Source organism: Coffea arabica, chromosome 8c, assembly GCF_036785885.1.
Source record: "Coffea arabica cultivar ET-39 chromosome 8c, Coffea Arabica ET-39 HiFi, whole genome shotgun sequence".
NCBI classification, from domain to species: domain Eukaryota; kingdom Viridiplantae; phylum Streptophyta; class Magnoliopsida; order Gentianales; family Rubiaceae; genus Coffea; species Coffea arabica.
In genome coordinates this window covers 32,655,750-32,727,838 of record NC_092325.1, presented here as the reverse complement: position 1 = coordinate 32,727,838, position 72,089 = coordinate 32,655,750, and the positions used below count along the sequence as shown (strand labels likewise).

Here is a 72,089-nt window from a genome sequence, read left to right as displayed (position 1 = left end):
TTCAAATTCAAAGTTCAAAAGTAAGAATGGAACCATGAGAAATCAAGTTCTAGGTCAAGAATTAAGCATAATAAAGAACATTAAGGTTTCTCATTTAAATCCAAGGAAATATTAAGTACAAGGGAAACTTGTATTCTCCATGAAATCGAGTTTAAAATGAACCATCAATCTCAAAAGAAAATTGAATGTTGTGACGCCCCCACTTCTCCCTAAGGCGAATCGAAGGGTATCCGCGGGACGCCTGCCCAGCTCTCGCCAACACTCAAACAATTCTATTCAAATTTATTACCAGTCTACACAACACAAGTAAATAACTTAAATATAGTAAATGCGGAAGCGTTCAAATTTAACAATAGTCATCCATTATCCGACCCGCATGTTGGGTGTTCAAAATACATCATAAATCCCAAATATACATCATGCCCCAAATGTCACATTTCAATTCCAAAAGTACAACCCAAAACCAAGGCATAGCCAAAGTATAATAGAAATCCTAAATAAAAGTACATCAGGAGGGTTTCTCAATACATTTCCGAGTTCAATCCTGTTAAGGAAAACAAATCTACAGGGTGAGCAAAACGCTCGTGAGGCCAAGAACACACATGCAAGCACGTAGTCCAGATAACAGTCCCAAATAACAGTTTAAGAGATAATTACAGTATTTAATAATACCAGTGAAATTAAACAAAAATAATTCAAGGATATAGTAGCTCTCAGGAGCTAAGTCCCACTTGCTATGTCGATGACATTCGTATACCTCCCCGCGATGACACTCCGTCAATCGGGTTGGTATTTCCAATCCGTAGAACTCCACTAACTTCCCATCCGTCCACCGTACACCGCTCCCAACCCGCACGACATTTATAAGGCGATACTCCATGAGTATGCCAAGCAAGATCTCTCAATAGATCAAGCTTATCACGTGAATCTCATGGCTCACCGAGATTTCCGACCAAGCCCATGCTGGCTTGAGTTCCAAGGCCGGCCTATGAGTTTGGGCGTCCCCCATGTACATGTAAATGTCGAGGAGATTCACTCCAACGACGTATGCACTCATAGCATACCAAGTCATGTAAACAAGTATTTGACAGGTCCAAGCATGTAATTCAAGATGTGTAAGTCTAGCAAGCCAGGCCAAGCATGAATCAATTATTTCAAATGAGTATGAGTGCGATAAAGTACACACTCGACTCCATTTTATCAAAACCAGGTAGATTAAGCAAGACAAGCATGTATCAAGTTCACAGGAGTTCAAGTAAACATGCACTTGACACTCACCAAGTAGTAAGTAGTCTCAATCGAAATTTAAGCGTTCACCGTGGGATCCTCTTGAGGGTCCTTGTGTGCGCTTGAGTAAATAATAGTGAAGTATCACTCATATATCCCAATTATCAAGGAAGATTGTACACTAGTACAATCTAAGAAAATTTCATGAAAACGAACCTCAATTACTCGTAAATCGGGGTTTAAATGGAGTTTCTTAAAGTACACGGGTAATCGAGTTTTCATTTTGGGAAATTAAGTATAAAACGTTCAAGAAATATTGAAGGAATAAGGAGTACTTGAAAACTCCCTTCCCTTGGAATTTGGAAAAACTTTAGGTTTGATACGATACTTTGAAAAATCGTATCTCACATTCTACATATCAAAAATTGGAAAACTTAGTGTCGTTGGAAACCTCTTTGAAAGTACTAAAAGTTCTTAGAAGGCACTTTTCCATGATTCAAAATGGAAGATACTCAAAAATGAGCTCAAAGTTACTGTTTCCGGGCATTCAAGGTTGTATCGGGGTTGGTTTTTCGCTAACTTTGAAAATCCGGCAAAATTCACACGTTCCGAACCAGCCTCTGAAATTTGTAACTCAATTAAAGTTGAAGTAAGGTTTATAACTGAACAAGCAGATCAAGAATTGGAGTTTCGAGCACCGAGATACGGCAGCTCAAAGTTTGGGAAAATTCGAAACTGTTGAACAAATTTCCAGATTTGAGTTTCCGACTTTGAGACTTTAGTTAGGTATCGAAATGGACTTGGATTGGTACAAAATTTGGTAGTATAATACTCCTATATAAAAGGTATCCCTCTATCAAATTTTATGAAAAAATACCTTCGGGAAGGTAGTCAACCAAACAACCAAAGTTTCAAAAATCCCAAGGCAGAACTGCCTTGAGCTTTTTGTTTTCCATTCCAAACATTTGGTCAAGGAAAAATTCCTCAAACATGGCTCATTTGTGTAGGAAAAACCTGAGAAACATTCATGATACATTTGGTAAGTGTTTTAACTCCAAGAAATTCAATTGGCAAGTCCACACCAAGTCTAACATCTACTTTGCCCAAAATTTAGGGTTTTCAAGAACAGGGCAGGTTTCATATTTTGATCACAAATCACTCAATTCAACTTGGAATTAAGCATGGTCAGTGGATTTGGAAAACACATTCATAAAACTATAATTTCACAGAAGAAATCTTTGTGAAATTCAGCACCCAACTAGCTCAAATTCGAGCCTCAAGTTGCAGCCTCTGTACTTCATTCTAGGAAAACAGAGAAACAGGACAGTCATCTTAAAATGGTTGGTACGGGCTACTTGGGTGGAACTAGGGGTTTCATTTTATACCGTTCGAAAGCTGAGAATATCTAGTTTCAAATGCCACTGACGGCACTTGATTTTGACGTCAGAGCACAGAGTTATGGATGAAACAAGTAGACTGTCTGAGCATTACGGGAGCAGTTTTCCAGATTTACTAGCTTCACGAAATTAATCCATTTGACCAACCAAACCTCAATATTTTTCAATGAAATTTTATACACCATCTATACAACATATATACATCATATACCAGCCATTAAATCCCTGAAATTCTGCAGAAATAGGTACGTTCAAAGTAGGGGCAGAATCGAAACTTTTTACCCTATGCACTCCTTGAAGTTTATACTACTAATACACCATTAATCTACCATTTTGAGCACTAAACCAACATTAAATCCATCAGCCATCAACCCAAGAGTGGGAATTCATAGAGCCCACCTTCACAATTTTTCCAACAATAATAAGCCACCCACATGAATAACTAAACTCATAAGTGTAAATCAACTTCCATAAACCAAGTTTCTAGGTTTAGATCATCACTTACTCTAATTGATGTCCAAGGCAGTGATTTTCAGTCCTTTTTGCTCCAGCAAAACCGTGAATGTTAGCTCCTTTTTGCAGCTTAATAAGGTCTCCAAGTGTAGAGCTAAGTATGGTTAAATTTTGGTGGCTTTTGGTGGTGTTTTTGTTGAAGAAATGAGGATGAAAAATGAAAAACTTGGGTGTTGTTTTTGCAGCTGATGGTTCGGCCAAAGTGAGAGGGAAAAAGAGTGTTTGCTAATGATAAGGCTTCCGTGAGAAGCTTAGCAAATTTTGGTTTCAAGTGTACATAAGTCAACTCTCCAATAGTGCGCGTACGCGCGAGTTTTGTGCTCGATTCCTTTTGCATTTGTTTCACTAGTGCACTAAACCTCTAATGCACTTATATTCATATGAATATTATTCACTCTTAATTGTTCCAAAATAATGGTCTAAAGTCTCTCAATTAATCATATGAATATTATTCACTCTTAATTGTTCCAAAATAATGGTCTAAAGTCCCTCAATTAATCGCACGCATGAAAACGCGCATTTCCAATTTAGACGCGATAAAGTGAAACCTTCAAGAAATTCTTATAACGATCGTACCACTAACTATCACTTGAGTACTTAAATCTAAAATTACCTATTTTAGGACCATTGTACACGTCTCCAATTTTCTAAGTTTATTGTACTCTCAATTAACTAAAATTTCCAAACACGTTTTCACTATTTTCATTAATCGATCTTCCAAAAATTAATTTTTGAAACAAGTCACTTTAAAAATATAAGTAAGTCATAGATCAATGTAACTAGGTCTCAAGAGGTTATAAAATAATATTCGGAGTAAACAGGCAATTAAATATTTGAATAAGCTCGGAATAGTAATTTAAAATAATAAATTTTTGCGAGTCCTCACAAGAGCCTAGTATTAATTCCTTAATTAATCTTTTTTAATCTACTATTGATCATTCTTAATTCTCCAATATTGATACACTCTCGATTCAAGTATAGCCTCGAAAGGCGTGCACTCGTTATTCTGAACTAAACAAATTTTCGACAAGTGAATTTTCCAACAAAACGCTTTAAAATATAAAAGAGGCATTGTTCCATATAAATGGATTTTTAAATGGTCGAAATAAATAATTCGGAGAAAATGAGTAATTAAATATTTAAGTAAACTTGTAATATTCGATAAATAAGAAAATTTTTGGGTCCTCACAAATGTTCTTAAAAGTTCGTTTCTTAAGAAATCAGAAAGTTTTAGCTTTACGCAACAAAACTTGGAAAATCAAATATTGGGTTTGGTAAGTCCAAAAATTGGAAACTTTACACCGTTGGAAACTATATTCATAGTATTAAAACTTTCTAGAGACACTTTTCCCAGATTCTAACTAGAAACCATTCAAATCTCAGCTCAAAGTTGTTGTTTCATGAAGACAGGGCAGAACCAGTCTTGGGTTTTCAGCAATGTTTGGAAATTCGGCAAAATTCACAGAATGTGAATCAGCCTCTGAAATTTACAACATAGTAAGAGTTTCAAGTACACAAGAAGCAGAGCTAAATTCAGAGTTTTGAACAACAAGATATAACAGTTTGAAGTTGACTGATTTTGGGCAACCTATTCATAAGATTTCCAGTCACCAAGCCTCAACACAGTTTTGAAATCAGACATATCTAACTCTACACAAGCCCAAATTAAGAATTGTTTTTGGTGTTAGAAATTAGGTTCAAAATACTACTCCCTCCGTCCCAAAATTTGGGACGTTTTTTGGGAGTAACACTTTTTATGCACAGTAAAATGGTGGACTGCACTTTTCATATTCTTCCAGTTTTACCCCTTGTCTGACACACGAAAATAGCCAGCTAAAAGCGAAAGGTCACAGGAATGGTGAAAGTGTGCATGTGTTGTGGTGGGTCATATGTAATTGTTTATTATTAATTGATGGAATCTTGTCATTATTACTAAGGGTATAAAAGGAAAGTAGTAGTGAAAGTTGTTTGACTTTTGCCATGAGACTCTTATTTTCGGACAACAAAAAAGTGAAAACATGACATTAACAATGGGACGGAGGGAGTACATTTCATCAGAAGACATCATTTTCAAAATCTTTTCACAAGTGGAGAAAATCGACCCACAAGATGCAGCTTCCCAGTTTTTCTCGAACAGACCGGCAAAGCAGAACAGTCCACTTTGCCGATTCGCTACAGTTTACTCAAAACAAATTTGTAGGGAATTCTTATGCCGTTTGAAAACTCTAAATGTCTAGTTTTGAATGCCACAAACAGGACTCAATTTTGACTTTTTTACAAAGAGTTATGTTCAGACAAAGAACCACTGTTCGCTTCCCTAGTAACCAGTTTCCAGATTTCGAACTTTCTCCAAAACTCAAGTTTTGTGCAACCATTTGAGATGATTTTCGAAAGACACTTTCTACGCACATAATACAACATATATCAATCAATTTAGCAGTCAAATAAGCAACAAAAATTTCGAATTTAAAGCAGGACAATAAGAGCAGAATTTCGGCCAGCTCTCCTCTCATGATTTTCCAACTTTCTTTCACCTTCTCAAGCCAAAATCATATCACTCACCACATAAACAATAAGAATCAAGCAATAAGACCTCAAGTCAGTTACCTAAAGGCCTCCTCAAGACCGCTAACCTAGGATTTAAAGCAAGATAAAAGTTTCCTCAAGTCTGCTAGCCTATAAACTTGATTATGGTTTCAAACCCATGAAATCCAAACTCTAATCTTAGCAAAATTTGAAAGGTTCAAGGAGATGAAATGGTTACCCTCTTTAAGCTTTAAACCCTAGTAGTAAGTAAGGGTTTTCTCCAATTTTTCACCAAGCAACTCCACAAGATGGCACCTTTCTTCAAGCTAGAGTGAAACTCCAAGTGTTGTGTGATTTGGTTGAGGATTTGCAAGCAACATGGAAGTTAGAAGATGAAGTTTTCTCTTCCCCTTGTTCCTCCTTGGGTTCGGCCAAAATGAGGGAGAGAGAGAGGGTTTCTTGGTTTTGAATTTTTGTGAAAGAAATGTGTTAAGGAAGTTAACTAAAAGTTGTACCAAAAGTCAACTCTTAATAGTGGCCAAATAGTGTTGTGCACTACCACTTTTTCTCTTGTTTGCTACACTTATACACTAATCCTCCAAGGTACTCCCTCTAATAATACAATTACTCATACTTACTAGTCTAGTATTAAATTGTCAAATCTCCAAACACTTAGACACTAATCCTCCAAGGTACTCCCTCTAATACTACAATTACTCATACTTACTAGTCTAGTATTAAATTGTCAAATCTCCAATTAGTCGTGCTGGAGCGACTTTTGAGAACCTTTCGACGTGCTCGCGATAAAAGCTTAATTTAAGAATTCATGCAAAAATAGTAAAATTAAATAACACTAGGGCAAAATAATTATAAAATAAACTAAATTAAGAATAAAAACATGAGTTCTCACAACAATAATGACAGCGAGACACCAGAGCCGGCCCTTTTGCTGTAACATGCAATCAATTGGAACCCACCTTCGCAACAACCTCCAGGTGAAGAACAAGACTTCCAAAGGAATACTGGGATCTCGGATGAACCTGTCAATGAGCAACCTATTCTTTTTTCTTTGAATAGCCTCCCAAGCTGAGGAAGCTGAGAATTTGCCCGAAGAGCTCGGCAACCATTCCATTCGATCCTTTTGAAATGGATCAAATGGAATTTTCAGAATTTTCGTAACCACCAACTCTGGAACCCACTGTCGTAACTGTCAACATTCCAACCATCCCGAGAATAGAACTCTCCCACCAGAAGAATGAAGGGATCCTTTATACTTAGCCGAGAAGCTAATGACTGATCACCACACCAAATATCAAACCAAAGTCGACCAAGCCTTCCCCCAAGCATGAACGAATTTTGTTTTCCACAAAATGTTGGGCCCTTTCAAACCATCTCCAAGAAAATAGTGGCCGGTCCACTATCACCAACAAAGGGTGAATCCCTTTGATATATTTCTAATGCATAAATTCCATCCAACAAGAATCTGTGACAGCCCCACCTTCCCCTAGGGCAAACCCAAGGGTTTGGTGGACCACCTGCCCAACTCTCGCCAGGACTCATGCACTCATTTGAACCAAATTACGATTTTCAAGCTAAACAATTTTTTAAAACCAAGAAAGTACTTGAATAACAATAGTCACAATCCTTAGGCAATAGCGTTAACTATTACAACCATAATATTTCAAATATAAATGAAATCTACACTTCCAAATGTCCAAAAGTCGCTCAGGGAATCACACTAACTCTAGACAAAAGTTGGCTAGTCTAACGCCTCCAATTCTTTATTTCAAATTCCTGTTAAAGAATAACAACTTAAAGGGATGAACGGACGCTTAGTGAGGCCAAGATATCAAGCAAGCAAGTAGAATAAGTACCATAATTCAATTCAAGTAGCACATATACAGAATAGCAACAATGGTTTCACGTAAAGTTACAAAAGGACTAAAACACATTATCAATAGGATATAGGACCTCTCAAGAGCTAATCCACAAGCTTGCCATTTCATGATCTTGGATGTCATTTCTTTTGTTGACACTCCATCAACGCACAAATAACAAGTCCGTGGAATTCACTTGACACGAATCCCGATCCACCATTTCACCCCCAATCGAGTCTGAATGCCAAATAGAAATAGTGGTGGTAATACTCGAGTATACCCAAACAAGAACAAGTATGGTCGATAAGATAACACTCCAATCGACTTAATCAAGATAGAGGTACTGAGATGGGATGAGAGGTACCTCCCACTCGGATTGAGTATGGTACATGCTGCCGCTCAACACTAGGGTCGACGAGATAACTCTCTAATCGATTTAATCAGGATAAAAGTATTGAGACGGGATGAGAGGCACCTCCCACTCGGACTGAGTGTGGTACATGCTGCCGTTTAACACTTACAAGTCGAACACAAGTACAATCACAAGTCCAGATCAATCAAGTTCAAGCAAGTACAAGATCATTTAAGAAAGGGAGGATGAGTGCGATAAAGTACACCATTGTTTCATCAAGTTCAGAATTCAACACATAACACGCGGTATCATTCAAATCAAGATATCAAGAAACATGCACTTGACACTCACCAGTTAAGCAAAATAATGGCAAAAGTTCATCCCTCGAGTTATGCCCTTGATCACTAACAAACCTTAAGAACAACCAAGATAAAGTATTATAGTTCAACCATTCAAAACTTAGGTGAACCAAAGAAAATCCAAATAACTACTAGTGCAACGATGCAAATATGGTTTTGGAGTGAAAAGAGAACATTTAGACTCAAGAGACATGAATAACCAAGAATTTCCTTATTCCAATCATAAAATCAAGCTCAAAATACTTTAACAACTCCAACTTAAAGTTGGAAATGAAAGTAAGGACAGTTTTAGGAAAACAGAATTTTTCCAGTTTTGCGCGACGCTATTTGAAAAATCATATCTCAAGTTTCTTAAGTCCAAAATTTATAAACTTTTTACCATTAGAAAATAGACTCAAAGGGTTACAATTTCCCAGAGGAAACATTTGTAAGATTCAATCACAAGTCAGTCAAATTCCAACCTCAAATTGCTACTTCATCCAGTAGAAAAATAGAGCAGGTGTAAAAATTCAGTTAACTTTAGAAAATCACAGATATTCATAGGAATTGGGAAAAATTTTTCAAATGCAACAAGAAGAATTCAATTTGGATTTTTTTACACCAAGATATGACAAATTTCTCAAAACTGCTTAAAGTCTCGTGCGGGAAAAATTTCAGCCATGGGTTTTGGTCAAAATGTGAGGTTTAAGCCACTTAAAATGCATGATTTTGATCAAATTTCAGCACACACTTGTAGGCTAAAGTAGTATAACATATTTTGAGCAAAATCAAGCCTAAATCATCAATAAAATTTTGAAACAAAGGCTGCAATTGCAGCCCTTCCATTCAGCCAATAACCAGAAATTTTCCTCCCAATTTTTCCAACTTTCCTGCAACTTATTGTCCCAAATTTAGCCCAAAACATTTAGTAATTCCATAGGGTTTCATCACCAACATAACCATAGATACATAAGTACCCATAATCACAACACAATAGCCATCATAATCACACCACAATCATATGCACAATCAAATCCTATAATTCAAATATAAGGCATAATAATCATCAACTCATAATTTTTCAAAATTCACCATAAAAGCTTACCTTGAATCCAAAAATCCAACTTGTTTCCAACATAAGGTAAAGAAAGAAGAACAACCTAGCACTTTACCTCTTTGGCCTTCCAATCAAGATGAAACTTAATCCACTCACCAAATCTTCTCTCTTTTCCAAGCTCAAGTAAAGGTTGGTGGAAACCCCAAGCTATCTTCTTCCTTTCCCCTCAAAGTCCAAGCAAACTTGAAGTTAGTTGGAATTGATCTTTTTCTTCCCTTTTTCTCCTCAAGCTCACTGCCCTCACTCATTTTTTTTCTCTTGGTTTTTATTTTGTTTGGTCTTAAGTCAAGAAAGGAAAGAAAAATGGTAAGACAAGATTGGTCAAAGGTGTCTTATAACAAAAATTTGGTCCCTACTTCGCCAAGTGTCACTTGTGATTTCTAGCTTCCAATTTCTCTAATCTCTTTCTCTTGTGTTGGTTTATTAGGTTTAAAACAAGTAATGAAAGGATAATTTGTAAGAAAGCTTGGTCAAAGCAGTATTAATGCTTGGTCAAAGCAGTATTAATGCTTAGTCAAAGAAGTTAACACTTGATGGCTATGGTGACATGTTTCTAGCTCCAAGTATCCTACCTCTTTCTTATTGCACTAAACCCTCTCTTTTTTTCCAAAAGTTCCTTTCACACCCCACAAAAAGAAAATCGCATTTTCCCCCACTAAATTCCCACATGTACAATTTAATAAAAGCAGTAAGACAAAATCATTATCAAATCGATAAATAAACAAATAAATAACTAAATGAATAAAATTGCAAGATAAGTCTATCTTTACTTGTCAAACATATGTGAGTTGTCAAAAGTTATTCTAACAATTACTCCTCATTTATGTATTCTCATGTAATGTTCCTACTAATTTATTATTCTAGTGTTAATTTCTATAAAGGTTGATCCAACACTAATATAGGGTACATCCAAGTTATTTAATCACAAGAAACAAGTAACAAATAACAAGTAAACACAACAACTTCAATTCTAAAACAAAAGCATGAAATACACAATAAATTTCAGACTCTCACAGAATCACTCCCCTGCAACCTCCACCACGGCTTGCAAGAGAAAGGGCAACACACTTCCTCAAATTACCAAAATCCCAAATTCCCTTCTTGTACAAGGAAGCACAACTTCTCCCATCCACTCCAACGAAACCTTCTAGCATTAACATTCTGGTCCCAAAGAAATGAATCACTGATTCTACCTAACGCAACCAAGACCCCCTTTGGTGGAGACAGGACTCAGGACTTGTAGGAGATATATTGGTATGGAGCTCAGGACATGACGTATCAACATCATCTTTCCTCCTATACTAAGCAACTTGGAGCTCCAATGAAATAATCGTTGTCTCAACTTTGCTAGAAGACCGTCAAAAACAACACTTCCCAACCTGCCCCGAACCAACAAGGCTCCTAGATATATTAATGGCAGCTACCACTCCCTGAATCCAAGAACCAAAGACACCAAGAATATTTGTTCAGGCATTGCCCTAGATGAACAAATGAAGGAGTTTTTATTCGGATTGATCTTTCCCCAAACATCTCTTGGTACAGAGCTAAAAAATCATGAACAGAGGTCATAGCTTCCTCTGAGCATTTGATGAAGACAATCACATCATCAGCAAAATCCAGATAAGAAATCCTGGATTCGCGGATACATAGAAATGACTCACCCTTCCCAAAAAGAGGTGATGAAAACCTCTTCCTAAGAATTTAGCAACAAATAAGAAAAGTGCCCGGGAAAGTAAGTCCCCTTGTCACACTCCCCTTGAGAACCATGAGTTAGAGAAGGTACGAAACAAGATATCCACCACCCCTTCCTTAAATCCAAAGTTTCGTAGCATAAAGAGCAAGAAAGGCCATTCCACCCGACCATAAGCTTTTTCCATATCCTTCTCAAATTGGACCAAGCGAGTCATCAATCCAAGTCAAAAACTAATTCTTGTGCAAGAAGAATATTATCTATAATTCCCCTTCCTGGAACGAAACCAGTTTTCCAAGGTGAGATCAACGTAGGCAATAATTTGTTTAGCCTTCTTGACACAATTCTGGATATGATTTTAGAGGAAACATTATAAAGACTAATAGGATGAAAATCTCTCCATTGAGAGGCGCCAGCTGCCTTCAGCAACAAGACAAGGAGGGCGCTAGACCAGCTTCTAGGCTACTATATGCCCTTGAAGAAGTCATGAATTGCGCTCAATAGGTCATCCTTAATGACCTCCCAACAGAACCGGTAGAAGCTCACTTCAAAGCCATCTGGTCTTGGAGCACTATCAATATTCATTATGAAAAGACAATAGCGTACATTCTCCATATTAGGCAACTGCTGCAATGTATTATTGTCAGATTTTTTCACTTTTGAAAACTCAAAAAACATGCTAAGAGGCCCCCTATGGCCATTTGAAGAGAATAACTTAGAATAAAAATCAATTATTGAGGTCTTAATCTCCTCTGCAGACTGCCACGCGTCCGACTCCTCCTTAATTCGTGTAATAAAGTTCTTACTCTTTTTTGTTTAACTACAGCATGAAAGAATGCCGTGGTGGCATCCCCCTCCTTCAACCATTTCATACCTGCTTTTTGTTTCCAAAGGCCATAGTTAACAGTTAGCTCTCGCATATATTTGGCCCACGCTTCCTGCATTTGAACTTTAGACAGCTCGTCATGGCACAAATCAAAGTCTGATTGCCTTTGATGATACACCTCCTCCACAGATTTGATGCTAGAAAAAATATTCCCAAACAGCTCCCTACTCCAAGACTTCAAACGTTTCCTAACCCGCATGAATTTCTGACAAAAACCCGCCATGCCCACCTCAAAAATCGAATGTCGCCACTCCTTTTTGACGATCTCCAAAAAGAGAGGATGAGTTCACCAAAGATTTAAAAACTAGAAACCCCCTACCCTTGAAATTTCATAGCTGCATTTAATTAACAACGAGGCGTGGTCTGAGCGACCTCTTGCCAAATGAGATACCCGAATGATAGGGTAAGCATCCATCCAATGGGAGTTAGTCAGTGCCCTATATAACCTCTGCCAAACGTAACCATTAGTCCAGGTGAACGGTTGACCATCAAAATCCATCGTAGACAACCCACAATTAAACATGGAAGAATTAAATTCTTCCACATTAGTAACATTTGCCGAGGAACCGCCCACCTACTTATCAGCCGAAGAGATGACGTTAAAATTCCCTGCCACCAACCACGGAATATCCAACCCTCACAACAGTCCCCAAATTTTGCCAAAGAGAATGCCTCCCTACCCTAGCACATTTAGCATAGATCCCCGTAAAAATAAACGAGACACTAGAACGAAAAATTACTAATATGTGAACCATCTGCTCAGCAGCTTCAGTGAAACTCAAACGTATTTCATCAAACCATAGCAACCATATTTTGCCATCCAAAAAAGAAGCCGAGCTATCAAAAGAAAGCTAACAGCAAACAACATTTAGATGTGCAATATCAGACATTGGTTCAATTAGAACAAGCAAACAAACTAAATAATCTCGACATAACTTATTCAAATATCATAAAGAATCCTTTTGGGAAGTACCTCATATATTCCACACCAATAAATTAATTGGATTTAACATAGGAACGCAATGAATAGTTAACTTGAGAAAAGGACACCTGCTGCCGTGCTAATGTTTTCAGAAGACGACTAGGTTTGCGTTTTGCTCGAATTTCCCTATCCAGCTTGTTGAGAAGAGCAAAGTCCTTGTCATCTAGCACCGCTGATCTCAGGCACTCCTTTGGCAAGAAATCTGAATTAGCCAACTTCATGTCCAGGGCCATTTGGAAGTCTTTGAGCTACTAGAAAGACCCTTCTGCTACCATCAAATTGTCTGCAGATTTTGCTTCAAAGGGTGCTGTCGCTTGCTATTGCAAGGAGAGGGCATTGGGGATAAAAATCTCCTAGAATTATCAACAACCTCTAGAAGGCTGTCACTTGAGTTGGCTAGACTACTTATAGGATCAAACTTATTGGAGACTTTGAGCACTTCCTCACCCTCCGAATCCGAGCCAAGCAACGAATCACCAACTTGGTGTTGCTGCAAAACCTCTACCAAAGCTTTAGGAATCTAGTTCACCTATTGTAAATTATCTGGAGGAGTATCCATGGCCCTCTTGGACTGCAATTCGCCACCATTCCAAGCATGTGCTCCATCAACCAAAGCGTAAGTGCTGCTTCCAACGTTCTCAACTGCTGAAGAACTTACGTCAACAAGATTTTCACCAATACCAGTCGGAGCCACCTCCTTGAACTGTATCCACCCCATATCAAATTACATAACAAGTCTAGCCGTCACATTGTTAAGCAACCCATCGCCAGAATCATGAAGGACCAGCAAACTCGACATGTTGTATGTCGAATCATTAACCTTTTCTTTATCCTTGTCTGATTAAATTTTTGGAACATAGGCTGACTGAGCCTTATTCATCTGTATTGTGCGATCAGATTTAATAGGCTTCAGAGCTGGATTCTTCCTAAAACATTGTGCGTCATCATGGCCAACCTTTGAACAGAATGGGCAAAACAATGGCCAGTTTTCAAATTCCACTCTTTGCCAAAAACCAAACTCCTCATCTCCAATCCATATCCTTTTAGTTGGTGGCAAAGAGACATCGATCTCCACCAAAACCCTAGCAACCAAAGGCCGACGCAAATCCCCAATCGATGCATCAATCTTAAGTAGGAAGCCCAATGTAGCAGCCAACTTCAAGAATTGCTGCTTGCGAAAGAAAGGAAGAGGGAGCTCCGGAAATGTTGCCCAAAAAGGAGCTATGGAAACTTCTTGTTTGGTCTTAAAGTCCAATGTTCACTAAGAAACAGCCATAGGAGAGCCCTAGATAAACCATGTTCTACGAATAAACAGCCTCGTATAATCATCTTCAAGGACCGGCCACAACGAAACATGGCTAGAGTCTAGTAATCCCTCCGGGCAATCACCTTTTAGCCCTAATGAGATGATGAATTTCGAATAGTTTTCATAGATGGTCTGTTGTAGACAAATCTGCCAACTAAAGCACTTCAAAGAGGCTCAACTAGTCAAAGCATCTCTTGCCACAACATCCTAGAGCTGGTTCTCCGCAAAAAATGGAGACAATTCCAGGGTTAAGGTTATCCTCTGTCGCTGATACCCTAGCTGCCACCACCGCTGCAAAACTCTTTGATGGAGGAAGAGCGCCGTCCTGCCTAGGCAAGTTCATGAGAACCACGGAAGCCCGATTTGGCAGCAACGAAGAACGAGAACCACCGTCCTTGAGTTTTGATATCTATCTAATAGATTTTTAGTGTCCCAATTTCTTTTGAATATTCAAGTTGTGAACTTTCGTCACATGTACTAAAACTGTCAAATAATTATGGATTTTATGTTTTATATGGTGATAAATTATTTTGACAATTAAATAGTGGCCAATTATCTAATCATGTAAAATAATCATGTCGACTAGAGAATATATATAAATACTTATAAATAAATGAACAGTAAAATCAAATTAGATCTCACATTATTGAATAAACCAAAATCTTAACTATCCTCTGAGTAGAGTAGGAATTTAGTCACTTTCAATGATAGAATCGTAGCCAACAAAAAATTAGGGTTTATTGTTAAAGACAAAAAGATAAAATTAAAAGAAAGAAAATCCAAAGGGAAATAACAAGCTGTCCCTTTTTTGTTCATGCATGACTCGTCCTATAAAGGAGCCACAACTCTTTTTGTTTCATAGCTTTCCTAGTTCTAAAAGTAGTAAATTTTCTTTTCTATTTCTTATTCTACTTAAGATAATAAATTAGAAAAAATTAATAAACTAATCAATTTCTAAATTTGATAGATCATTGCCCAAATCAATCAGCACCTCGAGTTGAAAACTAATATAATGACTCGAGAAACGGTTGATGCAACTCGTGTCTCTTGAATTTCAGCATCCGCTTGATCCTGTAAGACATAGTCGCGCTTTGCAAAATAAAGTCCTTTAAAAAGTACACTTTAAACTCTTTTTTACTTTTAAAAGTCCTACAAGTTATAGCAAATGTCAAATATGAGTAGAATCGAGCACTTAACATAATATTTGGTCACAATCAAAGGGAAATATTCACAAATAAATCACATAATTAGCTCTCTAATAATATGGAATTGTTTATTGTTAATTGATGAAATCTTATCATTATTACTGAATGGCATAAAAGAAGAGTAATGTTGAAAGTTATTTGACTTTTGTAATGAGACTCTTATTTTGGGACAATAAAAATGGAAACATGACATTAGTAATAGGATGGATGAAGTATTTGAATATAATTATGATATAAATATTTACCATTTTAAAAATAATCTCTAAAAAGATCATCACCTGAATTCATATTGATTGACTGCTACTTGGATTCTTGAAGTTTGGAGATGACATTCTAGATCAACATGTATTCACTTATCCTTTGAGAAAAGTCTTCAGTTTCTATTTAGTATCTTTTTTGACGATAAGATATTAAGAAAGAACTATTTTACGATATCTAAATATACAATAAAAGAAATACATGTGACTCGAGGTCCATAACCCTACTTATAGATAACTTTTCTATTATCTTTTGATATTTCTATTTCACCCTAACATAAAATAGAAACTATCCTTAACTCTCTATACATTAAAGGCCCATATCCTATTAAATATATTACAACCCAAACTACAATAGATCATTATAATTGGATTTAATCTTATTTGATAGTCTGCAACACACAGGGTTTGTTTGGATTGACTTGATTCCAGATAAAATAATTTACTTCACAAATTTCAACCACCTTTTATCTTTCCAAACACAGTTTTATCTCACATACATCAAATCACAAAAAGTACTACAGTAATTATTTTAAATAAATCATCCAAATAAACTCCTATCTAAACAAACTCACAACTATTCATATATAAGTCTAACATTGAATTGAGGATCCAATAATTTTTCACTTGAACTATACATGTAATTTTATAATTATATTTTGCAAAATAATCGTATAAACTCAACTTTTCTATCATTACTAAAATGTATCTACAACCAATTTGATCAATCAATTACACTAACATAGGATCAAATAGTATTTATTATAGTTTCGCAAGCCATCAATAGTTGTGTATGCTGATACAATGGAATAACATAAATCATATAGCATGAAAATTTCATATAATGTGATCTTAACATACATATTTTTAACTAGTCAACATTAAATTTTTGTGAGATCAAATCATACCAAAATCAAAGCGCGAATAAATCAAAACTTTATTTATACAGGAAATATCCTTAAAATATAAATAACTAAAAAAAATATCAAAGTCATCAGAACATTTAGAATAATGAACTTTCACTAAAATTGAATATCATTTAGTAACATGACACCCATATGAACAGTGTGCTCATGAAATACTTTGGATTGCAATCTCTTAAGAAGTGGATCTACAATCATGAATTTTGTTTCGATATACTTTATAGCTAATTGTCAATATTGAACTTTTTTCTTCAAAAGCAAGGAATTTGATGTCTATATGTTTCAATTTTGCTGAGTTCCTATTATTATTAGAATATTTAACTGCTGACTTATTGTCACAAAATAATTTGAATGACCTTTAAATGCCTTCCATTACACGTAATCCTGGGTCAAAATTTCATAGTCAAATTCTATTATTGGACTTCTTATAATAAGTTATGAGCTCTAAAGAAGTTACAAGAGACTGTTTAACACTCTTCTAGGATATGACATCCTTAGCCAACAATAGGTACAACCTGATATTGATTTCATACTATCTTGACATCCAGTATAACTAAAATCAGTATATCTAATAATTTGAACTTATTTGACCTCCGATACATGAGTATGTAGTCCCTTATTCTCTATAAATACAACAAAAATTGTTTAGTTGCTTTCCAATGGTTTAATTTTATATTGTTTAAATATCTATCCAATATTTTAATAATGTACACAATATCCAAACCCATATAAACCTGAACATACATTAGACTCTCTCCTACTGACGCACAAGAAATCTTCTGCATTTTTTTTTCTCAAAAACACTCTTAAAGACACAAATCGAGACTAAATTTGTCTCTCTTAGCCACATGGATATCATTTGATTTGCAATTTTACATGCCATACTTTTTAAAAATATTTTCGATATAACTTTTTTGTAATAGTCCAAGAATACTCTAAAAGCGATCTCTGTGTATCTGTATGCCTATCAAAAAAAGGCATTACCAAGATTTTTCATCTTAAAATTTTTAACTAGAAATCTCTTGCTTTCATGCAATGAGTCTAAATCTTTGCTGGCAAGCAAAATGTCATCAATACATAATTCCAAAAAATTATACATACTCCCATAGAACTTATGGTATATGCAATTATCGATCAAATTCATCTCAACATTGAATAAGATGATTACTTGATGAAACTTGAAATACTATTGTCAAGATGTTTACTTGAACCCATAGATAAATTTCTTAAGTTTGTAAGCTATAATTTTTTATCTTCCGATACAAATTTTTCTAGCAGCTACCATTGAGAAATGCCGTATTTACGTACATTTAGTATAACTCAAAATTGAAATGCACCATTAATGTTGTTATAGCTGTAAAAGATTCGTTTGAAAAAATAGGAGAAAAATTTTCTTTATAGTCACCTTCTTTCTATCTAAAATCTTTTGAGACAAGATGAGATTTATACCTCTCTACATTGCCTTTTGAATCTCTCTTAATCTTAAATATTCATTTACAATCAATGGATTTCACTCCTTCTAGCTATGAGATAACAGTCCATACGTCATTATCTTTCATGGACATAATATCTTCATTCATGGTATCAATCTACTCTTGAGAGTTAGAACTCTCCATAGTTTGACGAAAGTTAATTGGATCATCTTTCATCAGAGAAAAACATTATAATCATGTGGCATTGCACTTCTCTTTTTTCTGGTGGATCTTTTTAATGGCATTGGTTCTTGAGGTGGTAAAGTGTATTCTTCTAGAACAATTTCTTGAATGAGAGATTCTCTAACATTGTCTTGATCTGTTATGTCATGAACAAGGTCAAGAACAGGATTTCAAATAAGTACAAACAAGATCAATAACACGTGGAAATATTAACATATTTCTCTTTAAAGATAAGGTTTCTGTGACGCCCCCACTTCTCCCTAAGGCGAACCAAAGGGTATCCGCGGGACGCCTGCCTAGCTCTCGCCAGGACTCAAGCAATTCCATTTAAACTTATTGCCGGACCACACCAAATGAGTCAATAACTTAGATACAATAAATGCGGAAGCGTTCAAATTTAATAAAAGTCATCCGATATCCAACCCGCACATCGGGTGTTCAACAACCATCATATATCCCAACTATACATCATGCTCCAAAAGTTACATTCGGATTCCAAAATACAACCCAAAAGCCAAGACAAAGTCAAAAGTAATAGAAACCCTAAACAAAAGCGTAGCAGGAAGGTTTCTTCGATACATCGCCAAGTTCAATCCTGTTAAGGAAAACAAATCTACAGGGTGAGCAAAACGCTCGTGAGGCCAAGAACACACATGCAGGCACATAGCTCAGGTAACAAGCCAAGTAACAATTCAAGTAATAAATTGCAAGTAATTAATAATGCCAACAAAATGTAACCAAAACAATTCAAGGATATGGTAGCTCTCAGGAGCTAAGTTCCACATTTTGCCGATGTCATTCGTATATCTCCCTGCGTTGAATCTCCGTCAACCGGGTTGATATTTCATATCCGTAGTTCACCACTTACTTCTCATCCGTCCACCATACACCGCTTCGGGCTCGCACGATATTTAGAAGGCTATACTCCACGAGTATGCCAAGCAAGATCTCTCAAATAGATCAAGCTTATCATGTAATTCTCATGGCTCACCAAGGTTCCCGACCAAGCCCATGCCGGCTCGAGTTCCAAGGTCGGCCTATGAGTTTGGGCGTCCCCCATGTATCATGTAAGTGTCGAGGAGATTCACTCCAACGACGTATGCAATCATAGCATACCATGTCATGTATTCAAGCATTTGACAGGTTTAAGCAGGCATTTCAAGTCATGTAACCAGGCAAATCATGTTAAGCATGAGTCATTCGTTTCAAATGAGAACGAGTGCAATCAAGTACACACTCGACTCCATTTTTGTCAAAATCGAATAGGCTACGCATGTAATCAGGTAAGTCAAGCATGAATCAAGTCCTTAGAGTTCAAGTAATCATACACTTGACACTCACCAAGTTCTGCAAGCAAGTAGGTTGGATTGAGAGTTCAAACTTCCACGGTAGGGTCCTCTTGGAGATCATCGTGCGCGCCTGAACATCGAATAGTAGATAATTACTATAGGTCCCTAGGTGGTGAGAAAGTTTGAACACGAGTAAGGTTCGGAAATATTTTGAAAACTTCGTTTGGCTTGTCTTTAAAGTTGGATTTCCAAAAGGGTGCAGGACTCAAGTAAAATCGGATTATTATCCTTAAAATCATTGGTTGGAAACGAGTACGAGCGAAACAATTGCTAAACGAACGATCGAAATCGGAAGTGGGCTGGCCACGTCACAATCTGGCCGGAACCTGGTCGGATATCTGGCCGGATTCTTGGCCGGATTGGAGGCAGTAGCCATCCTCATTTTTTTTTCAAATTCCAACTACAATCCAGCCGCCTATCCAGCCAGAAACTGGCCAGATTCAAGGCCGGATTCTAGAAAAATGCTTCCCGCGCGGATTTCTTTTGAAATTCCAGAATTTTCAATTTTTGGAAAAATCTTTGAAAAATCATAACTTCCTTTCTACTAGTCAAAAATTGATAAACTTGGTACCGTTGGAATCGTTTTTGAAAGTAATAAAAGTTCCTAGAAGACACTATTCCATGAATCTAAATGGAAGGTATTCAAAAAAAGAGTTTAAAGTTGCTGTCCCAGATCACCCAGGATTGAGCCGGGGTTGGTTTTTCGCTAACTTTGGAAATTCGGCAGAATTCACTCATTGCAAACCAATCCTTGAAATTTATAGCTCAATTAGAGGTGCAAGTAAGGTTTAGGGTAGAACAAACAGATCGAGAATTGGAGTTTCGAGCACCAGGATATGGTAGCTCAAAGTTGGGAAAAATTCAAGACTGTTACAAAATTTCCAGATTTGGTTCCGACTTTGGACCTTTTGTTAAGTGTCGAAACGGACTTGAATTGATACCAAATTTTGTAGTATAAAACTTCTATATGAAGGGTATCTCTCTATCAAATTTCATGGAAAAATACCTTCGGAAAGGTGGTTAACCCAATCAACCAAAATTTGGAAAAATTCTCAAGGTAATCTGTCCTTAATCCTTTTCTTCCCAAATCCAAACGTTTGGCTAAGAAAATCCTCCAATCATGGTTCATATGTGAAAAGAAAGTTTAAGAAACATTCATGGTACATTTGGTGGATGTTTAGCATCAAGAAATTCATTTAGTAAGACCACCACAAATGTCACGTGAAATCTGTCCAAATCCAAGGCTTTCAAGAACAAAACAGTCACCGTATTTTGATCATAACTCACTCAATTTAACTCGGATTTGAGCATGGTTGATAGTGTTAGAAAATAAATTCATAGGTCTATAATTTCACAGAAGAAATCGTTTTAAGTTTCAGCATGCAACTAGCTCGAAATTAAGCCCAAAGTTGCAGCATCATCAAATCATTTTGGCAGAACGGCGAAACAGGGCAGCTGAATTCAGATGAGTGGTGCGGTTCACACACATGGAACCAGAACATGCATTATATACCATTGGAAAGATAAGAATGTCTAGTTTCAAATGCCGCTAACAGCACTTGATTTCGACGTCAGAGTACGGAGTTATGGACGAAATACGAACACTGATCTGGATTACGACGAAACCGTTTTCCAGATTACTAGCTTTGGAAATAAATTCGTTTGACCAACCAAAACTCAGTATTTTTCAATGAAAATTTTTACACAACTACTAAAACATATAAACAACACAATCAAGCCATTAAATCTTCAAATTTCTGCATTAAAGTGATCGAACAGAGCAGGGGTAAAATGGGAACTTTTTGCTTCAAGAGCTCAATACAGTTTCTGGCGATAATGCACTTCTAAGCTACTTCTTTAAGCACTAATTTAACAATAAAACCATCTTCAAACATCATCACAGCCATCAACTCAAAGTGGGAGTTCATAGAGCCCACATTTAACAATTTCCAACAATAATAAGCTACCCATAAGCATAATCAAGCTCTTAAGTGTAAGTTAGCCTTCATTGAACTAGATTTGAAGAGTGGATCATGGTTACCTTACTTGTGTGCTAAAAGGTCAGATTCTGGTGTTCAAAAGTCCCAAGAAAAACCGTGAGTGTGCAGCTCCTTCTTTGTCCAAGTGATGAGCTAAACGTATGTGAAGTTTTGGTTGAATCTATGGAGGTTTGGTAGTGATTTTTGTGAGCTTTGCAGAAGGAATGGTGAAGAGCTGCGGCTGCAAGCTATCCGTCCATTGCAGCTAGAAGAATGAAATGTGGTTCTGATTCCTTTGCGTACAAAAGACGCTTGACGTCTACTATTTTAAGTACGTAAAATTTAATTGCAACTAGTGCCCTACTCGCGCGTTTTGTGTTCAATTTCCCTTAAGTTTGTTGCACTAGTGCACTAAACCTCTAGGGCACTTACATTCATATGAATATTATTCATTCTTAATTGTCCCAAAATAATGGTCCAAAGTCCCTCAATTAAGCGCGCACGTGAAAACACGTATTTCCAATTTAGGCGCAATAAAAATTGAAACCTTTGAGAAATTCTTATAACGATCGTACCACTAACTATCACTTCAGTATTTAAACCTAAATTTACCTATTTTAGGACCATTGTATGTGTCTTAAATTTTTGAGCTTATTGTACTCCCAATTGGCTAAAGTGTTTAGACACGTTTTCACTTTTTCACTAAACAAGCTTCTAAGAAAATAATTTTTTCAAACGAGATACTTTAAAAATATAACGAAGCTATAAAACCATGTACTTAGGTCTAATAAGGATAGAAAATAATATTCGGGGCAAAAATCCAAATAGATAATTAATTGAGCCAAAATTAGGGGTTTTAAAAATAATAATTTTACGAGTTCTCACGTGAATTGAGTATTAATTCCGCCATTAACCTTTCTTAATCTATTATTGATCGTTCTTAATTCTTCAATATTAATACACTCCCGATTCAAGTATAGCCTTGAAAAACGTGCACCCGTCGTTCCGGACTAAACAAATTTTCGAAAAGCGAATTTTTCAACAAAACGCTTTAAAAATATAAAGAGGCGTCATTCCATATAAATGGATTTAAAATTGTCGAAATAAATAATTCGAAGAAAATGAGTGAATAATCATTTAAATATTCCAGTAATATTCTATAAAAATAAGAAAATTTTCGGGTCCTCACATCCTCCCCTTCTTGAAAGGAATTTCGTCCTCGAAATTCATACTTAGAACAATATCATTCCCTTCATGGTTAAGCCTATCAGATCAATCATTGACTTACATTTTCCAACTCACTCCAAATCATGAGTTGATTACTTTCTTCCGAGAAATTTTAACTCTCAGAAAGGTATATACAATCACCTCATCATATATTATTAATATACATTCTAAACCATCCTTTGAACCATCTGTATAAATCACAAAATCACCTCATCCGCTCGGTAAAGCCAACACAAGTGCACTGGTTAAACGATTTTCACCTTCAAATTCTTCCTCACATTTAGAATCTCAAATAACTTGTCAAGTCTCGTATCCTTAGAAGTCCCTGATCAAACCAAGATAATATTCGACTACCTCTAAAAATTCCAAATTTCGGTAGGATTTTCTAGTCATTTCCTCTTAAACAGCTTCCACTTAAGCTGAGTTAACAACAATTTCTTCCTTAGATATTATATAACTTAGAAAGACTATTTCTTCCCATCGAATTCACATTTATTGGACTTAACAAAAGTTAGCATTCTCTCGGGGTTTGTAAAACTACCATCAAGTATTTTTTCATGATCTTCTCAAACTTTAGGGTATATTAATACATCATCAATAAATGCCATCACAGATTAATCCTATTACGATTTAAAACCTTGATGCATTAATGTAATAATTGCTGCTAATACATTAGTCAACCCAATTGGCATAACTGAAAATTCAAGCATCCCCATCTTGAATTGGAAGTGGTTAAGCACATTAGTTTCTAGGATTCCCGGTTAGTAGTAACTCTATTTTAAATCCCTTATTCGCTGCTCTTGACCCTTGATTATAATTCTCGTTTATGTGAGGCTATGGAGTATTTGTTCTTAATAGTCTCATTGTTCAAATCTCAATAATCTATGTATATATAGCCTCAAGCGTCCATTCCAAATATAACATCCGGTCCTTAATCGTTAGGCTCATTCAAGCCATCAAATATTTCCTTTCACTCATCCAAATCTCACAACTTTTAATATCTCAAGTTGGCGATCAAACATTGGATCCCATCTTCAACCCTAAGTTCTCGACCTCCCTTTTTTTTTTTTCCAGAATTCAGCCAATTTAGTTTGAAATTCCAACTCCTTGTGAAGAACTTCTATTTCTATACGCATCTCTTCCAAAATTTTCATTCATCCATTTTCTTAATCCTGACTGTTAGCCTATCAACTGCTCAAGCATCTAAATAAGTAGCAAATCAGAATTTGAAATTCAACTATCCACAACCTGTAAAATCTCACGCATCTAAGTCATCCAGATATATTTACTCTTCTCTCTCCTCGAATGATACTTAAGAAAATCCACACACATGACTAAAGTAATACCTCTTGATATAATGATATGTGCTTCCCTTCTAAGGTCTTACTCCCGTGTGTAGTGAAACCATAAATTACATGCCATATGAAACTAGGACTGTCAATGGGGCTGGGCCAGCCCGAGCTCGGCTCGTTCGGCCCGACAGAAAGCCCGATGAGCCCGATCATTTAGTGAGCCGGTCTGAGATTGAGCCTAAAAATTAGGCCCGAATTAAATGTGAGCTGAGCTTGGGACTTATTAGGCTCAAACCCGATATAGGCCCGGCCCTTTAATTACCTATATATATAATATTTATATTTTGATATTATGTATATTTATATATCCAAATATATTTTTACTAAATACTAAATATATATATAAATTACAAAACACAAAAATACATCTAAAGATTCTTTCATGAGATTTCTTGAGAGCCAATATTAGTAATGCATAACTAAATCTCTAATTTTTCTTATTGGTTGAGTAAATTTTTGTATTGGCATATTATTGGTTGATTTTTTTTTGGTCTACAAACACAAAAATCATCAAGCATATTTGGATTTAAATCACAAGATTATAAAAAAAGTTTCAACTTTTAAAGATGTATTGGCTTATGATCGCATGTTTTATTACTATTTTTCATGCATTTTAAATGGATTAAATATAAATATTGTTGAAAAAATTTTTGGTTTATATACTTTTTAAGAACTATTGTTTGTTCATGTTTAGTTTTAATATTATAGTCTTGTAAATGTTAACTTAGTTTTACAACTTAATAGTTATAGTAATTATATTAAGAAAATTAAGGAGTAATAAGTGAGCTTGGGCTAAGCCCGATTAAGGCTCACAACCCGAATATTATGTGAGCTGAATATGAGTTTCACATTTACGAATCCGAAACTCATAGCCCGAAGCCCGAAAATGTTTCAAATTAAATGAGCTGAACTTGAACTCATCAAAGCCCGGCTCATTAGGCCCGATTGACAGGCCTATATGAAACAAGTTCCAAATCCTAACAAAAAAACTGTTACGCACTAGCAGGACCAAAATCCCTTTCCTCAAAATTTTGTCTAAATCAAACCAATCATGACTTACAAGATAAGGTCAAGACTTTTGATGTATTTTGAATGTATCTGTGGCAAAATGCGATTCAAAATTTTCAAAATTAGAGTTAAAGATACAAATTTTTCTTCACGACCCAAAACTAAATTTTCTTAGTAAGAGATTTCAAATAATGTTTAACCACAATCGTCAATACATATTCAAACTCTCTCAAATAGATTTAAGAATATTAATCATGCAACTTAATGCATGATTTTTAAAACATATACATAATAATCATAACACATACATGGAGGGTGTTCCAACACTTTTCCTCAAAATTTCGAGTTAAATCTATGTTCGAGTAAGACGTATATTTTAGAAATTACCTTTAAGAAAGATAGGTAAACATGTAGGTTCATATTCGCATAACCTGTGATCCAATACCTTTACCACCCTTTTATCCAACCAAGAGTTAACTCTACTGGTACATAAAACCCGATCATTTCTAATATCTGATTCATAACAAATAAGCATTCATGTTCCTAAGAAAGATTCGAACTTGAACTCTATCTGATTTCGAGTCTCAAACGAGTTCAAAATGTGTATACATATATATATATATAAATTTTGTGAAAAGTAAAACAAGTAAATCTGGGTATAGTATTAGTCAAGTAAAATTGAAAGCGCTTTTGTTCAAGTAGAACAAATTGGTAATGAGTTCTGTGACGCCCCCACTTCTCCCAAGGGCGAACCCAAGGGTATCCGCGGGACGCCTGCCCAGCTCTCGCCAGGATTCAAGACAAATCAAATCGAACTTAACAATACATACCAAATACTACGAGTCAAAATAAAGAAAAGTCGCTTCCTTAACTAAATATTTAAATCTTACATCATGTTCACAAAAGATACATCAAGTTCCAAAATGCAACCATTAAAAGTCGACTACACATTTACAGTCCCGATTCCAATCAAAAGTATAATCTAGTCGGCTTTACCAAAATCTTCCAATCCAACCTGTTAAGGAAAACAAACTAATAGGATGAGCCAATACTCAGTGAGGCCAAGAAAACACACATGCAAACACATAATCCAAGTAGCGACAACAATTACATTGTAGGTAAGGCTATCAAATTCGAATAATTCACATTTCGAATAGGAAAAATAAACAGAAACAATTCAAGGATACTGTAGCTCCCAGGAGCTAAATTCCACGTAGTCGAGTCGAAGTCTTGATCACATCTCACGTTGACACTCCGTCAACCACATAAGTATCAAATCCGTAGATACACCACTTTCCTTCGAATCCCGTCACCGTTACACCCCCTTACCGGGTCCGCTCATCAAAGTTTTTGATAATACTCGAGTATATCATGGCAATACTGCACGAGTAATGCCGAGCAAGATCTCTCCAATAGATCATGCTCTACGAATATCTCATGGTTTGCTAAGCTTATCGACCAAGCCCATGCTGGCTCGATTAGCAAAGTTAGCCAACGAGTTTTGGGCGTCCCCCGAATATGAATACGAATACGAATATAAGTCGATGAGCAACGCTCAAATCGACGATTCCAAATAGGAATCACAAATACGGATCACATATACGAATCACATGTATAAATCACATCCATATTACCATGTATAAGTTGGATACGAATTCACATAGCAAAATTCGAATATAATTTCATTTGAAAGAGAACGAGTGCGATAAAGTACACCCTCGTCTCAAAATTTCAAATTTACATAACGGATAAGAAACAGATAACCACTTAACAACAAGTTCATGCACTTGACACTCACAGTGATTCAAGTAGCGAGTTCAAATGATGGTTTAGGCGTCTCCCGTGAGATCCTCTGGAAGGTCCTCTTGAGCGCCTGAGCATTTAATAGTGAATTATCATTCACACATCCCAATTATCAAGGAAGATTGTGCACTAGTACAATCTGGGGAAATTTCATGAAAATGAACCTCAATTACTAGTAAATCGAGATTAAAGTGGAGTTTCTTAATGTACAAGAGCAATCGAGTTTTGTTATCTTGGAAATCAAGCATAAACGTTCAAATATTATCAAAGGAATAAGGAATACTTGAAAAACTCCATTTCCTTGAAATTCAGAAAATTTCAGTTTTGATACGATATTTTGAAAAAATCGTATCTCAGATTTCACATATCGAAAATTGGAAAAATTGGTACCGTTGGAAACCTCTTCCAAAGTACTAAAAGTTCTTAGAAGACACTTTTCCATGAATCTAAGTGGAAGGTATTCAAAAATGAGTTTAAAGTTGCTGTTCCAAATCACCCAGGATTGAGCCGGGGTTGGTTTTTCGCTAACTTTGAAAATTCAGGAGAATTCACTCGTTGCAAACCAGCCCTTGAAATTTGTAGCTCAATTAGAGGTGCAAGTAAGGTTTAGGGCAGAATAAGCGGATCGAGAATCGGAGTTTCGACCACCAAGATATGGTAGCTGAAAGTTGGGTAAATTTCAAGACTGTTAACAAATTTCCAGATTTGTTTCCGACTTTGGACCTTTAGTTAAGTGTCGAAACGGACTTGGATTGATACCAAATTTTGCAATATAATACCAAAATATGAAGGGTATCTCTCTATCAAATTTAGTAAAAAAATACCTTCGGAAAGGTGGTTAATCAATCAACCAAAGTTTGGAAAAATCCTTAAGGCAATCTGTCCAAATCTAATGTTTCAAAAACGAGGCAGTCGCCGTATTTTGATCATAACTCCCTCAATTTAACTCGGAATTGGGAATGGTTGATAGTGTTAGAAAATACATTTACAGGGCTAAAATTTCACAGAAGAAATCGTTGCAAGTTTCAGCATCCAACTGGTTCGAAATTAAGCCTAAAGTTGCAGCATCATCAAATCATTTCGGCAGAACGGAGAAACAGGACAGCCGACTTCAGATGAATGGTGTGGCTCACACACATGAAACCAGAATGTACACTATACACCGTTTGAAACATGGGAACGTCTATTTTCAAATGCCACTAACGGAACTTGATTTCGACGTCGGAGTACGGAGTTATGGACGAAACACGAACACTGGTCTGGTTACGACGGCAACCGTTTTCCCAGATTACTAGCTTTGGAAATAAATTCGTTTGACCCACCAAAGCTCAGTATTTTTCAACGAAAATTTGTACACAACTACTACAACATGTAAACAACATAATCAGGCCATTAAATCCTCAGTTTCTGCATTAAAATGACCGAACAGAGCAGGGGTAAAATGGGAACTTTTTGTTTCAAGAGTTCAATAACGTTTATGGTAACAAAGCACCTTTAATCTACTTCCTTAAGCTCTAATTCAGCAACAAAACAATCATCAAACATCATCACAGCCATCAACCCAAAGTGGGAGTTCATAGAGCCCACGTTTAACAATTTTCCCAACAATACAAGCTACTAAAGTGACGATTCTAGCTCAAATGCATAAATCAAACTCCAAAAGACAAGTTTAAGGTGATGGATTACTACCTACTTTGATGGCTGGTTAGGACAGAAGTTTCGGCCCCTTTGAAGCTTGAAGAACCGTGAAAGCTCCTCCCTTTTCCAGCTAAATGTGTTGTCCAAGACTTAGGCTAAGTGGTGCTAAATTTTTAGAAGATTCGGTGGTGATTTGCATGAGTTTTGGAAGAAGAAATGTTGAAGGTTTCGGTTGTCCCTTTTGCTGCTGCTATCCGGCCATGAAACTTTGCAGAACTGAAATGAGATTGCTGGTTCCTTTGCGTACATAAGACGCTTGATGTCTAATATATTAAATACGTCAAATCAATTACAACTAGTGCCCTACGCACGCGTTTTGTGTTCGATTTCTCTTACGTTTGTTGCACTAGTGTACTAAACCTCTAGGGCACTTACATTCATATAAATATTATTCATTCTTAATTATCCCAAAATAATGGTCCAAAGTCCCTCAATTAAGCGCGCACGTGAAAACACGTATTTCTAATTTAGGCGCAATAAAATTGAAACCTTTGAGAAATTCTTATAACGATCGTACCACTAACTATCACTTCAATATTTAAACCTAAAATTGCCTATTTTAGAACCATTGTATATGTCTTAAATTTTTGAGCTTATTGTACTCCTAATTGGCTAAAGTTTTCAGACACGTTTTCACTTTTTCACTAAACAAGTTTCTAAGAAAATAATTTTTTGAAACGAGACACTTTAAAAATATAACAAAACTATAAAACCATATATTTAGGTCTAATAAGGATAGAAAATAATATTCGGGCAAAAATTCAAATAGATAATTAATTGAGCCAAAATTAGGGGTTTAAAAATAATAATTTTACGAGTCCTCACGTGAATTGAGTATTAATTCCTCAATTATCCTTTCTTAATCTATTATTGATCGTTCTTAATTCTCCAATATTAATACACTCTCGATTCAAATATAGTCTCGAAAAACGTGCACTCGTTGTTCCGAACTAAACGAGTTTTCGAAGAGTGAATTTTTCCAACAAAACGCTTTTTAAAAATATAAAAGAGGCGTCGTTCCATATAAATGGATTTTAAATGATCGAAATAAATAATTTGGAGAAAAATGAGTAAATAAATATTTAAACAAACTACTAATATTCGATAAAATAAAATAAAAAATTTCGGGTCCTCACATCCTCCCCTCTTTAAAAGAATTTCGTGCTCGAAATTCACACTTTGGATAATAGTCATACCCCTTAAGAGTCATGCCTTTCAAATTAATCACTAACTTACACCCTCCGATCCATATATCACAATTTCTATTTACCCAATTAGTAGTCAAACTTTGATTCTATCTTATGAATCTAGGGTTTTGCAAAAAGTGTGTACGGTACTAGGTCACTGAGAACCTTAGATAGACAATTAAAAGAAAGAATCATACCTCCAATGACTTTAGTAGAATCGGAAACATGTTGATAGCCTAATGCATAAACCCTACCTGGTGCATTAGATCGACTTCCTCCAACACTAGGCTGCTTAGCGGCTGACTTTTCAGGCCTTTGGGTACTCCCGCCTTCTTTTGATACGGTCAGGCATTTCGATATCTGGTGCTCGGTACTACCACAATACAAGCACTTCCCTTGTTTTCTAAAACAATCATTCTCCGTATGGTTGAGCTTGCCACAATAACCACACACGACTTGGGGAGCCACAGATTGACCACTTGGAGGTGTCCCTCTCGATTGACCTCGTCCATTGCGATCTCCTCTTGATTGAGTCCCTTTTGGCATGTTAGATATCTCCACTCCACCCGTTCCTTTTCCCTTTTTAAAAGGTGGGGCATTCTTATCTGCCTGTCCCGAAGGGTTACTAGAAGTGCTCCTCTTCTTAGCATGAAAGTCTCTAACTTGCAGCCTTGCACTCTCGACTCTCTGTGCTTTTTCTAAAATTTCAGTGAACGTAGAGATTTGGGCTGCAGCCAAACCCTCCTGGATTTCTACATTAAGTCCCTGCACGAACCGTCTAATCCTCCTCCGTTCATTAATCACCAATTCAGAAACGTACTTAGAAAGCTTAGTGAACTTTCCCTCGTACTCCGCTACACTAAGGGTTCCTTGTTTCAACTTGATGAATTCATCCTCCCTTTTCTCTTGGATTAAGGGCGGAAGAAATTTCTCATTAAATTCCCTTGTGAAATTCTCCCAAGTCCAAGGGGTTTGAGTTCTCTCCCATTTTCCTCTTATCAGATCCCACCAAGCACGGGCTACTCCCTCAAATTGGAAAGCAGCGAAATTCACTCGCCTATCTTCAGTGTAGTCTAAAGCAGCGAATATGTTGGTCATCCTTTCTAACCAATTCTCCGCTACCTCAGGATCAGGTTCGCCAAGAAACTTAGGCGGGTTAAATTTTAAGAACCTCTCTAAGGCTCTATCCTCACCTCTTTCCTGACCCCCAGGTTGGTTAAACGGTCCTGGATCCTGTCTATCAGCCAAACGCTCTAGAATATCAGTCATCTTATTAATGGCAATAGCCACTTGATTACCCTCGATATTTTCCTGACCTTGGATCGGTGCAGTTGCCGATCCCTGGTCATCCCTTTGAGGTTGGGCCTGTCTAGTCCCTCGCCCACGACCTCGACCACGGCCTCGACCACCTCTTAGTCCTTCCATGACCTAGGCGTGCCTAGTGCAAGAAATAATAAATTATGCGATGCATAACAAAAGCAGGAACCACTCAAGAAAACATTGGAATTAACAATAATTTACATTAATTAGCATATCAAGTTCATACAATTAGCAAGTCATGGGGTAGTCACAAAAATATAGCACACAGATGCCACAAGAGTACTTTTAATCACATACGACTAAAGTAAAGTCAAATGCCTCAAAAGTAGGCCACACAGTCATACAAAAAAAATGCAATGGCCTCAACACTAGCATCACCCCAGCTAAATCTAACTACATCAGTCAAAAGGGGCTAAATTTTTTTTTTCTCGTTTATTTCCGACTCATATCAAACAATTGGATCCTATTGAGTTACATAGGACCATCCATCAATCTTTCTCTATCTCTCTCTCTCTTAGGCTCAACTACATTCTACTTCTCTCTAGTGAATATTGTCCCACACTCAGTTAAAATATTCTGCGCCAGATGTCTCATTTTTCTTACTATATGAACTGGACATTCGTTGACCTCCTGCACTTGTTCTCACAAAACATTAGTCCGTTCTTGTTCTTCGCAAATGGAGATCTTAAATTTTTAGCATTGCCCTCAACTCTTAATTACTCGGGTACAAGAATTCGAAATAAAATAAGTCACATCTCGAGCTGGCCAGTCCCAAGAGTAAATCACCATATTTAAGATTCCTACCCAACATACATATCTAGTCTTTCCCCAAGTATTACGATAAAATATTTATACCTATCACATTCATGATTCACAGCTTACACTCTAAAAGAGTACTTAAGTCTTTACTCATTCATATGATAAGGACCATAATACCATTTGGCCCAATCTCACCCCGCGCAAATACCACGCGAAGCGGCTCTGATTTTTTTTTTTTCTACAAGTGGTCACTTAACTTTCAAACCAGTCCCACAGTCCGGCATTCTAAACTTCAAATTTAGAATACACTACAAAGATCTGAAGCCTAAACTCTGATACCAACTGTGACAGTTTTCAGGGTCACATCACGGGGTACCTATCAGCTTGCCACCCGCACGCGGGCATCCCCTACGGAGAGTTTCGCTTCGTGACTCTTCACGAACGAGAGGCTCGGGGCTTTTCCAGACGAAGGACTTAAAGTCCCAACTGTCGGCATATGGTTCTGATACCAACTGTGACGCCCCCACTTCTCCCAAGAGCGAACCCAATGGTATCCGCGGGACGCCTGCCCAGCTCTCGCCAGGACTCAAGACAAATCAAATCGAACTTAACGATACATACCAAATACTACGAGTCAAAATAAAGAAAAGTCGCTTCCTTAACTAAATATTTAAATCTTACATCATGTTCACAAAAGATACATCAAGTTCCAAAATGCAACCATTAAAAGTCGACTACACATTTACAGTCCCGATTCCAATCAAAAGTATAATCTAGTCGGCTTTACCAAAATCTTCCGATCCAACCTGTTAAGGAAAACAAACTAATAGGATGAGCCAATACTCAGTGAGGCCAAGAAAACACACATGCAAACACATAATCCAAGTAGCGACAACAATTACATTGTAGGTAAGGCTATCAAATTCGAATAATTCACATTTCGAATAGGAAAAATAAACAGAAACAATTCAAAGATACTGTAGCTCTCAGGAGCTAAATTCCACGTAGTCGAGTCGAAGTCTTGATCACATCTCACGTTGACACTTCGTCAACCACATAAGTATCAAATCCGTAGATACACCACTTTTCTTCGAATCCCGTCACCGTTACACCCCCTTACCGGGTCCGCTCATCAAAGTTTTTGATAATACTCGAGTATATCATGGCAATACTGCACGAGTAATGCCGAGCAAGATCTCTCCAATAGATCATGCTCTACGAATATCTCATGGTTTGCTAAGCTTATCGACCAAGCCCATGCTGGCTCGATTAGCAAAGTTAGCCAACGAGTTTTGGGCGTCCCCCGAATATGAATACGAATACGAATATAAGTCGATGAGCAACGCTCAAATCGACGATTCCAAATAGGAATCACAAATACGGATTACATATACGAATCACATGTACAAATCACATCCATATTACCATGTACAAGTTGGATACGAATTCACATAACAAAATTCGAATATAATTTCATTTGAAAGAGAACGAGTGCGATAAAGTACACCCTCGTCTCAAAATTTCAAATTTACATAACGGATAAGAAACAGATAACCACTTAACAACAAGTTCATGCACTTGACACTCACAGTGATTCAAGTAGCGAGTTCAAATGATGGTTTAGGCGTCTCCCGTGAGATCCTCTGGAAGGTCCTCTTGAGCGCCTGAGCATTTAATAGTGAATTATCATTCACACATCCTAATTATCAAGGAAGATTGTGCACTAGTACAATCTGGGGAAATTTCATGAAAATGAACCTCCATTACTTGTAAATCGAGATTAAAGTGGAGTTTCTTAATGTACAAGAGCAATCGAGTTTTGTTATCTTGGAAATCAAGCATAAACGTTCAAGTATTATCAAAGGAATAAGGAATACTTGAAAAACTCCATTTCCTTGAAATTCAGAAAATTTCAGTTTTGATATGATATTTTGAAAAAATCGTATCTCAGATTTCACATGTCGAAAATTGGAAAACTTGGTACCGTTGGAAACCTCTTCCAAAGTACTAAAAGTTCTTAGAAGACACTTTTCCATGAATCTAAGTGGAAGGTGTTCAAAAATAAGTTTAAAGTTGCTGTTCCAAATCACCCAAGATTGAGCCGGGGTTGGTTTTTCGCTAACTTTGAAAATTCAGGAGAATTCACTCGTTGCAAACCAGCCCTTGAAATTTGTAGCTCAATTAGAGGTGCAAGTAAGGTTTAGGGCAGAACATGCGGATCGAGAATCGGAGTTTCGACCACCAAGATATGGTAGCTCAAAGTTGGGTAAATTTCAAGACTGTTAACAAATTTCCAGATTTGGTTCCGACTTTGGACCTTTAGTTAAGTGTCGAAACGGACTTGGATTGATACCAAATTTTGCAATATAATACCAAAATATGAAGAGTATCTCTCTATCAAATTTCATGAAAAAATACCTTCGGAAAGGTGGTTAATCAATCAACCAAAGTTTGGAAAAATCCTTAAGGCAATCTGTCCAAATCTAATGTTTCAAAAACGAGGCAGTCGCCGTATTTTGATCATAACTCCCTCAATTTAACTCGGAATTGGGAATGGTTGATAGTGTTAGAAAATACATTCACAGGGCTAAAATTGTACGGAAGAAATTGTTTCAAGTTTCAGCATCCAACTGGTTCGAAATTAAGCCTAAAGTTGCAGCATCATCAAATCATTTCGGCAGAACGGAGAAACAGGACAGCCGACTTCAGATGAATGGTGTGGCTCACACACATGAAACCAGAATGTGCACTATACACCGTTGGAAACATGGGAACGTCTATTTTCAAATGCCGCTAACGGCACTTGATTTCGACGTCGGAGTACGGAGTTATGGACGAAACACGAACACTGGTCTGGTTACGACGGCAACCGTTTTCCCAGATTACTAGCTTTGGAAATAAATTCGTTTGACCCACCAAAACTCAGTATTTTTCAACAAAAGTTTGTACGCAACTGCTACAACATGTAAACAACATAATCAGGCCATTAAATCCTCAGTTTCTGCATTAAAATGACCGAACAGAGCAGGGGTAAAATGGGAACTTTTTGTTTCAAGAGTTCAATAACGTTTATGGTAACAAAGCACCTTTAATCTACTTCCTTAAGCTCTAATTCAGCAACAAAACAATCATCAAACATCATCACAGCCATCAACCCAAAGTGGGAGTTCATAGAGCCCACGTTTAACAATTTTCCCAACAATACAAGCTACTAAAGTGACGATTCTAGCTCAAATGCATAAATCAAACTCCAAAAGACAAGTTTAAGGTGATGGATTACTACCTACTTTGATGGCTGGTTAGGACAGAAGTTTCGGCCCCTTTGAAGCTTCAAGAACCGTGAAAGCTCCTCCCTTTTCCAGCTAAATGTGTTGTCCAAAACTTAGGCTAAGTGGTGCTAAATTTTTAGAAGATTCGGTGGTGATTTGCATGAGTTTTGGAAGAAGAAATGTTGAAGGTTTTGGTTGTCCCTTTTGCTGCTGCTATCCGGCCATGAAGCTTTGCAGAACTGAAATGAGATTGCTGGTTCCTTTGCGTACATAAGACGCTTGATGTCTAATATATTAAATACGTCAAATCAATTACAACTAGTGCCCTACGCACGCGTTTTGTATTCGATTTCTCTTACGTTTGTTGCACTAGTGCACTAAACCTCTTGGGCACTTACATTCATATAAATATTATTCATTCTTAATTATGCCAAAATAATGGTCCAAAGTCCCTCAATTAAGCGCGCACGTGAAAACACGTATTTCTAATTTAGGCGCAATAAAATTGAAACCTTTGAGAAATTCTTATAACGATCGTACCACTAACTATCATTTCAATATTTAAACCTAAAATTGCCTATTTTAGAACCATTGTATATGTCTTAAATTTTTGAGTTTATTGTACTCCTAATTGGCTAAAGTTTTCAGACACGTTTTCACTTTTTCACTAAACAAGTTTCTAAGAAAATAATTTTTTGAAACGAGACACTTTAAAAATATAACAAAACTATAAAACCATATATTTAGGTCTAATAAGGATAGAAAATAATATTCGGGCAAAAATTCAAATAGATAATTAATTGAGCCAAAATTAGGGGTTTAAAAATAATAATTTTACGAGTCCTCACGTGAATTGAGTATTAATTCCTCAATTATCCTTTCTTAATCTATTATTGATCGTTCTTAATTCTCCAATATTAATACACTCTCGATTCAAATATAGTCTCGAAAAACGTGCACTCGTTGTTCCGAACTAAACGAGTTTTCGAAGAGTGAATTTTTCCAACAAAACGCTTTTTAAAAATATAAAAGAGGCGTCGTTCCATATAAATGGATTTTAAATGATCGAAATAAATAATTTGGAGAAAAATGAGTAAATAAATATTTAAACAAACTACTAATATTCGATAAAATAAAATAAAAAATTTCGGGTCCTCACATCCTCCCCTCTTTAAAAGAATTTCGTGCTCGAAATTCACACTTTGGATAATAGTCATACCCCTTAAGAGTCATGCCTTTCAAATTAATCACTAACTTACACCCTCCGATCCATATATCACAATTTCTATTTACCCAATTAGTAGTCAAACTTTGATTCTATCTTATGAATCTAGGGTTTTGCAAAAAGTGTGTACGGTACTAGGTCACTGAGAACCTTAGATAGACAATTAAAAGAAAGAATCATACCTCCAATGACTTTAGTAGAATCGGAAACATGTTGATAGCCTAATGCATAAACCCTACCTGGTGCATTAGATCGACTTCCTCCAACACTAGGCTGTTTAGCGGCTGACTTTTCAGGCCTTTGGGTACTACCGCCTTCTTTTGGTACGGTCAGGCATTTCGATATCTGGTGCTCGGTACTACCACAATACAAGCACTTCCCTTGTTTCCTAAAACAATCATTCTCCGTATGGTTGAGCTTGCCACAATAACCACACACGACTTGGGGAGCCACAGATTGACCACTTGGAGGTGTCCCTCTCGATTGACCTCGTCCATTGCGATCTCCTCTTGATTGAGTCCCTTTTGGCATGTTAGATATCTCCACTCCACCCGTTCCTTTTCCCTTTTTAAAAGGTGGGGCATTCTTATCTGCCTGTCCCGAAGGGTTACTAGAAGTGCTCCTCTTCTTAGCATGAAAGTCTCTAACTTGCAGCCTTGCACTCTCGACTCTCTGTGCTTTTTCTAAAATTTCAGTGAACGTAGAGATTTGGGCTGCAGCCAAACCCTCCTGGATTTCTACATTAAGTCCCTGCACGAACCGTCTAATCCTCCTCCGTTCATTAATCACCAATTCAGAAACGTACTTAGAAAGCTTAGTGAACTTTCCCTCGTACTCCGCTACACTAAGGGTTCCTTGTTTCAACTTGATGAATTCATCCTCCCTTTTCTCTTGGATTAAGGGCGGAAGAAATTTCTCATTAAATTCCCTTGTGAAATTCTCCCAAGTCCAAGGGGTTTGAGTTCTCTCCCATTTTCCTCTTATCAGATCCCACCAAGCACGGGCTACTCCCTCAAATTGGAAAGCAGCGAAATTCACTCGCCTATCTTCAGTGTAGTCTAAAGCAGCGAATATGTTGGTCATCCTTTCTAACCAATTCTCCGCTACCTCAGGATCAGGTTCGCCAAGAAACTTAGGCGGGTTAAATTTTAAGAACCTCTCTAAGGCTCTATCCTCACCTCTTTCCTGACCCCCAGGTTGGTTAAACGGTCCTGGATCCTGTCTATCAGCCAAACGCTCTAGAATATCAGTCATCCTATTAATGGCAGTAGCCACTTGATTACCCTCGATATTTTCCTGACCTTGGATCGGTGCAGTTGCCGATCCCTGGTCATCCCTTTGAGGTTGGGCCTGTCTAGTCCCTCGTCCACGACCTCGACCACGGCCTCGACCACCTCTTAGTCCTTCCATGACCTAGGCGTGCCTAGTGCAAGAAATAATAAATTATGCGATGCATAACAAAAGCAGGAACCACTCAAGAAAACATTGGAATTAACAATAATTTACATTAATTAGCATATCAAGTTCATACAATTAGCAAGTCATGGGGTAGTCACAAAAATATAGCACACAGATGCCACAAGAGTACTTTTAATCACATACGACTAAAGTAAAGTCAAGTGCCTCAAAAGTAGGCCACACAGTCATACAAAAAAAATGCAATGGCCTCAACACTAGCATCACCCCAGCTAAATCTAACTACATCAGTCAAAAGGGGCTAAATTTTTTTTTTCTCGTTCATTTCCGACTCATATCAAACAATTGGATCCTATTGAGTTACATAGGACCATCCATCAATCTTTCTCTATCTCTCTCTCTCTTAGGCTCAACTACATTCTACTTCTCTCTAGTGAATATTGTCCCACACTCAGTTAAAATATTCTGCGCCAGATGTCTCATTTTTCTTACTATATGAACTGGACATTCGTTGACCTCCTGCACTTGTTCTCACAAAACATTAGTCCGTTCTTGTTCTTCGCAAATGGAGATCTTAAGTTTTTAGCATTGCCCTCAACTCTTAATTACTCGGGTACAAGAATTCGAAATAAAATAAGTAACATCTCGAGCTGGCCAGTCCCAAGAGTAAATCACCACATTTAAGATTCCTACCCAACATACATATCTAGTCTTTCCCCAAGTATTACGATAAAATATTTATACCTATCACATTCATGATTCACAGCTTACACTCTAAAAGAGTACTTAAGTCTTTACTCATTCATATGATAAGGACCATAATACCATTTGGCCCAATCTCACCCCGCGCAAATACCACGCGAAGCGGCTCTGATTTTTTTTTTTTTCTACAAGTGGTCACTTAACTTTCAAACCAGTCCCACAGTCCGGCATTCTAAACTTCAAATTTAGAATACACTACAAAGATCTGAAGCCTAAACTCTGATACCAACTGTGACAGTTTTCAGGGTCACATCACGGGGTACCTATCAGCTTGCCACCCGCACGCGGGCATCCCCTACGGAGAGTTTCGCTTCGTGACTCTTCACGAACGAGAGGCTCGGGGCTTTTCCAGACGAAGGACTTAAAGTCCCAACTGTCGGCATATGGTTCTGATACCAACTGTGACGCCCCCACTTCTCCCAAGAGCGAACCCAATGGTATCCGCGGGACGCCTGCCCAGCTCTCGCCAGGACTCAAGACAAATCAAATCGAACTTAACGATACATACCAAATACTACGAGTCAAAATAAAGAAAAGTCGCTTCCTTAACTAAATATTTAAATCTTACATCATGTTCACAAAAGATACATCAAGTTCCAAAATGCAACCATTAAAAGTCGACTACACATTTACAGTCCCGATTCCAATCAAAAGTATAATCTAGTCGGCTTTACCAAAATCTTCCGATCCAACCTGTTAAGGAAAACAAACTAATAGGATGAGCCAATACTCAGTGAGGCCAAGAAAACACACATGCAAACACATAATCCAAGTAGCGACAACAATTACATTGTAGGTAAGGCTATCAAATTCGAATAATTCACATTTCGAATAGGAAAAATAAACAGAAACAATTCAAGGATACTGTAGCTCTCAGGAGCTAAATTCCACGTAGTCGAGTCGAAGTCTTGATCACATCTCACGTTGACACTCCGTCAACCACATAAGTATCAAATCCGTAGATACACCACTTTTCTTCGAATCCCGTCACCGTTACACCCCCTTACCGGATCCGCTCATCAAAGTTTTTGATAATACTCGAGTATATCATGGCAATACTGCACGAGTAATGCCGAGCAAGATCTCTCCAATAGATCATGCTCTACGAATATCTCATGGTTTGCTAAGCTTATCGACCAAGCCCATGCTGGCTCGATTAGCAAAGTTAGCCAATGAGTTTTGGGCGTCCCCCGAATATGAATACGAATACGAATATAAGTCGATGAGCAACGCTCAAATCGACGATTCCAAATAGGAATCACAAATACGGATTACATATACGAATCACATGTACAAATCACATCCATATTACCATGTACAAGTTGGATACGAATTCACATAGCAAAATTCGAATATAATTTCATTTGAAAGAGAACGAGTGCGATAAAGTACACCCTCGTCTCAAAATTTCAAATTTACATAACGGATAAGAAACAGATAACCACTTAACAACAAGTTCATGCACTTGACATTCACAGTGATTCAAGTAGCGAGTTCAAATGATGGTTTAGGCGTCTCCCGTGAGATCCTCTGGAAGGTCCTCTTGAGCGCCTGAGCATTTAATAGTGAATTATCATTCACACATCCCAATTATCAAGGAAGATTGTGCACTAGTACAATCTGGGGAAATTTCATGAAAATGAACCTCAATTACTAGTAAATCGAGATTAAAGTGGAGTTTCTTAATGTACAAGAGCAATCGAGTTTTGTTATCTTGGAAATCAAGCATAAACGTTCAAGTATTATCAAAGGAATAAGGAATACTTGAAAAACTCCATTTCCTTGAAATTCAGAAAATTTCAGTTTTGATACGATATTTTGAAAAAATCGTATCTTAGATTTCACATGTCGAAAATTGGAAAACTTGGTACCGTTGGAAACCTCTTCCAAAGTACTAAAAGTTCGTAGAAGACACTTTCCATGAATCTAAGTGGAAGGTGTTCAAAAATGAGTTTAAAGTTGCTGTTCCAAATCACCCAAGATTGAGCCGGGATTGGTTTTTCGCTAACTTTGAAAATTCAGGAGAATTCACTCGTTGCAAACCAGCCCTTGAAATTTGTAGCTCAATTAGAGGTGCAAGTAAGGTTTAGGGCAGAACAAGCGGATCGAGAATCGGAGTTTCGACCACCAAGATATGGTAGCTCAAAGTTGGGTAAATTTCAAGACTGTTAACAAATTTCCAGATTTGGTTCCGACTTTGGACCTTTAGTTAAGTGTCGAAACGGACTTGGATTGATACCAAATTTTGGAATATAATACCAAAATATGAAGGGTATCTCTCTATCAAATTTCATGAAAAAATACCTTCGGAAAGGTGGTTAATCAATCAACCAAAGTTTGGAAAAATCCTTAAGGCAATCTGTCCAAATCTAATGTTTCAAAAACGAGGCAGTCGCCGTATTTTGATCATAACTCCCTCAATTTAACTCGGAATTGGGAATGGTTGATAGTGTTAGAAAATACATTCACAGGGCTAAAATTGCACAGAAGAAATCGTTTCAAGTTTCAGCATCCAACTGGTTCGAAATTAAGCCTAAAGTTGGAGCATCATCAAATCATTTCGGCAGAACGGAGAAACAGGACAGCCGACTTCAGATGAATGGTGTGGCTCACACACATGAAACCAGAATGTGCACTATACACCGTTGGAAACATGGGAACGTCTATTTTCAAATTCCGATAACGGCACTTGATTTTGACGTCGGAGTACGGAGTTATGGATGAAACACGAACACTGGTCTGGTTACGACGGCAACCGTTTTCCCAGATTACTAGCTTTGGAAATAAATTCGTTTGACCCACCAAAACTCAGTATTTTTCAACGAAAATTTGTACACAACTGCTACAACATGTAAACAACATAATCAGGCCATTAAATCCTCAGTTTCTGCATTAAAATGACCGAACAGAGCAGGGGTAAAATGGGAACTTTTTGTTTCAAGAGTTCAATAACGTTTATGGTAACAAAGCACCTTTAATCTACTTCCTTAAGCTCTAATTCAGCAACAAAACAATCATCAAACATCATCACAGCCATCAATCCAAAGTGGGAGTTCATAGAGCCCACGTTTAACAATTTTCCCAACAATACAAGCTACTAAAGTGACGATTCTAGCTCAAATGCATAAATCAAACTCCAAAAGACAAGTTTAAGGTGATGGATTACTACCTACTTTGATGGCTGGTTAGGACAGAAGTTTCGGCCCCTTTGAAGCTTGAAGAACCGTGAAAGCTCCTCCCTTTTCCAGCTAAATGTGTTGTCCAAGACTTAGGCTAAGTGGTGCTAAATTTTTAGAAGATTCGGTGGTGATTTGCATGAGTTTTGGAAGAAGAAATGTTGAAGGTTTCGGTTGTCCCTTTTGCTGCTGCTATCCGGCCATGAAGCTTTGCAGAACTGAAATGAGATTGCTGGTTCCTTTGCGTACATAAGACGCTTGATGTCTAATATATTAAATACGTCAAATCAATTACAACTAGTGCCCTACGCACGCGTTTTGTGTTCGATTTCTCTTACGTTTGTTGCACTAGTGCACTAAACCTCTAGGGCACTTACATTCATATAAATATTATTCATTCTTAATTATGCCAAAATAATGGTCCAAAGTCCCTCAATTAAGCGCGCACGTGAAAACACGTATTTCTAATTTAGGCGCAATAAAATTGAAACCTTTGAGAAATTCTTATAACGATCGTACCACTAACTATCACTTCAATATTTAAACCTAAAATTGCCTATTTTAGGACCATTGTATATGTCTTAAATTTTTGAGCTTATTGTACTCCTAATTGGCTAAAGTTTTCAGACACGTTTTCACTTTTTCACTAAACAAGCTTCTAAGAAAATAATTTTTTGAAACGAGACACTTTAAAAATATAACGAAGCTATAAAACCATATATTTAGGTCTAATAAGGATAGAAAATAATATTCGGGCAAAAATCCAAATAGATAATTAATTGAGCCAAAATTAGGGGTTTAAAAATAATAATTTTACGAGTTCTCACGTGAATTGAGTATTAATTCCTCAATTATCCTTTCTTAATCTATTATTGATCGTTCTTAATTCTCTAATATTAATACACTCTCGATTCAAATATAGTCTCGAAAAACGTGCACTCGTTGTTCCGAACTAAACGAGTTTTCGAAGAGTGAATTTTTCCAACAAAACGCTTTTTAAAAATATAAAAGAGGCGTCGTTCCATATAAATGGATTTTAAATGATCGAAATAAATAATTTGGAGAAAAATGAGTAAATAAATATTTAAACAAACTACTAATATTCGATAAAATAAAATAAAAAATTTCGGGCCCTCACAAGTTCAAGTCATCTCACCAAACCCACAAAATACTTTTGGAGTTCAAACTTTCACAAAAGTTGAAATATGGCCACAGGACCAATCATAATATACGTATAAAGCAGGTATTAAAATTTCACACAGGAAAATCTCACTAAGTTCCCAACTAGGTTAATCCATTATACACTGGTAAATCTAATCTTCTGGTTTATTCTCGATTCATATTCAGTACTAGGATCTCATTAAATTATATAAGACTATCCATCAATTTTTCTCACGAGTACAGGGTTGTCTAAGTCCTTGGCCACGACCCCTTTTTCCTATTCCTGCTACCATACTTAATAGGAGTCTATAAGCGCAAGAAAAGGAATAACTAATCATAAAAGAACTTAATGCGTATACAAGTTGCAAAAATATTTAGAATCAAGACATGATTCTTTACATGTATCGAAGGTTATAGTACGAGTTAAGAAGTCACAAAACAAGCCCAATATGTCAAATACTGTATATAGGCAATTAAGGATCACAAAATGTAGAAGTATATGCAAGTGGGATACAAAAGGTCTCACGACGTGCACCACCCTTCCTAAGTCCTTAATTAAACCAATGGGTCCGAATATCACTAATTTCAATTAGATCACATGCCTTTACGAAATTAGATCCAATCAAACCATAACACAAGCGGAAACCAAAGGTTATCCATTCGAAATTCAAAATCTTTAATAAGCAAGCTATCAACCAGAGCACCATCATCTCCAAGAATAACTAGTCTTAGGGTTTTATAGTTAAAGTCTCAAACTCCAAGTTCAAACCCAAGAAATAAGTACAACTTGCTAACTTACGTGTCAAATGGAAACCAAGTCAATTCACACTAACTGCGTGTTCTTGAATGCAGTTACTCTATATCTTAAAGTTCCCTCAATCCGTACACCTAAAGATAGGCTCACCCTTCTTGAAAATCAAGAATTTTAAAAGATAAGAAGAGTATTTAAAGTAACAAAAATCTTATCAAGTTCAAGATTTAATTATAAAAACATAAGTTCGTCGTTCTTCCAAAAATTCAAGATATTTTTATTTTTATTATTATTATTATTATTTTTGTAAAGTATAGATGAATTCAAGTGTGAAAATACACCAGTATACAATCAAGGGGGAAAATCTAGTTTAGAAAATTTTAACCTTGTATCAGCCCATCACATACAAAATTTCAAGAAACTCATCAGTTATTCACAAATTTTTAAATTGAAATTCAAGTAAAATTCACATATTTACCAAAATCGAAGAATTACACATACTTAAAGCATATATATATTATTTCCAATCATCATTTGAAAATAAAACTAGTACATCCTCAGTTTTCCTTTAGAATTTCAAAGCATAAATTCTCTAGGAGGTAAATGAGCAGGAAAATGCATTTTATTCCTTTGAAACTCTTTCATCTGGGTTCACAATCACGATACATGGAGTTTGACCATCAAATCTCGGTCTCTTATCCGCTTTAGCCAGCACTAATAATTATCTCACTTCTTTTCACACTTACAAGTATAATAATAATTCAAATTCGTCCAATCTTTCACTACTAATCTCTCATCCCATATTTTCCTTCAATATAACATCAACTAATTCCTCAATTTTTTTTTTATTTCTACAAGTCCCAAGTAAGAAACTCTCAAGTAACCAATTTCTTTAACCCGTAGGATACAATAGACCCTCTAGTTCACATAATATTCAAATTAATCCCACAGTCAGCCATCCTAAATTTTAAACCTAGGATACACTACAAGATCTAAAGCCTATGCTCTGATACCAACTGTGACGCCCCCACTTCTCTCTAAGGCGAACCAAAGGGTATCCGCGAGACGCCTGCCTAGCTCTCGCTAGGACTCAAGCAATTCCATTTAAACTTATTGCCGGACCACACCAAACGAGTCAATAACTTAGATACAATAAATGCGGAAGCGTCAAAGTTTAATAAAAGTCATCCGATATCCAACCCGCACATCGGGTGTTCAACAACCATCATATATCCCAAATATACATCATGCTCCAAAAGTTACATTCGGATTCCAAAATACAACCCAAAAGCCAAGACAAAGTCAAAAGTAATAGAAACCCTAAACAAAAGCGTAGTAGGAAGGTTTCTTCGATACATCGCCAAGTTCAATCCTGTTAAGGAAAACAAATCTACAGGGTGAGTAAAACGCTCGTGAGGCCAAGAACACACATGCAGGCACATAGCTCAGGTAACAAGCCAAGTAACAATTCAAGTAATAAATTTCAAGTAATTAATAATGCCAACAAAATGTAACCAAAACAATTCAAGGATATGGTAGCTCTCAGGAGCTAAGTTCCACATTTTGCCGATGTCATTCGTATATCTCCCTGCGTTGACTCTCCGTCAACCGGGTTGATATTTCATATCCGTAGTTCACCACTTACTTCTCATCCGTCCACCATATACCGCTTCGGGCCCGCACGATATTTAGAAGGTTATACTCCACGAGTATGCCAAGCAAGATCTCTCAAATAGATCAAACTTATCATGTAATTCTCATGGCTCACCAAGGTTCCCGACCAAGCCCATGCCGGCTCGAGTTCCAAGGTCGGCCTATGAGTTTGGGCGTCCCCCATGTATCATGTAAGTGTCGAGGAGATTCACTCCAACGACATATGCAATCATAGCATACCATGTCATGTATTCAAGCATTTGACAGGTTTAAGCAGGCATTTCAAGTCATGTAACCAGGCAAATCATATTAAGCATGAGTCATTCGTTTCAAATGAGAACGAGTGCGATCAAGTACACACTCGACTCCATTTTTGTCAAAATCGAATAGGCTACGCATGTAATCAGGTAAGTCAAGCATGAATCAAGTCCTTAGAGTTCAAGTAATCATACACTTGACACTCACCAAGTTCTGCAAGCAAGTAGGTTGGATTGAGAGTTCAAACTTCCACGGTAGGGTCCTCTTGGAGGTCCTCGTGCACGCCTGAACATCGAATAGTAGATAATTACTATAGGTCCCTAGGTGGTGAGAAAGTTTGAACATGAGTAAGGTTCGGAAATATTTTGAAAACTTCGTTTGGCTTGTCTTTGAAGTTGGATTTCCAAAAGGGTGCAGGACTCGAGTAAAATCGGATTATTATCCTTAAAATCATTGGTTGGAAACGAGTACGAGCGAAACAATTGCTAAACAAACGATCGAAATCGGAAGTGGGCTGGCCATGTCACAATCCGGCCGGAACCTGGCCAGATATCCGGCCGGATTCTTGGCCGGATTGGAGGTAGTAGCCATCCTCATTTTTTTTTCAAATTCCAACTACAATCCGGCCGCCTATCCGGCCAGAAACTGGCCAGATTCAAGGCCAGATTCTAGAAAAATACTTCCCGCGCGGATTTCTTTTGAAATTCCAGAATTTTCGATTTTTGGAAAAATCTTTGAAAAATCATAACTTCCTTTCTACTGGTCAAAAATTGATAAACTTAGTACCGTTAGAATCATCTTTGAAAGTACTAAAAGTTTCTAGAAAACACTATTCCACGAATCTAAATGGAAGGTATTCAAAAAATGAGTTTAAAGTTGCTGTCCCAGATCACCCAGGATTGAGCCGGGGTTGGTTTTTCGCTAACTTTGGAAATTCGGCAGAATTCACTCGTTGCAAACCAACCCTTGAAATTTATAGCTCAATTAGAGGTGCAAGTAAGGTTTAGGGTAGAACAAACAGATCGAGAATCGGAGTTTCGAGCACCAAGATATGGTAGCTCAAAGTTGGGAAAAATTCAAGACTGTTACAAAATTTCCAGATTTGGTTCCGACTTTGGACCTTTTGTTAAGTCTCGAAACGGACTTCAATTGATACCAAATTTTGTAGTATAAAACTCCTATATGAAGGGTATCTCTCTATCAAATTTCGTGGAAAAATACCTTCGGAAAGGTGGTTAACCAATCAACCAAATTTGGAAAAATTCTCAAGGTAATCTGTCCTTAATCCTTTTCTTCCCAAATCCAAACGTTTGGCTAAGAAAATCCTCCAATCATGGTTCATATGTGAAAAGAAAGTTTAAGAAACATTCATGGTACATTTGGTAGGTGTTTAGCATCAAGAAATTCGTTTAGTAAGACCACCACAAATGTCACGTCAAATCTGTCCAAATCCAAGGCTTTCAAGAACAAAACAGTCACCGTATTTTGATCATAACTCACTCAATTTAACTCGGATTTGAGCATGGTTGATAGTGTTAGAAAATACATTCATAGGGCTATAATTTTACAGAAGAAATCATTTTAAGTTTCAGCATGCAACTAGCTCGAAATTAAGCCCAAAGTTGCAGCATCATCAAATCATTTCGGCAGAACGGCGAAACAGGGCAGCTGAATTCAGATGAGTGGTGCGGTTCACACACATGGAACCAGAACATGCATTATATACCGTTGGAAAGATAAGAATGTCTAGTTTCAAATGCCGCTAACAGCACTTGATTTCGACTTCGGAGTACGGAGTTATGGACGAAATACGAACACTGATCTGGATTACGACGAAACCGTTTTCCAGATTACTAGCTTTGGAAATAAATTCGTTTAACCAACCAAAACTCAGTATTTTTCAATGAAAATTTTTACACAACTACTAAAACATATAAACAACACAATCAAGACATTAAATCTTCAAATTTCTGCATTAAAGTGACCGAACAGAGCAGGGGTAAAATGGGAACTTTTTGCTTCAAGAGCTCAATACAGTTTCTGGCGATAATGCACCTCTAAGCTACTTCCTTAAGCACTAATTCAACAATAAAACCATCTTCAAACATCATCACAGCCATCAACTCAAAGTGGGAGTTCATAGAGCCCACATTTAACAATTTCCAACAATAATAAGCTACCCATAAGCATAATCAAGCTCTTAAGTGTAAGTTAGCCTTCATTGAACTAGATTTGAAGAGTGGATCATGGTTACCTTACTTGTGTGCTAAAAGGTCAGATTCTGGTGTCCAAAAGTCCCAAGAAAAACCGTGAGTGTGCAGCTCCTTCTTTGTCCAAGTGATTGTCCAAGTGATGAGCTAAACGTATGTGAAGTTTTGGTTGAATCTATGGAGGTTTGGTAGTGATTTTTGTGAGCTTTGCAGAAGGAATGGTGAAGAGCTGCGGCTGCAAGCTATCCGTCCATTGCAGCTAGAAGAATGAAATGTGGTTCTGATTCCTTTGCGTACAAAAGATGCTTGACGTCTAATATTTTAAGTACGTAAAATTTAATTGCAACTAGTGCCCTACTCGCGCGTTTTGTGTTCAATTTCCCTTAAGTTTGTTGCACTAGTGCACTAAACCTCTAGGGCACTTACATTCATATGAATATTATTCATTCTTAATTGTCCCAAAATAATGGTCCAAAGTCCCTCAATTAAGCGCGCACGTGAAAACACGTATTTCCAATTTAGGCGCAATAAAAATTGAAACCTTTGAGAAATTCTTATAACGATCGTACCACTAACTATCACTTCAGTATTTAAACCTAAATTTACCTATTTTAGGACCATTGTATGTGTCTTAAATTTTTGAGCTTATTGTACTCCCAATTGGCTAAAGTGTTTAGACACGTTTTCACTTTTTCACTAAACAAGCTTCTAAGAAAATAATTTTTTGAAACGAGATACTTTAAAAATATAACGAAGCTATAAAACCATGTACTTAGGTCTAATAAGGATAGAAAATAATATTCGGGGCAAAAATCCAAATAGATAATTAATTGAGCCAAAATTAGGGGTTTTAAAAATAATAATTTTACGAGTCCTCACGTGAATTGAGTATTAATTCCGCCATTAACCTTTCTTAATCTATTATTGATCGTTCTTAATTCTCCAATATTAATACACTCCCGATTCAAGTATAGCCTAGAAAAACGTGCACCCGTCGTTCTGGACTAAACAAATTTTCGAAAAGCGAATTTTTCAACAAAACGCTTTAAAAATATAAAGAGGCGTCATTCCATATAAATGGATTTAAAATTATCGAAATAAATAATTCGAAGAAAATGAGTGAATAATCATTTAAATATTCCAGTAATATTCTATAAAAATAAGAAAATTTTCGGGTCCTCACAGTTTCCAATTGTATCTCTTTCCCCAAACTCGACATCCTCAAAGAATCAGACATTTCTCATTTCAAAAATCGATTTAGTCATGGATCCTAAAATTTTAACCCTTCGATCGTTCAGAGTATCCAATAAAATAATAATTAACTATTTTTTAATATAATTTATTTTAGTTGGCCTATAAGGTCTTGTTTGAGTTGGACATTGCTATATATATAAATGTTTCAAACTAGATTTCTTTTCAGTTTAAAACTCATAAAGGGTTTTGTTAGTTGCCTTAGTTAGAATTTTGTTAAGGATATATATTATAGTTTTAAGTGTTTTCTCCAAAGTGACTCCAAAAAGGTAGAATGATAAATCATACTCTTCACCATATCCTTAAGCATCCTATTTCGTCTTTTAATAACACCCGTCATTGTGGGTGAACTCGACATAGTGTATTGTGGGATGATACTGCACTGTTCTAAGTATTTAACAAATAGCTCTAGACATTGTTCACTAACCTTCATATCTACGATAGTACTCACCGCCATGATTAGATTTGATGCTTTTGATTTTTTTTTTTATTGAATTGGTTTTCAATTTCAGCTTTAAAATTTTCTAACATGCCAAGTGACTGTGGCATTTCATAAATGAGATACATATAGCAATATTTTGAAAAATTATCTATGAATGTTATAAAATATTTTTAATTATTCGAAGTAGGCATAGATATGGTCCACAAATATGTATATGTATTAGTTCTAAAACATCCAAGGTCCTATTGGTTTCAAATCTCTTTTATTGGTTTGTTTTCCCTTTATACAGTTCATACAATCATCAAAATATGCAAAATTCAAGTGGTTAAGAATTTAATTTGACACGCGTCTTTCTATTTTTCGTCTAGAGATATGACCTAATCTCTTGTGCCATAGTACAACTAAACTCTTAATGGTTAATTTTCTCTTTACACCTCTGGTACTCAAATGTAGGGAATTATTAGATAAGGCATAGTATGAATTAAATATAAATTATCATAATAAAATAATGAACCAAAACCAATCAATTTTGAAATCATGAAACAATATAAACTTTCCATTTACAAATGAACAAAAATAATCGAATTTGTCCAATACAGAAATAAAAATTAAATTCCATCAAAAAGATGGTGCAATAAATGTTTTATTAAGATCCAAAAAAATTTTGATGTTTAACAATAATAAAAAAAACTCCTATTGCTTCAACTTGAATTGTCTTGTTATAATCCACATAGGTATATCTTTCACTATCATTAGACTTTCAGCAGTTTCGGCAACCTAGCATATACATAATGATGTGAGTAGTTGTACTAAAATCTATCCACCATAGATATCCAGACACCAAAGTTAAACTAACTTCAAAACAAACCAGATTAAGAAGAATACCTCTCTAAGCACGCCCAGTGTGATAGTTAGTGCAATGCTTCTTCTTATACCCTTCAATTCCATAAAAGAAACAACCATTTTTGTTCTTGATTCAACCGATTTTTTTTATTGTTTCTTTTGCGGTGCCATATCTATAGCTTCCTTATCATTCTTCTTTTTGCATCCTCGCCTTTATTATTAGTGGTTGATGCCAAGTGAGCACTCTCTCTCTCTTTTCTTGTTTCAACCTTTTCTCTTCCTCTACATAGTGTGATATGAGTTCATTCAAAGACTAAATCTCTTTCTAACAGTTGTAACTCATCTTAAATTAGCCAAACTATGTAGGAAAGGACATCAAAACTAGATGTACTAGTAATTCTTTAAAGAATGTTAAGTTAAATGCACTCAACTTAGAAGCAAGATGAGACGCCTCCATGATGTACTCCCTAATATTATCTTTATAACTATATTTCATTGAAATTAGACTTGTCAAGAGTGTACTAATTTCAATTTTTTCATTCTTGGCAAAGCTTTTTTTAATGTCTCGAAAGTATGGCTTTAATCGTAGTTGTCGTTTTACACATTATGCTTGTGAATACTTTCGAAATGACCTTTTTTCATGATCATCATCCACTTATAATTTGATCTCTTCCACATTTCCTTATCTCTCATTTCATTAGAGGTACTCTGATATATAAGAGGTGAAAGAGAATCATCCCTTAACGTAAAGTTGAGATCCATGACTATCAAGAAGTTTTCTTTCCAGGACTTGAAATTTGTATCATTTAGTATAGGAATATTGTTGATATTGGTAGTTATATTTGCTGGATCATTCACAACTAAATAGAAAACATTAAATAATTAATAAATTCAAATAAAGATAACTCCATCTCAAAATACTGATGTTCCATTAATATTTTATCTTTGGCCAAAAAAATATTAACTCTTAAGTGATATCTTGACACAATAATAAACACTGATAATAAGAACATGTCAAAAAATAAAATTTTCTTTGGGTCAATTTATAATTCACATATAAAATTTGAATAATCATCATGTAGTTATTACCACAAGTGTACATGCAATTTTGTAAAACATTGACCTCTTATTGGGTCAATCAATATTAACAAAATCGCAAGTACAATTAGTTATATTCTAAAACAAATTAATTTTGATAAGAGATGTCACTTTGGAGACACATTGTTTCAATTAATTTATTCCAAAATATATATAATTATACCGATAACCAAATTTAAAATTACACAAAATTTTAGATCAAAGTTAACTTTGGTTAGCTCTAATCAAATTTGGTCAAAATAGTAAAACCAATCAAATTTGGTCATACCAGATAATTGGATCAAGACTTATTAGATCAAAGATCCATCTTTATAACTTGACCCAAAAGTTTGTCATATAAGTTTAGTACCTTCTTTAGCCCTAAAAATGCCTTATGAGACTATATACTTAGTGGGCCAATTGAACTTTTTAAGGCTCATATAACTATATTAGGATTCGCTTAAATTTAAACCATGATTTCCTTAATGTAAGGATATGCATATTGATTCTTAAACGAAGAAACAAGTCAAAGAATCCAAGTGTTAACCAAATTAATATTCCTGACCTTGTAATTATGAAGATATACCCAGAGTTTTAATTAATCAAGACATGAAATATACAATTCATGATTGAAGCAATGCATGAAAACGGCGTACATAAGACTTAAAACAAAAACCACGCAAACATGCGGGTTCCTTCTAGAATTCAGCCATGAAAGCAATGCATGAAATGCCATGTACAAGAAGACCAAATTTCGGCTTAAGACTTAAACCACCATGTATATGGATTTAAATACTTCATCAAAAATCCAAAAATTATTAAATCTAACGGATCCAATACAAATGAAGATACTAGTAAAGCGAACATAATTGCAAACTTTATAATAACTCTGAAGATCACAAATTTCTAACTTTAAACTATAACGATTCAAAATCTAATACTTGCTCTGGCACCACTTGTTGGATTTTTCAGGATTCTAATATCAAATATTTGAATACAACTATAATCTAAATACGTACCATTTTAAAAATAATCTCTGAAAAAACCATCACTTGGATTCATATTAATTGATTACTACATGAATCATTGGACTTTTAAGGTGGCCTTCCAAATCAATGCGTATTCGCTCATCCTTTGAGAGAATCTTTCAATTTCTCTATGGTATCTTTCTTGACAATGGAATATCAAGAAAGGACTATTTTGTGATATCTATGTCTATGACAACAGAAATACATGTGACTCGAGAACCATAACCTTACTTATATATAACTTTCATGTTATCTTTTGGTATTTCTATTATAGCCCATAATAAAAAAAATGATCCTTAAGTATCTACGCATTAAAGACTCACATCCTATTAAATATTAAAGCTCAAATTACAATAAATCACTTTTAGATTTAATCTTATTTGACAGTCTGCAATTTATACTTATTCACATATAAGTCCATTTTTCGGAAAGCCCGGGGCAGCTACCCTTGCCTGCCCCTCCCTTATGCCGTCGTTGCTCCTCTCTAAACACATCCAATTCTTAAATCCAATTTTACCTCTTATGTATGTGAGACAAGAAAAGGGGAACAAAGTTATTGTTCCTCAACCAACTCTCCCTTATATGAAATGATAATTTTAGAAAACTCCGTTGAAGTGTTCATGACAATATTAGTTAATACTCTTGGACATTGAAAAATATCACTGCTTTCTCCTAATTCAAACTTTTTTTGACATTATCTACCCATATCAAAAATTATGATTAAAAACTCATTGGGGTAGAGAGTGTAGACACCAAAATTTTCTCAATTTCAAGTCTTTTTTTGATTTTTGATTTTTGATTTTTCATTTATGAATTGCTTGAATAATTATTGTAATTTTTATTTTGTAGGTTTGCACAAAAAGAAAGAAAATAAAAAGAAAAATGGATGCTCAAAATTGAAAATTTTTGGTGGAGGTCTTTTCTTGTGTTAAATAAAAAATCTACCAAAAAAATCCAAACAAAAACCCAAGCCAAAACTCCACAAAAACCCAAGCAAAAAATTCCACAAAAACCCCTGCAAAACCCAAGCAAAAGTTTGGAAGCAAGGAGGCACATTAGCTCAGTTTCTTTTCTCAAAAAAAAAGGGGGCAGCTTCACGCGCGCGTGTGTTGTCTTCTTCCTTCGTGAACCAAAATAGCAGTACAAGAAGAGCAACTAGTTTTTTTTTTTTTTGGGCAATTCAAATTTGCTTTTGCTTCTTGTTTCTTTCCCCCCAAAGATTAGTTTGTACCAAGACACTTCACCACCCAAAATCCATCAAGAAATGGTTGGCAAAATGGATGTAAGGGACCAAATGAAGCCAACAAACCCTAGTTCCAACTCAGCCTTCACTCTTAGGGTTTTAGTTTGTTGGTTTCATTTAAAAGGCCTAAAAGTGAGTCTTCTTTAGGGTCGGGGGAGAGGGAAAAAAAGTTGGCCAAGAACAAAAGATAGAAAGAGAAAAGAAACAGGGAGAGAAAAAAATTTTTAAAAAAATTACGAACAGAGCTGACGAAACAGCCCTATTTCTCAACCAAAATTCGACTTCAAAGAACTTGGTTTGTACACAATCTATTATCCTCGGGGAACAACTTTCATTTTGAAAATTTGTAGAAAAAACATCTCCAAATCACTTGAATTAAGGCCTGAAGTCGCGGGCTCATCAGCACTTGAAGGAACTTGTTTGCTTTGTTTCAGAAACTTGGGTGCATTTTTCTTGAGATTTCTTGTGTTTGTTCAAGTTCACAAGTATCTGTGAGTAACTATAGCTCTTTCTCTTGGTTGATTTAACGCTTTGCATGAAGCTTTAAGCAATCATATGAGTTTTTCATGGGTTTAAACTTTAGATCTCATTTTTCTCATGATTTATGATGTTAAGGGGCTTGTTTAGTGTTTAAATGAGTCCACAAAACTATAGATAACTCGTTTATGTTAAGATCCAGCCTTCAATACCCTTAAAAATGCCTTCCGGCGAAGTTCCGACCAAATTTTTCTAGATTCCGGCAGGTCGTATTCTTAACCCGTCGGAAACTTCATCAGCTTTTTCTTTTATTTTGCTTCCTTTGTTTCTTTGTTTGTTTGTTATGTTTTGATCCTTTAACCCATTTGGGTTATTGTTTTTTTGTGTTTATGGGTTAAGAATTGGGTCAGAAAATTATTTTATTGTCGGGCTTATAGTTAAAACTATTGGGCTTACTTTTTTCTGTATACGTGGGCTTGTGCTTGAATTTTGTTTGAGACCTCTATGTTTTTATATGGGATTCTTGGTTAGTTTTGTTTGGGTCAAGACCCAAAAGCCCAAATTTGTGATCCGATTAAATGGGATGGGTTTTGTGAACTAGGTTAAGAATTTGTGTATTTTATTTTATCTTTCTTACTTTTTTTTTAAACATTTTATGCGTTTAATGGTGCTGGAAATTGGTTGAACTCAGTGGAATGTTATTTGCTAATTGGAGGCCATGAGAAAATATATTTGTAATTTAGCCCCCCAAATTTTGGTATAATTATACAAGGGCCCATAAATTGTGAAAAAAGTGGACAAATTTCTTCCTTTTTTTTTAACCAAAACGACAGCACTTTATTATTAATACTCTATCCAGATTACATAAAGGGTGGGCAACTACCCTTACAGTCTGCTTGAGCGCTCAAGCAGCCAACCTGGGAAGCTACCCTTCCATTCAGTTGAGCATTTCATATGTTTCGCCATCTTAGCTAATGTATGACTGACAAAGTTGTTTACCCTTTTAGTAAAGGTAAAACAACATTCATCAAAACTGGACTTTAATTTCCTGATATCAGACGTCATTGTGAACCTAACTACTTCATCTTCCTCCCTATTAATTTCATTCACAACCTGCATACAGTCTGTTTCAAATTCCACTCTTCTCCATCCATTCTGCTTCGCCACTAGCATAGCAATTCTGAGTGCCATTGCTTCTTCTAGCTTTGCATGGGAGCAGCTTGAGTTTGGCACTGCCCAAGCACCCATCACCCTCCCTTGCCAGTCCCTCGCAACCATTCCCTAACCTGCCTTATCAGCTTTTTAGTCTAGAGCTACATCAGAGTTCATTTTGATCCAATCTTCCTTCGGTCTCCTCCAGCCACTCATCCCTTCTGTTTTGCTCTTACTACATCCCCCCCACTTCCACCTGTGCCTCCTGAGCTTCCTGATACTCTCTCCACTCCATCACTACTTTGTTAACAGCTATCATTGGATCCCTTCTTCTATCATTGAATTGCATTTCGTTTCTCGATTTCCAGATTTGCCATAGCAGAATTACCATTAGTTCAATACGCTCTTTTCCCTTCTCCTTCTTCATAGCATCTTTCAGTTCTTCCCACCAGAGCCAAAATTTGCTCCTATAAATCTCTAGACCATCCCAACTTAGTGGAGCAGCTTTCCAGATAGCCTTGGCATTGTTGCAGAAGAAGAGCATATGTTCAATAGTTTCTGGATTTTCCTCACAGCACTTGCACAGATAATCTTCCTTTTTGAGTAAATTAATTCTGATCTTTAAAGTATAATTGAGGTTTTGAATAAAGTTTGTTGGATTTAGATTACTTAATTAGATAATTTTAGGAATTTATGCAAATGATTTAAATAAGAAATAGGCTGATGTGTTATTTTTATTAGGTTTATGGCATGGGTTTTGAGGCTTAAACCCAATGTTTTTGTTTGGTTTTAAGTTGAAAGAATAAATTAGGTTGGGCTATCTTTTAAATAAGATGGATTTGTTTATTTTTTTGGGCTGAAGTAATATGGCTCAAATGCATGAAAATGGCCCAACATGTTTTTTCGTAATCAGAAACAAATTTTGTAATTTTGCCCTTAATCTTTTGAGTAATTTTATTGTAGCTCTAAAATTTTGGATTTCATACACTTTGATCCTTAATTTAATTGTGTTTTGATCCCTAAACTTTATTTTTCCTTACATTTGACCCCTAATCTTTTTTAAAATTATAATTTGAACAAAAAATTTTCTAATTTTTGCTATTTAGTCCCTAACTTTATTCATTTATTTTTATTTCTCAATTACAATTGTTTCTCTTCTTTAATTGCTAATTGTGCTTCATTTAAATGCATTTAATTTATAAATTTTGGTTGCTTTATGTTTATTTACATTTTTCACAGTAAAAAGTGGAATTTAGTATATATTTACATTCTCTTTTAAAATTGTCAATTAAATTGGTGTATTGACCAGTTTGTTGATTTTGAAAAGTAGACAACTTTCCTTCCCCTCATTTAGCTGCTACTTGAAAAGGGAGGTATACCTATTACCCTTTAAATTCTTTTTATGTGCTTGATCTTATGTGTTTATATATTTATGTTTTTTTCATTTATTTATTTTAAGTTTTTATTCATTTTTATGCTTATTTAATGGAAGTCTTGTGATCATTTGGAGGGTATTTAAATGCCCAAATTATAATAGATTAGTAATATCCTTTTGTGCAAGAAATGTAATTAGATAAATGATGTAATAGATAGGTTCTATTTTTTGTAAGAAAATATAAATAGCTAGATGAATGTAATAGATATGTTAGATAGGGTTATTATTTTATATTTCCCCTTTTAGATTATAGTTAGGGCTCCTAATGTAATAGTTAGGTCTTATATCCTTGTGTACTTGTTTGTTTATGTGCTTATGTGGTTTATTCATTTTCTCTAGAATTTTTTGCATTTAGATATTATACTTATGTGTTATGTGCTATACATGCTTTATGTGTTTTTTGTGTTTATTTGTTTTAATTAAGTTCTATATACTTTATTTATTTATAATGAGTGCATGACGTCATCACATTAGTTCAACGCTAGTTATGGCTTTTCTCCATAATTTCTCACTAGTCCAACGCTAGTGAGAACTTGTAAAAATAGACTAGTCTAATGCTAAATCCTTTAGGCCATCAACGCGCTAGATTCATGTTTTGGTGTGACATATATTGCATTTTATACATTTTTTTCTATTTTTAGGTTATTTTCATTTGCATGATGTCTCATCTTATTTCCTTATCCCTATGTGTGCAAATCATATTGTACGCGATAAAAATTTCAAGTCTGCAAAACGACAAGAAAAAGAAATACACGACAAATATGTACTATATAAACTTAGAAAAAATATGTAGGTACAATCTCTGGAAGTTTCTCGAACTTATGGAGAGCTTCCTTCGATTCTTCTCCTCGAATACCAATCCAAGGGCTTCGCAGCTTGTTCTTGGATCAACCACCGACTCCTTCAAATCTTGATATGGAAGATTTGAAGAATTCGAGAATATTTGGAGGCTCAAGCCTTGATATGCGAAAGACTTGGAGAACTTGAAGATCCAACCCTTCGTAGCTTGAAGCTTCAATACTTGAGTGTATGAGATACCTCTTGAAGTCTCTCTGTGTATCTCTGTGGGTCTCTTTGATTTGGTTGAAAGACCTCTATTTATAGCTGTGGCAAGGGGTAGAGGTTGAAGACCTGCATACCACTTACTTGCCTTGCAAGACGTGCAGTCATATTAGGACTGTGCTAGCCAACTATTATCTCTTCATTTTATATTTATTAATAAAGAGATAAGTAATTTATCGATTGGCCAAACTTGTGGGGACACGTGACGTGGCACCGCTTGACGGGCCAAGCTACTGCAGTATATAAGAGGTATACTTGGATTAAATAGCTCTAAATATTATCCGTTTAATAAGAAATAAATACTTAGATATTTATCCAATAGGTATGTGATATGATATGATTTGGTTGGTGAAGATACCCCTGCGATTTGAATTGGTTTGGAACACCTCAACTTGACACGTGGAGGAATATAATTGGCTATTTAATAACCAAACTTTCCAAGTGTACATGATATATGGCAATATCCGATTGGACGAAAATATTTAATAGACCAATGGTAATTTTTAGAATTTAATTAAAATTCCATTGTCTACAAATGCCCCCTCGAAACTCGTTCGTGAATAAAATTAAAGCGGGATTTGAGCGAACGAGTTTCGACAATTTTTTCCAACTTAATTCGATTGCCCTAGGAGCAGGACGACATTAATCTCCAATTCAAATCCACAAACGTATGAAGCTCCTAGTCATAGCCTTCAATTGATAACAAACTCCCAAGGCCAGTTCCAAGTAACATTTGGGTTCCAATTAGCACTTGATGTTGATGATGACTAAGCAAGTCCCGAGGCCGGATTACTCCAATTTGAAGTCTTATAGTAGAGTCCGTGAATGGTCTTAGAGTTTTGCAATTCCGTAGCCTTACTCAAAGTTTTGCACTTCGTATATCAACTCGTGAACTTTGCTCATAAGATGGTCATGTGGGGTCTACCAATTCATGCAACATTAGTTATATCAATTTCAGGATCATGCCAAAGCTTTGTCGGACTATCAATTCAAGTAATGGTCTGTTCAATGTCATAGCTTTACTCAAAGCTTGGCAATTCAAATATCAATTCCTGAGCTTTGTCCAGAGCTTTGCAATGCCGTGACCTCTGAATTGGTGATAAAGTAGCCACCAATTTTAATTATAACCATTTGTCCTCAAGAAGCCAACGTATTCATTTGTAGAATATTGCACATCGTATGCCCAATCATCTACATGCAAAGTGCTTTAAAAAATGAAATCACAGGAACCCAATTGATCTCCCACGCATTTTGCTTATCAATCACCCACGGAACCCCACCGCTCCAAATTTCAAGACCACTTCTCCTTGTCGGCTCGGGAACTTCAGCGGCAAATCATCAAAAAATTCCTCTAATATGCCTAGGACTCTTGAATCAGCAACTTTCATTCCTTGTCATTTCCAAAGTTCATGCAATCTAGAAGTCTGAAACCGACTGCGATGGAGCCCATCATCAGCGCGGAAGCAATCTCCCAAGACTTAAAAGACTTCGTGAGCAGGTTTTTTTTTCCTTTTAACTCGGATTGAATGTTATAAGGGCAAGCCCTCCAATTTTTTTAAAAGATCAATTGACTCTCTTTAGCCTCATATCCACCGCCCCGGCCATGTGTTTAATATTCCCAAGCTGAACCAGAAACTAGTTGCCATCGGAGAATCCCAAGTAGAATTTGAGATTCGTTAGAATTCTACAAACCACGTATAACAAAATCTAATTAACCGAGCATGAAATCCTGAAGCCAAACTGATGTTAGAATCATAATGGACATTAAACTCATGTGCGCAGGACCTGAAAGTAATTTGAGCACCCGACATATATTAAAACTCCATATCGGATCAAAACTCCACGGTGACTTGCCATTACAAATTCCGCTGATATCCACGCAAACCCAAAGACTTTGATGAACTAATTTCGGTTTCGGATGGCAATCAACATATCCATTAGTAACTGGAATAAATTAGGAGTCCGCGGGATATGCACACTCCAATCTTAATTGACCAATCAGGAAGGTCCCGAAGCCAGACTCACGTTGGACTTGTAATCAATCTCAAAGTCATCTTACGGGTTCCTTGCATTAAAGAGCTTAACTCTACCTATTATAAATAGTCAGGACCGAAGCCGGGAATTCTTCACTGAAAGCTTTTAAACCAAGCTTTGTTCCTTTCTTCTTACTTGCCATCATCCAGCTGCCGCTACTGGGAATTGCTTTGTTGCCATCACCACCGCTTATTATTTGCCGTTCGCTCTACTCAACTGTCTTTCAACTGATAGAAACAAGCTGGAGTTGGTCATCACCTTTGCCGAGCTACTCTTAAATTATTTGGAGGTACGTATTACTTCTCCAAGCTACGAGTGGATTTTTTTTTTCTTTTGCTAGAGTCTAAAACTCTCCCTTCCTTTTTTATACTACTGTCTCTCGGACCTAATCACAATGCTACTAGTGTAAATAACCAAGATTATACCCGTGCGTTCACTTGTGAGAAGCCAGAGACAGCAATAATCACTTCCCGCTACTACCGAGTTGCCTTGTCGCTGCTACCAGCGCTTTCTTGTGGTTGGCGATTCGAGAGCTGCTGCCTAGAACTGCTACGGTCGCTGGTGCCACCAGATTGATGCTTGTTACTTGTAAACTGCCTCCATCGTACTGACCTAAAGCCGTTGCGCAAGCCGCTGCCGCGAGAGTTGATCATCCTCCGCTGGTTGCACTCCAATATCTTTCCGCCTGCCAGGTACTTGAAGCCCTTTTTGTTTCCTCCTTGCAGCATTTAATTGTTACAAGAAGCTTTGCTCAAGATTTTTGCATGCCAAGAATTGGTTTCGGTCAAGGCTTTTGCAGGTTTCATCATTGGATGCTTTAGTCACTAAATAGCTTTGGTCATACTTGTCAATAAATAGCCTCAGTCAAGGCTCTTGCACGCTTCATTGTTTGACGCTTTGGACATGATCAGCACTTGGAATTTATTTGTCTACTCCACGTGTGCTTTTGACTTGTATCTCCAAGACAATTTGGCCCTTTGTGATTTATCTACTAAAATAATGCCAAGCATGATATTTGAGTTATCCCTCAAGGTTGAGAATTTAGTCTCAATTTTTGTACCCCCTTTTTGTTTTGTTTTTTATTTTTTATTATTATTTTTTTTATTATTATTATTGTCTCTTTTTGTCGTTCTTGTTTGTTTTTTTTTCTATTTTTTTTTTTCGCTCATTTACTAGGGTAATACCAAATATAATATTTGAACCCCCCCTTATTCTTAACACTAAATATGATATTGAAATTTTTTTTTTTTTTGCTAATCTATTAGGACAATACCAAATATGATATTTGAACCCCCTCCCTTTTTTTTAACACTAAATATGATATTTGAGCAAAAGTTTTTTTTTTTTTTTTTTTTTGCTAATCTATTAAGATAATACCAAATATGATATTTGAACCCCTTTTTTTTCCATGTATGAGGGTAATATCAAATATGGTATTTGAGAGCCCTTTTTTTTTTTTAACCCACGTCAATATCTCAACTTTACTAACTTGCTCTTTTGTAGATAACCCATCTCGTGCCTGAAACGAATCTTGAAGCAACTTTGGGGATTTGAAGAGAGCCACCAATTAGGTAATTTAATTACCAAAATTTTGCGAGAAATTCCCTTGGTTTTCCAATACCTTTTTTTTTCAGAATTCCAACAATCATGCAAATTAAGGACTATGCCGTGCCACTACCGCATATTTCACTGACGGATGAACGGGGAGGAACTCAATCAAAGAGCTTGTCACTGCATGTTTACAAACCAGCAATCGACCCGCTCGCTGAATCCTTCATACCTCTCGAAGGATGCTTTCATCTCGAGGATTGGACTAGCAAGTGGACTAAGGAAGTGGTGGCGCCGTCGACTTTCTCCACTACGTCGAGGGAAGAAGAAGTGGTCGTACTAAACTCGTCACTCCACAATGGAGATCCAGAAATAGCCAAATTCACGCTTCCGTTTGTGAGATTCAATGTTGACAAAGTTACATGGAAAATCCCTTCGTCCTTCTTCGGTGAGGTGTGCTTCACCTCCCATTATTGGAAGTGGGTGGAGGGCATGCTTGGAAGGTATAAAGACATACTCACACGTGCTGGTATATTTGAAGCTGTCTACGCGTCGAGATACTCCTACGACCGCTGCGAAAATATCTTGCGAGCTTTCTTCAAATATTGGTGTCCCTCGACGAACACACTCCATACGCCCGTTGGGGAGTTGTCCATCACACTTTGGGACCTCTATCGACTTGGTGGCCTTTCGATCGATGGCACGTTCTTAGATGAAGTTGTTCCTTCGACGCGGGAGCTCCTTACTCATGACAAAGAAGGGAAGCCACTTCTCCCCGAGAGTTGCAGGCACCTCTTTTCCGCCTACTACCACCTTTGGACGAATGACCAAGGGGTATGGATGAAGGACTGGATTCGCTTCTGGTTCAAAGGAGAGGCTAGGTATCGGGCCCCTCCGAGTAGAGCGAACAGGAAGAAGACCACGTCTAAACCAAAAATGACTTACAACCCTTTTGGAAGCGTGGAGCCTTACGACCTTGCCGACACGAATGATTTCAACGCCCCTTTTGACACCCTGGGTATCCCAGGGTCTCTAAGAAAGGAAACCTATATTGCGACATTCATAGCATGTTGGATTTGCAAGTTCCTTTTACCAAGCAAAAAGGTCGATCGTATTCGCCCAAGTGTCTTCAAGGTTGCATGCTTAATGGCCACAGGAAAAGGATTTTGTCTTGCAATTCCCGTCCTTGCGAGCATATATCATGGGTTGAGGGAGATCGTCCACGCCCCTAACCTTGGAGAATACGGGGTAACTTTTCCAATCCATTACGTCTATGCTTGGATTGGCCAATACTTCGATGTCTGTTACGAAAATCATCAAGTGAGTAGCCACCACGCGCGCATGACAAGATTTAGTGGTGAGAAAATGGCAATATTTTATGGCCAATTGGAAGCTGAGGAAATCTTCAAAGAAGTGAACCCTTTGATGCTTCCTAAATTGTGCTGGACTGAGAATGAAGAAAAGGCGTTGATCGATGACGGATCCTTATCATCAAGACTCACGAGCTACTTCATTAGTCAACGCTCTTGCCATTTAACTCTACGTAAGGACCATACTTTCATTATTGAAAAATATAATCCTTGCAGGTTCAGCAGACAATTCGGCTTCTGTCAGGACATCCCCAACAACTTGAAAGAGATCACTCACACGTATACTTTGGGTGAGGCTATTCAACTATGGGATTCCTCAGTTCGCACGCAGATACGGTCTCGGATGACTATATCCGTGCACAGGAAGCATCCATTGATCACAAAAGACTATGACGCCTGGTGGTCGACTCGGTCAAATAGTGTCTCTTCAACTCCCTTTAAATTCACCGTTAAGATCCCTCAGCAATCATCGAAGAAGGGTAAGATTACCTCCGCTAACGAGTCAGGGCATCATAATGGAGCTATAGAGATTGTAACGGGTCTTGCCTCATCCACCTTGCGAAAGAACAAAATTACTAGCAGTCCCTCGAAAAATATTGCTACAAAAAATAAGTCTTCCAAGGACTCTTGACAGGCCATCAAAGAGGCGCAACCAGTGGTTCCAGCGAAGAAGACGCCGCCCAAAGCTTCAAAATCCTTATCGGCAACTCGCACTGAAGAAGATGTTGAAATTGAAACGGTGGACGATCGTGATTCTATCGAGGCTATAGAAAAGGAAGGAACTCAAGTTCAGGACATCGGATCTACTCAAGGAGGGGTCCATTCATTGGCGAGCGGTAGTAGTAGTCAAGATCGTCACTGGAACCGATCGAAGAAGAGGACATCTTCTGATTTGGAGGAGATTTCCTTTACACCACCATCGGTTGAAGTGTCGCCACTTAAGGTAATCATCTCTCCATCTATTTCCCTTTCTGTAAAAATTTTTTTTTTAAAAACTTTTTCCTTTTCAGCCCCCGTTTCTTGAATTCCGTCAAGAAGGTGTTGGTAACAATTCATCACCCGAACTCGAAACTGATGATATAATCTCAAACAACAAAAGCGACGAAATAGCTATCAGCACTCCAAGACAATTTGCCCCCAGTGGAGGTACTTCGTCAATGCATAAGAAGGAGCTGACTAGTTCACACGAAATTCGAAAAAGGCCTAAGGTGGCATTGGTTTCAGAATTTCATGGTCAAAAGTTGATCCAGGCACATCGAAGAAAGTACTTGCAAAGTTTGTGGATGGATTTCCGCGGACAGATTCTTGACACTCCAATTGAGCAGATCTCTTCTTTAAAAGAGTGTGCAGAGGAAATCATTGCAGAAATCACAAGAACGGATCCCGCCAATGGTCTGCCTTTAAAAGACCATTTGATGGAATTGTTTGCCAAGGCGGAGGCTTATGATGTTCTAGCATCTTCATCGTGGGAAAGAATGAGCAAAGAAACACATGCAGAACTCCTTTCCAAAGCGACCGTCCAACTCGAGAAAGTTAAGGCAAAGGGAGAAGAACTGACTTGTCATTTGCAAAGTCTTGAAGAAAAGTTGCAATCCATTGAAGCCAGGAAGAAGGTTCTGCAACAGGAACTCATCAGTTTGGAGAAGCAAAGCCTGGAAATCAGCTCGACTATCGACCAAAAGCATGAGACTTTCAAAGAGATCCAGATCGAGATAATCCAAGCGCATGATGAGCTATCTTCCATTGACAATGCTAGCATCTTGACTGATGATGCTGTGAAGGAACTTAAAGACATGAAGTCTGCACTTGAATCATATAAAGTAGCTGTAGTGGAATACAAATTTGATATTTAGGCTTTCCACCATGTTCTTCTTTTTCCTGAATTCTTTTGTCATTCATCATTTGTTTTCATGTAATGGGTTTCTTTTTTTTTCAATAATAAAACGCTTTTCATTTCTTATCTCTTGTTTGTTTTTTTTTTAAAGAGAAAAGAACTCAAATGGAGCATTTTATTATGTTTTTTATTTTTTGGAAAGAGAAAATTCCTTTTTTTTTTTTACAAGGGACAAGGATTTGATTTGGAGTTGTGTAACTGAACTTAGAAGTTGCCCTCCAAGCTGCCTACGTATCCTGACAAGGGAATCAAGTCACACGTAGTTCCTGCCGTTCACATTTTAACCTCATGCGAGTCAGGAGTATCTATTTGTTTACCACCTTAGACTTGGTGGAGTGTTTCAGCAGTTTAACCACATGCTACACTATTGGTGGTTGCCATCCACAGTTTTAGCTCATGCGGGCCAGGAGTCTCTCGTGGTTTCGATTACGCATAGTACCTTTTTAGGTACTTGCCATTGATGGGGCCAACCCTTAATCCATCTTCAGCAACCAACTTATATGAGCCGTTTGTATATACTTCTCGAACGACATATGGACCATCCCACTTAGCAGTAAACTTTCTTTGTCCTCCATGAGTGAGAATGATCGGTCTCCGAACAGCGAGTACTAAATCTCCAATTTGAAAAGAGCGTGGCTGGACATGTTTATTGAATGCTTTTGAAAGGCGGGCTTGATAACACTCAATCCGTTGCTGGATTTCCAATCTCTTTTCGTCGAGTGCTTCTAACTCCTCGAGGCGAAGACGAACATTATCTTCTTCACTGAGCCCTTCTTGAATCGCAATTCTTAGCGAAGGTATTTGACACTCAAGTGGAAGAACAGCTTCAACACCATAAACAAGCGCGTATGGGATCGCTTGCGTGGGAGTTCGAAAAGTAGTTCGGTATGCCCAAAGTGCTTCTCCAATTCGAAGATGCCAATCCCTTCTCAATTTATTCACGACTTTCTTCAACAGATTACATAAGATTTTGTTGAATGCTTCAGCGAGTCCATTTGCAGCAGCGTAGTACATGGACGAATTGTATTGTTTGAAATGAAACTGCTCGCAAATTTTGTTCATTGCTACATTGCAAAAAGGCTTACCATTATCGGTAATGATATAACGCGGGACTCCATACCGATAAATGATGTGCAAGCGAATGAAATCCACTACATTCTCCTTTTTGACCTCTCTTAGAGGAATCGCTTCAGCCCACTTTGAAAAGTAATCCGTCGCCGCCAAAATAAAAACATGTCCGCCAGAAGACTTTGGAAGTGGTCCAACTATATCCAAACCCCAAGCATCGAACGACCAAGAAGCCACAGTTGGGTGCAATGGTTCAGGGGGCTGATGGATGAAATTGCCATGAAATTGACATGCTTGACATCTTCTAGCAAAGTCAATGCAATCCTTTACCATTGTTGGCCAGTAGTATCCCATTTTTTTAATACGAAAGTATAATTTCGGGCCAGACTGGTGAGCACCGCATATCCCAGAGTGAGCCTCCTCCATTGCTTGCATGGCCTCATCTTCTCCAAGATATCGTAGAAACACCCCATCGAATGACCTTCGGTAAAGCGTTCCTTTGTAGTAAATGAAACGTGGTGCTCGACGACGTATATCAACCCTTTTCTTAGGATCTTCTGGTAGCTTCCCATGATTAAGGTAATCAATGATGAGGTGACGCCAATCTTCCTTTTCGATCTCATGGACAAAAATATGATAAGTATTTTCTTCTTCACTATCATTACCTTCATCAAACATCGGAGGTATGACCCAATTTTGACATATTGAAATCTGATTTCGATGAGAAGGTAGAGTGATCATGGACGCCACCCTTGCCAAAGAATCAGCTTATTAGTTGAAATTTCTAGGGATATGTTCTATAGTGACATTATCTAAATATCCCATGAGTTTCCTTACATACTTGTAATATGGGATCAATTCAGGTTTCTTGACATCATAAACACCAAGGAGTTGATTTACCACCAATTTTGAATCACCGTAGACTCTAAGATGCAACTGCTTCATGTCTACAGCCGTTTCAAGACCGAGGATCAACGCCTGATATTCAGCCACATTGTTGGAACACCGGCGTGTTAAAGTGAAAGAGTATGGCAATATATCTGCTTCAGGAGTATAAAAGACAACTCCCGCACCAGCTCCATCACGGTGGGCAGCTCCATCGAAATACATTGACCACGGCAATTCGACCATAAACACTTCTTCATCGGGAAATTCATCAGTCAACTCCCACTCGGCAGGTAGGGGATGATCGACTAAAAAGTCTGCCAATATTTGTCCTTTGACAGCCTTCGCAGGTACGTAAATAATTTCAAATTATTAAAACTGGAGGTACCATCTCGCGAGCCGATCAGATAGTACAGGTTTTGCCATGACATATTTAATGGGATTGGACTTAGATATGAGACGAATAGTATGTGCATGAAAATAATGCTTCAACTTCTGAATGACAAATATAAGTGCCAAACACAACTTCTCGATGGATGCGTAGTTCAACTCATTAGATGTCATCATCCGGCTCAAGTAATACAGCACATTCTCCTTACCTTCATCGTTTTCTTGAGCAAGTAAGGCCCCAACCGACCGTTCTTGAGCGGAAATATAGAGAATCAATGGTTTTCCTGGAATGGGCGCAGCCAGCACTGAGGGATTCATGAGATACGCCTTGATGCTTGTAAAAGCATTCCTACACAATTCATCCCACTCGAAGGGTACCCCTTTCTTCATCAGTCTACTAAAGGGTTGGCATCGCCCGGCCAAATTAGAGATAAACCTCCGGATATATGCCAACTTCCCTTGAAGGCTCTTCAATTCATGAATATTTCGCGGTTCAAGCATGTTCACAATGGCATCAATTTTAGATCGATCGACTTCTATTCCCCGTTGATGAACGATGAAACCAAGAAATTTGCTAGAAGTGACTCCGAATGCGCACTTCAAAGGATTCATCTTTAATTGGTATCTCCGAAGGCGTTGGAAAACTCTTCGAAGGTCTTGAATATGATCCTCTCGCTTCTTTGATTTCACCACAAGGTCATCAACGTAGCACTCCACATTTCTATGGAGCATATCATCAAATATTCTTTGCATTGCCCTTTGATATGTCGCTCCAACATTTTTCAAGCCAAACGGCATTACTTTATAGCAATAAATTCCCTTGGGGGTGCGGAAGGCAGTTAGCTCCTCATCCTCGGGCGCCATACGTATTTGATTGTAGCCAGACGATCCATTGAGAAAAGATAGTGCTTCATGTCCGGTTGTAACATCTACCGTCAATTCTGTGATGGGGAGAGGAAAATCATCTTTGGGGCAAGCCTCGTTTAAGTGTCGAAAGTCAACACAAACTCGAATTTGCCCATTCTTCTTCCTTACAGGGACGATGCTTGAAATCCATGTTGGATATTTTACTTCTCGTATGAATCCGGCTTCAATCAATCGATCTATCTCATTTTCTATCAGAGGAATCAATTTGGGCCGAAAGCGCCTTTGCGTTTGCTTGACAGGTTTTGTTCCTCGCTTGACGGACAAATTATGAACGGCGACCCTTGGATCCAAACCAGGCATTTTAGAGTAATTCCAGGCAAAGACGTCCTTTAACTCGAGCAGCAAATCAACATACTCTTTTTCTTCTTCAGGAGTCATACAAGAACTTATGTAAATTGGGCGAGGATCGTCGCTTGTGCCAAGGTTAATCTCTTTTAGCTCATCGACCGTATTTTTTACCCCTTGTTCAAGTTCAGCGGGAGCGTCATCTGCATTTTCTTCTTCTTCTTCAAGATCACTGATCGTAATATGGTGACAGGAAGCCGTACTTTCTTGACCCTGTTCTTCAAAAATGGTTTCAATTCTTACATTGAATAAGTCTCCATAGTGCATGAAAAAATTGGAGACTCGCTTTCTTGGTCTGTTCTTCTTTATTGGAGTAAGACTTTCTTCCCTGGCAACTTGGTACTCTTGTTTCTTACTGCCTAATCTCTCATAGACGGGCGACTTCAGATTTTTCGGCTGCGGGCCAAGTCTGTCAAACACAGAAGTACGTTTTGACTTATTTCCCAATCGGTCGAACACAGATCTCTTTCGGCTTGTGACCTCCATTTCTTCGTTCACATAGTTACAACTCGCTCTTTTGATCATTATACGAACAGGAGAGGGCGGTTGATAACCAAGACCCATCAATGAACTTTTAACATTATAGCCCCTTCCTCTCAACATTTTCTGCGTAGGTGTCAATCCGTGAGTCCTCTCGCCAGTCACTTCAGGAGGGAGTTTGCCCAATGTATTCTTCTCATTTGGGTTATAACCCGCCTTAGCAAGAAGTCTATAGGCGTTTGGATCAAAACCTTCTTGAGTCCGATTAGTTGGTAGCGAGTAATGTTCCACTACCGGTTCTTCTTTGGGACGAACAAACCCTTGCAAGCTCACCTTCTCAATTTTAACAGGCTCTATCTTGGTGAGCGGAACATTTAATGTGTCATTTCTGATAAAAGAAGACTGACCTTGTTTTCTCTTTGATCTTGGAGTATACCGCAAAATGAGTACTTTGGAATCTTGACTTTCTTCCCTTACCGATTCCTTTCTTTTTGCTTCTTTGTGAAGATAAAATTTGGCATCGGCAAAGTGAGTTTCGGCTTCCGTGAAAGGTTTGTCATCGACAGTAACTTTCTTAACAATACCGTCTCGACAATATTTGAAACATTGATGCAGAGTAGAAGGTATAATTTCATTCTCGTGAATCCAGGGCCTTTCTAAAAGCATGTTATAAGAGGTTTTGGCTTCAATGATATGAAATAACGCACTTGAAGACAGCTCACCAATGAGCAATTCAAGCCTTATGAGGCCAATTGCTCTTTGCCCCCTTGATTAAATCCTTGGATCATGAGGCGGCTCTGGGAGAGTTCATCACTTGAGACTCCTAACTCTTTCATAGCACGTACGGACATGATATTGACAGCAGATCCCCCATCAATGAGTACCCGACTCATCTTTTGTTCTCGAACATATGCACTAACAAACAAAGGTCGATTGTGGGTCTTGAACACAACAGTTAAATCGTCATCATCAAAAATGATAGTCGTTGCACAATCCACTGGTGGTTTATCATCGACTTTGAGTTTTTTCTCAAATTCAGTGCCAATTTGTGTGACTTGAGGATTTTCAGCTTTGACGACATTATAAGAAGTAAAATCATCGGTATCGTCACTTAAATACCCCTTGGGTATAAATTCTCTCAGTGTCACGGGCTGCCGAACCTCTTGAAAGCGCTGACAATCTGAAGGAATTGGTTTTATGGCCACTCTCTTTTGTTTCTTTGTTGCATTTTGTCGTTTCATCGTTACTTTTGGCTTTGTCGAATGAATGCTTTTCGAAAAGATGTACTTCTTTATTCTTGGCTTGCAAGTTCTCTTTCGAGTGACTAAAGTCCATCCTTCATTATCATCTTCGACAACATCTTCAATTGACGATTTTTCAAACTCCGTTTGTATAGGCAGAGCACTGCTTGATGTGGGTAGAACTTCTATCGGGCAACACACAGATCCAAACATTATTGTTGTTTGGTTTGCCGATGCTTTATCCTCCTCAAGAAGGATTTTTCCTTGGCGGGCTAATTCCATAATTTTGTCCTTAAAGACAAAGCATTTAGTGAGAGGGTGACCAATCAAGCGGTGATAACAGCAATAATTCGGATCATTGACTTGACCGGCTTCCTCCGGACGCTTCATGTCGGGAAGTTCATGGAGCTTCTCCTTGAAAAGATCATCGAACATTCCTTGTAAGTCGGACTCAAGGAAAGGGTACTCCCTTTCTTGCATCTCTTTTAAAGTGGGTCTTCTTACTGATCTATTCTGGGAGGAATATAATTTCTCAGTGATCTTTCGACTCACTTTGGTAGCAATTTTCATGGGAGCTGTGTTTATTGCCATGAACTCCTTATTATTGAATCTTGAAGGAGGCTTGCCCCCTTTTCTATTTTCTTGTCTTTCATTGTTTTGCCGAGGTGGCTGTACTCGCAGAATTTGAATAGGAAGCCCATCAGTTGCATTGGCCGTGATGCTTAACTCCATGTCATGAGCACGAGTAGCTAATTCTTCAAACGTGTTTGGGCGTATACCCTGCAAAATGTAACTTAGGCTCCAATGCATTCCTCGAATGCACATTTCTATGGCAGAGGGTTCAGACAGCCTGTCCTTGCAGTTGAAACTCAGACTTCTCCACCTATCAATGTAGTTGACCACAGGTTCATCCTTCCATTGACGAGTGTTAGTCAACTCCAGCATACTGACGGTTCTTCTAGTGCTGTAGAAGCGATTCAAGAACTCTTGTTCCAACTGTTCCCAACTGTCGATGGACCCCGGAGTGAGATCAGTGTACCAATCAAACGCGTTGCCCTTCAAGGATCGGACGAACTGTTTGACTAGCAGGTCACCATAGGTTCCAGCGTTATTGCAGGTTTCGACAAAATGGGCCACATGTTGTTTTGGACTGCCTTTCCCATCGAACTGTTGAAACTTAGGCGGTTGATATCCAGCAGGCATTGCTAGATTGTCAATTCTAACAGTGTAAGGTTTGGAGTAGGTAAAACTTGATCTTGAACTACCCCCATTTTTGTCCTTGATCACGCCTTCAGCAAGTTCCTTCAACTGTTCTACGGGGATAGTTCCCTCGGCGGTCACGTGTACTTCCTTCACCTTGTCTTTACCTTTAGATGAGAGATTTTCATGCTCTTGGTTCTCCTTAGAATTCATATGGCTTCCCTCAGGAGCGTGGTCCTTTTGGGTGAGCAGTTGAGCGATAAGAGCATCTTGGTCCTTGATGTGTTTCATCATGGTTTCCATCATCTTGGACATGTTCGAAACTTGTTCTTCGAGACTCAAAGTATTTGTCATCATGGCAGGCATTGCAGCAGAAGAAGCAGCAGAATCTTCAATACAAAATCTTGAATGAAGAGTTTCATGTGAAGAGGCTGATCCAGTGCTTGATGAATCATCGTCATGCTTATAAAATTTGGGTTCGGATCCAATTTCGAGCATGGCAAGAGCCTTCTCAATCGAGGTGAAAACGTCTTGGACCCCCATCGTGGAGGAATAGCCCATTTGTGATGTTGGCCCGAAGACGGGAGTTGGCGCCGAGAGTTCCATGCTACTTTGGGTGGAGGCCCTCGTCATACTCCTTGTCACGGGGCCAATAACGCGGGTATTGGTGGCAACGTGTGCAGCTTCCTGAACAGGCTTAGCATTAGTAGCTTTGAAACGTGCAATCACGATTTTGTTGCTCTTTGGTGCCATTGGTAATAGACGTAGTTGAATATTCGAGGGGAAGAGATAGAAAGCAGAGAGGTCCCACTGGGCGTGCCAAAAATTTGTACGCGATAAAAATTTCAAGTCTGCAAAACGACAAGAAAAAGAAATACACGAC

At 37.3% G+C, this 72,089-nt stretch overlaps 1 protein-coding gene and 3 long non-coding RNA genes across 5 annotated transcripts; all 4 read right to left on the bottom strand.

The window, feature by feature from the left end:
• Positions 1-26,015: 26,015 nt before the first annotated feature.
• Positions 26,016-28,855, bottom strand: LOC140013925 (uncharacterized). Of its 2 annotated transcripts, XR_011820778.1 has the most exons (3): positions 28,659-28,855; positions 26,965-27,039; positions 26,016-26,181 (listed from the first exon to the last, which is right to left on the bottom strand). It is a non-coding gene; the product is annotated as an uncharacterized lncRNA (long non-coding RNA). The 2 variants fall into 2 exon arrangements; XR_011820779.1 differs by lacking the exon at positions 26,965-27,039.
• A 4,605-nt stretch (positions 28,856-33,460) lies between these two features.
• LOC113706707 (uncharacterized) lies at positions 33,461-35,345 on the bottom strand. Its single transcript, XR_011820415.1, has 2 exons — positions 35,217-35,345; positions 33,461-33,597 (listed from the first exon to the last, which is right to left on the bottom strand). It is a non-coding gene; the product is annotated as an uncharacterized lncRNA (long non-coding RNA).
• Positions 35,346-39,091: 3,746 nt separating this feature from the next.
• On the bottom strand, positions 39,092-48,091 carry LOC140013231 (uncharacterized). The gene is made up of 2 exons (XR_011820301.1): positions 47,859-48,091; positions 39,092-39,298 (listed from the first exon to the last, which is right to left on the bottom strand). It is a non-coding gene; the product is annotated as an uncharacterized lncRNA (long non-coding RNA).
• Positions 48,092-55,060: 6,969 nt separating this feature from the next.
• On the bottom strand, positions 55,061-60,586 carry LOC113705936 (uncharacterized). The gene is made up of 3 exons (XM_027227837.2): positions 60,347-60,586; positions 55,584-55,922; positions 55,061-55,456 (listed from the first exon to the last, which is right to left on the bottom strand). Exons 1-3 carry the CDS (start codon positions 60,584-60,586, stop codon positions 55,061-55,063), a joined length of 975 nt encoding a protein of 324 aa, XP_027083638.2.
• Between the last annotated feature and the right edge of the window lie 11,503 nt (positions 60,587-72,089).

Excerpts from the sequence above, each read along its gene's own strand:
- LOC113705936 (XM_027227837.2), bottom strand. The coding sequence starts at position 60,586 with ATGCTGCAAGGAGGAAACAAAAAGGGCTTCAAGTACCTGGCAGGCGGA. Across the intron at positions 55,923-60,346 it reads GCGCTGGTAGCAGCGACAAG|GAAGATTATCTGTGCAAGTG; the intron begins GCAACTCGGTAG and ends TTACTCAAAAAG. Across the intron at positions 55,457-55,583 it reads AGGAAGCTCAGGAGGCACAG|GGAATGGTTGCGAGGGACTG; the intron begins GTGGAAGTGGGG and ends AAGGCAGGTTAG.